At 33.9% G+C, this 72,089-nt stretch overlaps 9 protein-coding genes across 9 annotated transcripts; all 9 read left to right on the top strand.

The window, feature by feature from the left end:
• Window positions 1–17,521: 17,521 nt before the first annotated feature.
• LOC128959605 (uncharacterized) lies at window positions 17,522–18,317 on the top strand. Its single transcript, XM_054305600.1, has 3 exons — window positions 17,522–17,696; window positions 17,747–17,863; window positions 17,941–18,317. Exons 1-3 carry the CDS (start codon window positions 17,522–17,524, stop codon window positions 18,315–18,317), a joined length of 669 nt encoding a protein of 222 aa, XP_054161575.1.
• Window positions 18,318–20,766: 2,449 nt separating this feature from the next.
• On the top strand, window positions 20,767–24,253 carry LOC128959606 (acetylcholinesterase-like). Its single transcript, XM_054305601.1, has 5 exons — window positions 20,767–20,770; window positions 22,167–22,354; window positions 22,593–23,337; window positions 23,404–23,905; window positions 24,048–24,253. Exons 1-5 carry the CDS (start codon window positions 20,767–20,769, stop codon window positions 24,190–24,192), a joined length of 1,584 nt encoding a protein of 527 aa, XP_054161576.1. The 3' UTR covers window positions 24,193–24,253.
• Window positions 24,254–24,969: 716 nt separating this feature from the next.
• Window positions 24,970–27,407, top strand: LOC128959607 (acetylcholinesterase-like; the record flags this gene model as incomplete). The annotated part of the gene is made up of 4 exons (XM_054305603.1): window positions 24,970–25,161; window positions 25,229–25,997; window positions 26,479–26,983; window positions 27,234–27,407. Coding segments are annotated over 4 exons (1,611 nt in total), but the record flags the coding sequence as incomplete, so codon positions are not given.
• An 88-nt stretch (window positions 27,408–27,495) lies between these two features.
• Window positions 27,496–29,678, top strand: LOC128959611 (acetylcholinesterase-like; the record flags this gene model as incomplete). The annotated part of the gene is made up of 3 exons (XM_054305605.1): window positions 27,496–27,512; window positions 28,755–28,932; window positions 29,007–29,678. Coding segments are annotated over exons 1-3 (867 nt in total), but the record flags the coding sequence as incomplete, so codon positions are not given.
• A 1,858-nt stretch (window positions 29,679–31,536) lies between these two features.
• LOC128959588 (acetylcholinesterase-1-like) lies at window positions 31,537–34,126 on the top strand. The gene is made up of 4 exons (XM_054305583.1): window positions 31,537–31,800; window positions 32,490–33,261; window positions 33,348–33,852; window positions 33,971–34,126. Exons 1-4 carry the CDS (start codon window positions 31,558–31,560, stop codon window positions 34,110–34,112), a joined length of 1,662 nt encoding a protein of 553 aa, XP_054161558.1. The 5' UTR covers window positions 31,537–31,557; the 3' UTR covers window positions 34,113–34,126.
• A 690-nt stretch (window positions 34,127–34,816) lies between these two features.
• LOC128959613 (acetylcholinesterase-1-like) lies at window positions 34,817–36,831 on the top strand (the record flags this gene model as incomplete). The annotated part of the gene is made up of 4 exons (XM_054305607.1): window positions 34,817–34,993; window positions 35,074–35,836; window positions 35,924–36,425; window positions 36,690–36,831. Coding segments are annotated over 4 exons (1,584 nt in total), but the record flags the coding sequence as incomplete, so codon positions are not given.
• Window positions 36,832–37,868: 1,037 nt separating this feature from the next.
• Window positions 37,869–40,096, top strand: LOC128960609 (acetylcholinesterase-like). The gene is made up of 4 exons (XM_054306730.1): window positions 37,869–38,112; window positions 38,198–38,966; window positions 39,053–39,557; window positions 39,919–40,096. Exons 1-4 carry the CDS (start codon window positions 37,882–37,884, stop codon window positions 40,061–40,063), a joined length of 1,650 nt encoding a protein of 549 aa, XP_054162705.1. The 5' UTR covers window positions 37,869–37,881; the 3' UTR covers window positions 40,064–40,096.
• A 1,805-nt stretch (window positions 40,097–41,901) lies between these two features.
• On the top strand, window positions 41,902–42,639 carry LOC128959614 (cholinesterase 1-like). The gene has a single exon (XM_054305608.1). The coding sequence runs from the start codon at window positions 41,902–41,904 to the stop codon at window positions 42,637–42,639; it is 738 nt and encodes a 245-aa protein (XP_054161583.1).
• Window positions 42,640–56,097: 13,458 nt separating this feature from the next.
• Window positions 56,098–56,754, top strand: LOC128959617 (deoxynucleoside kinase-like). Its single transcript, XM_054305610.1, has one exon. It carries the CDS (start codon window positions 56,098–56,100, stop codon window positions 56,752–56,754), a length of 657 nt encoding a protein of 218 aa, XP_054161585.1.
• The last annotated feature ends 15,335 nt before the right edge of the window (window positions 56,755–72,089 follow it).

Below are 72,089 nucleotides of genomic sequence, written 5' to 3' on the forward strand. Positions count from 1 at the left end.
CAATTAGAGTGGCGCAAAGCCATATTTTTAATGTTTATTAAAATGGCGCAAACCAGTATTTATTACATCAATTAGAGTGGCGCAAAGTCATATTTATAAGGTTTTTTAGACTGGCGCAAACTTATATTTATGAGGTCAAATAGAGTGGCGCAAAGCCATATTTTTAAGGTTTTTTAGACTGGCGCAAACTTATATTTATGAGGTCAAATAGAGTGGCGCAAAGCTATATTTTTAAGGTTTATTAGACAAGCGCAAACCAGTATTTATTACATCAATTAGAGTGGCGCAAAGTCATATTTATAAGGATTATTAGACAAGCGCAAACCAGTATTTATTACATCAATTAGAGTGGCGCAAAGCCATATTTTTAAGGTTTATTAGACAAGCGCAAACCAGTATTTGTTACATCAATTAGAGTGGCGCAAAGTCATATTTATAAGGATTATTAGACAAGCGCAAACTTATATTTATTACATCAATTAGAGTGGCGCAAAGCCATATTTATAAGGATTATTAGACAAGCGCAAACCAGTATTTGTTACATCAATTAGAGTGGCGCAAAGTCATATTTATAAGGATTATTAGACAAGCGCAAACCAGTATTTATTACATCAATTAGAGTGGCGCAAAGTCATATTTATAAGGTTTTTTAGACTGGCGCAAACTTATATTTATGAGGTAAAATAGAGTGGCGCAAAGCTATATTTTTAAGGTTTATTAGACAAGCGCAAACCAGTATTTGTTACATCAATTAGAGTGGCGCAAAGTCATATTTATTAGGTTTATTAGACATGCGCAAACCAGTATTTATTACATCAATTAGAGTGGCGCAAAGCCATATTTTTAATGTTTATTAAAATGGCGCAAACCAGTATTTATTACATCAATTAGAGTGGTGCAAAGCTATATTTTTAAGGTTTATTAGACAAGCGCTAACCAGTATTTGTTACATCAATTAGAGTGGCGCAAAGTCATATTTATAAGGTTTATTAGACAAGCGCAAACCAGTATTTATTACATCAATTAGAGTGGTGCAAAGCCATATTTTTAAGGTTTTTTAGACTGGCGCAAACTTATATTTATGAGGTCAAATAGAGTGGCGCAAAGCTATATTTTTAAGGTTTATTAGACAAGCGCAAACCAGTATTTTTTACATCAATTAGAGTGGCGCAAAGACATATTTTTAAGGTTTATTAGACAAGCGCAAACCAGTATTTATTACATCAATTAGAGTGGCGCAAAGCCATATTTTTAAGGTTTTTTAGACTGGCGCAAACTTATATTTATGAGGTCAAATAGAGTGGCGCAAAGCTATATTTTTAAGGTTTATTAGACAAGCGCAAACCAGTATTTATAACATCAATTAGAGTGGCGCAAAGCCATATTTTTAAGGTTTATTAGACAAGCGCAAACCAGTATTTATTACATCAATTAGAGTGGCGCAAAGTCATATTTATAAGGATTATTAGACAAGCGCAAACCAGTATTTATAACATCAATTAGAGTGGCGCAAAGCCATATTTTTAAGGTTTATTACACAAGCGCAAACCAGTATTTATTACATCAATTAGAGTGGCGCAAAGTCATATTTATAAGGTTTTTTAGACTGGCGCAAACTTATATTTATGAGGTCAAATAGAGTGGCGCAAAGACATATTTTTAAGGTTTATTAGACAAGCGCAAACCAGTATTTGTTACATCAATTAGAGTGGCGCAAAGTCATATTTATTAGGATTATTAGACAAGCGCAAACCAGTATTTATTATATCAATTAGAGTTGCGCAAAGCTATATTTTTAAGGTTTATTAGACAAGCGCAAATCAGTATTTGTTACATCAATTAGAGTGGCGCAAAGTCATATTTATAAGGATTATTAGACAAGCGCAAACTTATATTTATTACATGAATTAGAGTTGCGCAAAGCCATATTTTTAATGTTTATTAAAATGGCGCAAACCAGTATTTATTACATCAATTAGAGTGGCGCAAAGTCATATTTATAAGGATTATTAGACAAGCGCAAACCAGTATTTATTACATCAATTAGAGTGGCGCAAAGCCATATTTTTAAGGTTTATTAGACAAGCGCAAACCAGTATTTTTTACATCAATTAGAGTGGCGCAAAGCCATATTTTTAATGTTTATTAAAATGGCGCAAACCCGTATTTATTACATCAATTAGAGTGGCGCAAAGCCATATTTTTAAGGTTTATTAGACAAGCGCAAACCAGTATTTATTACATCAATTAGAGTGGCGCAAAGTCATATTTATAAGGTTTTTTAGACTGGCGCAAACTTATATTTATGAGGTCAAAGAGAGTGGCGCAAAGCTATATTTTTAAGGTTTATTAGACAAGCGCAAACCAGTATTTTTTACATCAATTAGAGTGGCGCAAAGCCATATTTTTAATGTTTATTAAAATGGCGCAAACCCGTATTTATTACATCAATTAGAGTGGCGCAAAGCCATATTTTTAAGGTTTATTAGACAAGCGCAAACCAGTATTTATTACATCAATTAGAGTGGCGCAAAGTCATATTTATAAGGTTTTTTAGACTGGCGCAAACTTATATTTATGAGGTCAAATAGAGTGGCGCAAAGCTATATTTTTAAGGTTTTTTAGACTGGCGCAAACTTATATTTATGAGGTCAAATAGAGTGGCGCAAAGACATATTTTTAAGGTTTATTAGACAAGCGCAAACCAGTATTTGTTACATCAATTAGAGTGGCGCAAAGTCATATTTATTAGGATTATTAGACAAGCGCAAACCAGTATTTATTACATGAATTAGAGTTACGCAAAGCCATATTTTTAAGGTTTTTTAGACTGGCGCAAACTTATATTTATGAGGTCAAATAGAGTGGCGCAAAGCTATATTTTTAAGGTTTATTAGACAAGCGCAAACCAGTATTTTTTACATCAATTAGAGTGGCGCAAAGACATATTTTTAAGGTTTATTAGACAAGCGCAAACCAGTATTTATTACATCAATTAGAGTGGCGCAAAGTCATATTTATAAGGATTATTAGACAAGCGCAAACCAGTATTTATAACATCAATTAGAGTGGCGCAAAGCCATATTTTTAAGGTTTATTAGACAAGCGCAAACCAGTATTTATTACATCAATTAGAGTGGCGCAAAGTCATATTTATAAGGTTTTTTAGACTGGCGCAAACTTATATTTATGAGGTCAAATAGAGTGGCGCAAAGCTATATTTTTAAGGTTTTTTAGACAAGCGCAAACCAGTATTTTTTACATCAATTAGAGTGGCGCAAAGTCATATTTATAAGGATTATTAGACAAGCGCAAACCAGTATTTATATTGTAGGGGAAGTGGGTATATTACGGGTATCTAATCTTGTCTAACCTTACTTATGTAAACCAAACACTCGACAATACACCACTTACCTTACGGTTTTGACTCTTGTAGTGATAACCTATAGTAATACGTGGCTAAGGAACGAGCGGCTTTCCTATGTTAACTCTGAGTATTCTATTTTTCTATCTTTTAAGTAATGCTAAGAGCTACACGTACAGTATTACAGACTCGTTAAATGTTTATTATGGGCAAGGCACCCATCTGGGATCATGGACCCATCCTGGGACAGGCACCCATCTGAGGTCTGGTACCCATCCTGGTTCTGGTACCCATCCTGGGTCTGGCACCCATCCAGGGTCTGGCACCCATCTAGGGTCTGGCACCCGTCAAGGGTTTCAGACTCGTCAAGGGTTTCAGACCCGTCAAGGGTTTCAGACCCGTCAAGGGTTACAGACCCGTCAAGGGTTTCAGACCCGTCAAGGGTTACAGACCCGTCAAGGGACACAGTCCCGTCGAGTCGCAGGCCCGTCAAGGGACACAGTCCCGTCAAGGGACACAGTCCCGTCAAGGGACACAGTCCCGTCAAGGGTTACAGGACATAAGGTTATAAATTATGGTTTACTTAATAAAGATTACTCAATAACGGTTATACTAAGGTATCCTAAGAGTCGTCCGTTTACGGATACGGAGTCCGGAGTTCTCATAATAAAAATATTTACTTACGTAATAGTTGTTTAACGTCCGCGTGGTTATGGAGTTATCAAAAGGCGTCCCTTGTGATGTCCAACGGTTGGTCCGCGTCGAGAAAGTAAACACACACAAAGTAATATGCAAATACTTTTATTGAAACACTTTAAAGTAATACACACGGTATGACTCCAAGTGAAGAACTGATTTTGGTGTCTGAAAGACACCTCTATTTATACTAAAGTGTACGTGAGAAATAATTAGGCCGTATTGAGTCAGCTTTAATCCCTATTCTAAACTGGGCGTAAACCATTCACTTTTCTGTATAATATTTCAATACATTATTTTAACAGTGAAATACTAAGTAAAAATATCATAAAACTTTGCTAAAAAGTAGGTGCTTACTATTCACTTTTCTGTATAACATTTCAATGTATTTTAAGATTGAATATTATCTGAGAAAAGTTAAAAACAAACAAAATAATTTTTGTTAATAAAATTATAAATTAAATCAAAGTTAGTAGTAATACATGTTAGTATTAAACAAACCTTGGTTTGAAAATATAATTATTTAAATAAAAATAAAACAGCCTTGTGTTAAATTCTCTTTGAATCAAAAATCTTAGCTTTGAAATGGCACTGAGTACTTACAACACTTCCGCCCCTTCAAGTCTGCATCTGTCCTCAGATGCGTAATTAAGATATTACGTATGGTTCATAACTATCACTCATGTACACAATAGTTTACAACTAATTTTTATAAACTAATTATAAATTTCAAAATTTCATGCATTATATATTATAAATCTATAGACTACAAATTAACCATGCATTATATTAAATTTAAATTGCTGTCTGTATCATTAGTATAGTTATTAAATTCTATTCAATCCATTTGATTACCTTCTTCACCTATTTGACTATGAGTTGTAATAAAGTGTAGTCAATCCTTATTTCCTTTACATTGTCTAGCAATGTGTCCGTATTGACCGCACTTAAAGCATTTTATAGCATCCCATTCTACTCCAGTACCGCTTTCTTCGCCATTGAATCTATTAAAACCTTTTAAAATTAATCTTCTTATATCTTTCAAATTGTCGAAAATTCTTTGAATGTCTTTTGATTGCTTTATTACATATGTTTCCACGTTGTTGTCTACTTGTTTTATGTCAATTTTAGTGTAATTATCTTGATCTTTCTTCTTATTCATTTGTTGATATCGTTTAACGTCACAAATACGTTTTAAAAGATTTTTGAATTCATCAATAGTTGAACAGGGATTTGTAATTAATTTATCCATTACTTCATTTTTTAAATCACCCTCCATTCCTTCTAACATGTATGCAATCATGTCATTATCACTGGTATTGGGTTTAGTCAATTTTATCAATCCGAATTTTTCTTCAAAGTATTCATTAAAATCTTTTGATTGAGTTAAATCAAACATTGTTTTAGTAAAAAATAATTCGTTCAGTTTGTTAGAGAAATTCTCTTTCAAAAGTAATTTGAAATTTTCCCAATCAGTAACTGTTTTCATAAGAATTTGGTTTTGATACCAAATTCTGGCGGCGCCGTCGAGACAACCAATGACTCTTCTCAATTTTAAATCAGAATCCCATAGATTTGCATCCGCAATTATTTCGTAGTGATTCAACCAAATAACAGGATTAGTTTTACCATCATAAGGCTTTGGCTGTAACATGGGCATGTTAGGCTTAACGTTTATTCTTGCATTTTGAGTTTCATTCTTTTCATTGTCTCCGATGTTTTGTAATGCCGAAACCTCACGATTGTCATAGCTAATAGTTTCCAAATCGTCGTAAAGATGAGATGGCTCAGTTTGATGAAATTTTTCAGCAAATGATTTTTCAGCCATGTTTATTTGGGCAAAATGATATTCTAGTTTTTACAGATAGATTGTAATTATGCACAATTATACATTTTAATTGGCCAATTAACGATAATGTACAAATTAAACAATACTGTAATTTACGTTAAATTATTATTATACTTATATAATAATAGTTAATACATATATTCATGATTATATTTAAGCTTAATTTTATCTAGTCGACCCTATAGTTCTTTCTTTTGTGCAATTCGATGTCGCACAATAGATCATGATTTTAACTTAATTTACACATTAACTTTCGATATATATATCTCTCGATGCAACATTTAATCACATCACTGTATTGCCACCATCGGCGATCTATACTATTCAATGTACCGGAAAGGTAACATCACTATTGCCACCATCGGCGATCTATACTATTCAATGTACCGGAAAGGTAACATCGCTATTGCCACCATCGGCGATCTATACTATTCAATGTACCGGAAAGGTAACATCACTATTGCCACCATCGGCGATCTATACTATTCAATGTACCGGAAAGGTAACATCACTATTGCCACCATAGGCGATCTATACTATTCAATGTACCGGAAAGGTAACATCACTATTGCCACCATCGGCGATCTATACTATTCAATGTACCGGAAAGGTAACATCACTATTGCCACCATCGGCGATCTATACTATTCAATGTACCGGAAAGGTAACATCACTATTGCCACCATAGGCGATCTATACTATTCAATGTACCGGAAAGGTAACATCACTATTGCCACCATCGGCGATCTATACTATTCAATGTACCGGAAAGGTAACATCACTATTGCCACCATCGGCGATCTATACTATTCAATGTACCGGAAAGGTAACATCACTATTGCCACCATAGGCGATCTATACTATTCAATGTACCGGAAAGGTAACATCACTATTGCCACCATCGGCGATCTATACTATTCAATGTACCGGAAAGGTAACATCACTATTGCCACCATCGGCGATCTATACTATTCAATGTACCGGAAAGGTAACATCACTATTGCCACCATCGGCGATCTATACTATTCAATGTACCGGAAAGGTAACATCACTATTGCCACCATCGGCGATCTATACTATTCAATGTACCGGAAAGGTAACATCACTATTGCCACCAAACAAACCTAGCATTCGCAGATTAATGTTACAACTATATAAAATCCCAAAATTAACTTGTTTAAATTTTAAAGCTAATTTCGGCCGCCATTTTGAACATGTTCCCGATGACATAGGATATTTTTTAGTGTAATCAATTATAGTTAATTTTTAATATTTAACCGAATCTCAAATCAAAATTTCAAGATTTTCAAAAAAAACATTTGCCAGACATTTACATTTAGAATTCGATTAACTATTTAATAAGTTTATCTTAAAAATTATTTTTGACGTGACATGTATATGTTTTGTAGTATTCAGGTTTAACAGAACATCGACCTAATTAATGTTATTTTTTGCATAAAAATATTTTAGTAAAAATATATTGTGTAATGCATACACAACAATGATAACTATACAACATGTTATGTATTCAAATGCTTATCCAAATTATTAGCATTTCTTTTTAATTTTTAAATTTATTACAAATAATGCCATAAATTTTGAACAGTAAAACTCATTAAATAAACATTTTATTTGTTGTATTTATTAAAAAAATAAAACATATTTTCAAAGGGAAAATATATGTTTGCAAAAGAAAAAATCAAAAATAATTTTTTTATATTTTTTGTAAGACAAGTCATTATAACAAGTTTTCATTTAGGTTTTGTTAACTCAAGGTTTAATACAACTCATTGCTTTAAAAATTTTGTTATGAAAAGTGCTATAACCTTGAATAGCCTTAAGCTATACACAAGTATTATAGTAAATTTAAATTAGTTTTGCTTTATCTAATATGTATAAAAATTTATTTTAATTATTATTTTTAATATTATTTCAACAATTAAAATATATATTTGTTAAATATTAAAAATATAATAACAATATTTTTTTTAATTGAAACATGCAGATATTTATTCGAAACTCTATTTATACATGAAAAATATTTTATTTTATAGTTATTCAATTTCATACAATAATTTTTGCAAAAAATTATTTTTATTACTTTTTACATACTTGTATAAACCAGTTTATTATATAAAACTTTTTTACAACATTATAATACAGTATTACAGAAACACAAGTTATTATATAGGGTCTAACTTTACTTCAATAACTAAATTATTATTTTTTACATAACTAGCAATCCAATCTCTCAAAAATATAAAACAGTTGCTGTTTTTCATAATACTATCGATATTATCATTGACATTATTTACTTTACATTTATATGCAAAACCTTTATTTAAAATTAGGTTATTTATACAGAGCATAACTTTATATTTTTTAGTAGTCTCCCAATGATGTAAACATTTAACATATACAGCATATAATACAGTATTGCTGTAAATAAATTTGTGTACATTTAGCAAAAATTTGGTGTTGTATACTTCAATTATAATGGGCCACATATTTTTGTCATCGTTAAACAATTCTGTGACTTCATATTTAAGGTATGAGCTATGATGAGTCGGCAAGAAGCCATGTGCATCATTTATGTGTAGAATCGCGGTGTTAAGATCACCATTAAATTGACAATTATCTCCAACAAGCGGGCAATTAATTGTTGTGTAAGTACAGCTGTTTTCATGTATTAATTTTTTTTCAATAGACAATAAAGCACTACACCCTTGATCAGCATAAGTACAAGGAAATCTATGATCTTCGAGTACATTTTCTAATGCCAAATTTCGTGATTTGGTATCCAAACTTTCGCGACAGACAGGACAATTATTATTATGCAATTTCGGCAAACAATTGTTACATGTAATGTGCCCATTGCGACACTGATATAATGGTGGGCAACATAACTCGTCACAAACTTTACACAAAAGTATGTTAACTAACTTTGAATGTGCTATCATTTTTACTGTAGCTTTTAGGTTAACCTCTCTATTTATTTAAATGTTTTTATTTATTTTTTATTAAATATTTGCTAATAAATTTTTTCCTACTTAAGGTGTAACACTATTAAAAATTATGTTAAGGACATCTTTAAATTAGTATATATATACGAGTTACAAAGTTATAAACGTATACAATGGATAGTTTCTCCGACTGTTTTCAAAGGTATAATCAAATGTATTAATTTTGTATATTAATACTAATTAATTGTATAGCCCAGACTGGCCAGTTGTTCGTGTCTCGGGTATATCAGTACTCGAGAACAGTAACATCAATATCTCAGTAAACCCAGAGATAGTGAGTTTATTGGATGATGTGTCCGACATTGAAGACAACACTACAGTAAATATTATAAACCGTATGTTTTCAGAATTTGAAGAATTACGAATTTACTTCTCATATACCGGACCTCTAAGGTAATTATAAATTTAATTTTAATTATTGATACTGATCAAGATTATTAGACGATCATTTTATAGTAATGGGAGACGTAGAGTTATATCATCCCGTCATAACCTTGTATGTCTGTGGAGAAATTTTTTAGAGATTGTACCAACAAATCCCGACTATACTATTACAACTAATTTATTGGTTCACACTTTTCGAAATATTTCAAACGGTTTGGATTTTTTAAACAATATTGTTGGAAACACATTTGGAAACATGGACCAGTATTACTATTTCTCAAATTTCATACAAGCAACTACTCAAATAAATTTAATATCGCGTAATTCAGGAATCATAAACCTATTGATAAACACTGATACTACAACTGGAATTGACCCATTGTTGTTAATTATTAAAAATAACGGTTTTATTTTTAATTTATGATTATAATTGAAATGCTTTAAATTAATTTAAGTATCTTATCTCTCAGTTGTTTATGTTTTTGATCCAATACAAAGAGCAAGACGTAGACGCTATTTACCTTACACATTACAGAGACTTATACGAGTATGTACTAATGTATTAACTATTAGGCGTCTTTACTTTTCTCAATTGGAAGACATTGAAGTTTTTCAATCCTGTTTGTTATTCATTGGGTATTTGTTAGATGGCTACGACATAACTAATTTTCATTATTATCAATTTAATTTGCGTGTAACTTTTTGAATAAAATTTATTTTAAAATTATTTATTTAATTAAATATTTTTTAACAAGATATTTTGTATTATCAAGTAAGTTGTGTTTAAAAATAATTAACATTTTATAATATTTGATACGTTGATTATTTTTATCTCAAATAATTATTTGAGTCTTAAATAATCAATTATTAAACTTAAATTATTATTAAATTATTTTTTATTATCTTGACAAAGACAATCTTTTCGGTTTCCCAGATATTGCTGATTAGAATTTTTTCTGACTTCACAAATAAATTGTGTGATGGCGAGTGTCATATCAGTAGACAGCATGAGTCTATTATATTCTATTCGACTTACGTCTGCTAATAAGTATTTATTTGATGGTGGTATGACTACCACACTGCGAAGTTTAGTTTTTTGATTCACCGCCGGTAGTTTACTTTTTCCAAAGTCAGGTATATTATATGGTCTACACTTTGGTAAAGTATATCTTATTCTTAATCTTTTAAACCGAGTCTGTGAATCCCGAGACATGTAGTGTACTTGTAGGAAACTTGTCAAAGGTGTTTTAAAATATTGATAATTTAAATAGTAGTTTTCGCTGTATTTATGTCGTACATTGTTATGCCGATATCCTTTAAAGATTTTTCGTTTCCTACGCTGTAACAAGTTTATTGACTTCATGTTTATTAACTCATGTAAATAAACTTGCAATTATAAAAATTTAATTCATAATCAATAATATATTTATATAGTTTGGCTACGTCTAAAGCTGTTTATCTTAGACTAAGCGCCGATCAAAATAGATTCATTTAATCCCGGAAGCTGCACACCAAATGTAGGGGAAGTGGGTATATTACGGGTATCTAATCTTGTCTAACCTTACTTATGTAAACCAAACACTCGACAATACACCACTTACCTTACGGTTTTGACTCTTGTAGTGATAACCTATAGTAATACGTGGCTAAGGAACGAGCGGCTTTCCTATGTTAACTCAGAGTATTCTATTTTTCTATCTTTTAAGTAATGCTAAGAGCTACACGTACAGTATTACAGACTCGTTAAATGTTTATTATGGGCAAGGCACCCATCTGGGATCATGGACCCATCCTGGGACAGGCACCCATCTGAGGTCTGGTACCCATCCTGATTCTGGTACCCATCCTGGGTCTGGCACCCATCCAGGGTCTGGCACCCATCTAGGGTCTGGCACCCGTCAAGGGTTTCAGACTCGTCAAGGGTTTCAGACCCGTCAAGGGTTTCAGACCCGTCAAGGGTTACAGACCCGTCAAGGGTTTCAGACCCGTCAAGGGACACAGTCCCGTCGAGTCGCAGGCCCGTCAAGGGACACAGTCCCGTCAAGGGACACAGTCCCGTCAAGGGACACAGTCCCGTCAAGGGACACAGTCCCGTCAAGGGTTACAGGACATAAGGTTATAAATTATGGTTTACTTAATAAAGATTACTCAATAACGGTTATACTAAGGTATCCTAAGAGTCGTCCGTTTACGGATACGGAGTCCGGAGTTCTCATAATAAAAATATTTATTTACGTAATAGTTGTTTAACGTCCGCGTGGTTATGGAGTTATCAAAAGGCGTCCCTTGTGATGTCCAACGGTTGGTCCGCGTCGAGAAAGTAAACACACACAAAGTAATATGCAAATACTTTTATTGAAACACTTTAAAGTAATACACACGGTATGACTCCAAGTGAAGAACTGATTTTGGTGTCTGAAAGACACCTCTATTTATACTAAAGTGTACGTGAGAAATAATTAGGCCGTATTGAGTCAGCTTTAATCCCTATTCTAAACTGGGCGTAAACCATTCACTTTTCTGTATAATATTTCAATACATTATTTTAACAGTGAAATACTAAGTAAAAATATCATAAAACTTTGCTAAAAAGTAGGTGCTTACTATTCACTTTTCTGTATAACATTTCAATGTATTTTAAGATTGAATATTATCTGAGAAAAGTTAAAAACAAACAAAATAATTTTTGTTAATAAAATTATAAATTAAATCAAAGTTAGTAGTAATACATGTTAGTATTAAACAAACCTTGGTTTGAAAATATAATTATTTAAATAAAAATAAAACAGCCTTGTGTTAAATTCTCTTTGAATCAAAAATCTTAGCTTTGAAATGGCACTGAGTACTTACAACAATATTATCAATTAGAGTGGCGCATAGCCATATTTTTAAGGTTTATTACACAAGCGCAAACCAGTATTTATTACATCAATTAGAGTGGCGCAAAGACATATTTATAAGGTTTTTTAGACTGGCGCAAACTTATATTTATGAGGTCAAATAGAGTGGCGCAAAGACATATTTTTAAGGTTTTTTAGACAAGCGCAAACCAGTATTTATTACATCAATTAGAGTGGCGCAAAGTCATATTTATTAGGATTATTAGACAAGCGCAAACCAGTATTTATTATATCAATTAGAGTGGCGCAAAGCTATATTTTTAAGGTTTATTAGACAAGCGCAAATCAGTATTTGTTACATCAATTAGAGTGGCGCAAAGTCATATTTATAAGGATTATTAGACAAGCGCAAACTTATATTTATTACATGAATTAGAGTTGCGCAAAGCCATATTTTTAATGTTTATTAAAATGGCGCAAACCAGTATTTATTACATCAATTAGAGTGGCGCAAAGTCATATTTATAAGGATTATTAGACAAGCGCAAACCAGTATTTATTACATCAATTAGAGTGGCGCAAAGCCATATTTTTAAGGTTTTTTAGACTGGCGCAAACTTATATTTATGAGGTCAAATAGAGTGGCGCAAAGCTATATTTTTAAGGTTTATTAGACAAGCGCAAACCAGTATTTTTTACATCAATTAGAGTGGCGCAAAGCCATAAATTAAATGTTTATTAAAATGGCGCAAACCCGTATTTATTACATCAATTAGAGTGGCGCAAAGCCATATTTTTAAGGTTTATTAGACAAGCGCAAACCAGTATTTATTACATCAATTAGAGTGGCGCAAAGTCATATTTATAAGGTTTTTTAGACTGGCGCAAACTTATATTTATGAGGTCAAATAGAGTGGCGCAAAGAGATATTTTTAAGGTTTATTAGACAAGCGCAAACCAGCATTTATTACATCAATTAGAGTGGCGCAAAGCCATATTTATAAGGATTATTAGACAAGCGCAAACTTATATTTATGAAGTCAAATAGAGTGGCACAAAGCTATATTTTTAAGGTTTATTAGACAAGCGCAAACCAGTATTTATTATATCAATTAGAGTGGCGCAAAGCTATATTTTTAAGGTTTATTAGACAAGCGCAAATCAGTATTTGTTACATCAATTAGAGTGGCGCAAAGTCATATTTATAAGGATTATTAGACAAGCGCAAACCAGTATTTGTTACATCAATTAGAGTGGCGCAAAGTCATATTTATTAGGATTATTAGACAAGCGCAAACCAGTATTTATTACATGAATTAGAGTTACGCAAAGCCATATTTTTAAGGTTTTTTAGACTGGCGCAAACTTATATTTATGAGGTCAAATAGAGTGGCGCAAAGCTATATTTTTAAGGTTTATTAGACAAGCGCAAACCAGTATTTTTTACATCAATTAGAGTGGTGCAAAGCTATATTTTTAAGGTTTATTAGACAAGCGCAAACCAGTATTTATTACATCAATTAGAGTGGCGCAAAGTCATATTTATAAGGATTATTAGACAAGCGCAAACCAGTATTTATAACATCAATTAGAGTGGCGCAAAGCCATATTTTTAAGGTTTATTAGACAAGCGCAAACCAGTATTTATTACATCAATTAGAGTGGCGCAAAGTCATATTTATAAGGATTATTAGACAAGCGCAAACCAGTATTTATATTATCAATTAGAGTGGCGCATAGCCATATTTTTAAGGTTTATTACACAAGCGCAAACCAGTATTTATTACATCAATTAGAGTGGAGAAAAGTCATATTTATAAGGTTTTTTAGACTGGCGCAAACTTATATTTATGAGGTCAAATAGAGTGGCGCAAAGACATATTTTTAAGGTTTATTAGACAAGCGCAAACCAGTATTTGTTACCTCAATTAGAGTGGCGCAAAGTCATATTTATTAGGATTATTAGACAAGCGCAAACCAGTATTTATTACATCAATTAGAGTGGCGCAAAGTCATATTTATAAGGTTTTTTAGACTGGCGCAAACTTATATTTATGAGGTCAAATAGAGTGGCGCAAAGCTATATTTTTAAGGTTTATTAGACAAGCGCAAACCAGTATTTATTACATCAATTAGAGTGGCGCAAAGTCATATTTATAAGGATTATTAGACAAGCGCAAACCAGTATTTATAACATCAATTAGAGTGGCGCAAAGTCATATTTATAAGGTTTTTTAGACTGGCGCAAACTTATATTTATGAGGTCAAATAGAGTGGCGCAAAGCTATATTTTTAAGGTTTATTAGACAAGCGCAAACCAGTATTTATTACATCAATTAGAGTGGCGCAAAGTCATATTTATAAGGATTATTAGACAAGCGAAAACCAGTATTTGTTACATCAATTAGAGTGGCGCAAAGCCATATTTATAAGGATTAATAGACAAGCGCAAACTTATATTTATTACATGAATTAGAGTTGCGCAAAGCCATATTTTTAATGTTTATTAAAATGGCGCAAACCAGTATTTATTACATCAATTAGAGTGGCGCAAAGTCATATTTATAAGGATTATTAGACAAGCGCAAACCAGTATTTATTACATCAATTAGAGTGGCGCAAAGCCATATTTTTAAGGTTTTTTAGACTGGCGCAAACTTATATTTATGAGGTCAAAGAGAGTGGCGCAAAGCTATATTTTTAAGGTTTATTAGACAAGCGCAAACCAGTATTTTTTACATCAATTAGAGTGGCGCAAAGCCATATTTTTAATGTTTATTAAAATGGCGCAAACCAGTATTTATTACATCAATTAGAGTGGCGCAAAGCCATATTTTTAAGGCTTATTAGACAAGCGCAAACCAGTATTTATTACATCAATTAGAGTGGCGCAAAGCCATATTTTTAAGGTTTTTTAGACTGGCGCAAACCAGTATTTATTACATCAATTAGAGTGGCGCAAAGTCATATTTATAAGGATTATTAGACAAGCGCAAACTTATATTTATTACATCAATTAGAGTGGCGCAAAGCCATATTTTTAAGGTTTTTAAGACTGGCGCAAACTTTTATTTATGAGGTCAAATAGAGTGGCGCAAAGCTATATTTTTAAGGTTTATTAGACAAGCGCAAACCAGTATTTGTTACATCAATTAGAGTGGCGCAAAATCATATTTATAAGGATTATTAGACAAGCGCAAACCAGTATTTATTACATCAATTAGAGTGGCGCAAAGCCATATTTTTAATGTTTATTAGACAGGCGCAAACCAGTATTTATTACATCAATTAGAGTGGCGCAAAGTCATATTTATAAGGTTTTTTAGACTGGCGCAAACTTATATTTATGAGGTCAAATAGAGTGGCGCTACATTGAGACGTGTTATGTCGTATAGTGAATTAGACGATAGAAGTGTTGATCCACAATCCGAAATCTATACAAATCCGAGACGTGAAAACAATGATGACGACCAAAGCTTAGTTGACCGAAGCTCAATTGGACAACCTAAATATGACAATGGCTTATGGACTTTTATACTAAACTTATTCAAGACTTTAATAATGATTTTAATACTATTTGGAGTGAACACACTAATATATTCAACAATTACTTAGAATTAGACTCCTATGATAACGATCAATTCATTTTATTCAATACATCGCAAAACAACTCAATTGATAGCATAACAATAGAAACTGAAGACATCAGTGAAATAAATACTGTTATACATTTATTTGCATTCAAGCCTTCGGACATAATTACGGCCAAAGGTATTGAACACATTATCGACACTGGAGATGCACAACCAATAAAATTACGCAACTATCCATCGGCTATTAAATTAAAAGAAGAAATTAATAAATATGTCACTGAAATGCTAGAAAGTAATGTAATAAGTGAATCAGTTAGCCCGTGGAATAATCCAGTATTAATGGTACCACAAAAAGACAAAATGCGATTTTGTTTAGACTACCGTAAACTTAATACCGTAACAAAAGTTGACGTATTTCCAATACCTATTATTCAAGATCTCGTAGACCAAATGGAGGGAAAGTCAATATTTTCAACTTTTGACTTGAAATCTGGTTTCTGGCAAATAAAGGTACGCGAAGAAGATAAAGAAAAAACAGCATTTACAGCAGACAACAATCGATACCAATTCAATGTTATGCCTTTTGGACTCTGTAATGCGCCATCAACTTTTCAAAGATATATGCAAAATGTACTAAATGGATTATTATATAAATTTATGACATAGAGGATATAGATGATATAGATGACATTATTGTATATTCATACAACTTTGACGATCACATTAATCATATACGTCAAGTGTTTAACCGATTAAACGAATATGATTTACGCTTACATCCAGAAAAATGTAAATTAATATGCAATCAAATAGAAATGTTAGGCTTTGTTGTCGGACGTAACGGTTTTCTTCCTAACCCAGAAAGGGTTCGGGCAATGAAAGACTTCCCGAGGCCTAATAAAGTAAAAGACATACAATCATTTTTATGATCAGCAAATTACTACAGACGATTTATTGAAAACTTTTCAAAAATAGTAAGACCGCTAACTAATTTAACTAAAAAAGATGTCAGACATATGGTCAGACGAGTGTCAACAAGCGTTTGACACAATCATTGAAAAATTAACTTCACCGCCCATTATGGCTCATCCACGAGAAGATGAACCATATATCTTATATACAGATGCAAGTGGATATGGAGTCGGTGCTACACTTTGTCAAATACATGATGGACTTGAAAGAGTCATTGCTTACAGTAGCTGTACCTTCAATAAAGCACAACAAAACTACTCAACTTCGGAGAAAGAGTGCTATGCTATTGTATGGGCTGTCGAAAAGTTCCATAAATATCTCTATAAATGTAAAGTGACAGTGAAAACAGATCACTGTGACTTATGTTATTTGTTAAAAATTAAAGACCCTAATGGACGTCTAATGAGATGGTGTAATAGATTACAACCATATATTAATAATATGACAATTGAATACAAAAGTAGAAAAACTCACACAAACGTAGACCCGCTTTCAAGATACCCATTAGCTGATGAAGCTAAAGTTGATGAAAATATTCAATTTTATAACATTAATCACATAGAAGTTAACATATCTGAAGAACAACAAATTGACCCGTGGTGTCAATCAAAACTTTGATTAATTTGCCGAACAAGGAAACAAATAAATACATATTGGAAAACAACATTTTGTATTTTAAAATAAAAACAATTAATAACACTATAAACAAATTAGTTTGTTTGCCACATAGTTTATTAAAAGATACACTTTATTCATTACATAATGATGTTACTGCTGGACATCTAGGACGTAATAAAACAATGGCTAAAATTAAACATCGATTTTACTTTCCCGATATGAATAACATTATCAAAAAATACGTTAAAGCATGTAAAGACTGTCAATCAAGAAAGCATGATTATGGTTTACCAAAAGGAGGACTAACACCAATCGAATCAACCGAACCGTTTCAAATTATTGGAATGGATTTCTTAGGTCCATTGGTTAAATCAAATAATGGTAACAAATAATGTGTTGTCTAACAGATCGCGGAACTCAATTCTGTTCAGATTTAGCTGAAAGAATATATGAGATAATGCATACAAAACACATCAAGACATCACCATACCATCCACAGTGTAATGGACTTGCAGAGAAACAGTGTAAAACAATTACAGATATGCTATCACTTTATTGTAATCAAAATCAAAAGATTGGGATATATTTATTAACTATCTAGTATTTGCATACAATACCGCTAAACAAGAATCTACAAGAAATAGTCCATTTTATTTACTTTATGGAAGACATCCCCGACTTCCAATTGATAATGTATTAAATTTATCATCTAGTTTTGATGATACAAAAGAAGTTCAAATAAGATTTCAAGAGGCCAGAGTTATGGTCAAAGAGTTCATTAAAGATGCACAAGCAAGACAAAAAAGAAATTATGATAAAAATCACCGGTTTATTGAATTTAATATTGGCGCCAAGGTTTTGTTATACCGCAAGAGACGTGTGCGAGGACTTAGCGAGAAATTGATCAATAATTTCTACGAAGTTATTGAGAAATTTAATAACGCTTATACAATCAAAGACATCTATTCGGCAGTCTAAGATTCATTCTAAAACCGCTAATAAATTCTTACTATATTCTTACTATATTCTTACTATATACAGAACAAGAGCTGAACAAGAGATGAAAATCATAGACTAATTTGGGCTCAATTGGGCTGAATTGGGCTACAAATTTGTAATCAATTATTAGGTTTATTATGTGACAAATTAGTCTATCAATAGACAGAACAAGAGATGAACAAGAGATGAAAATCATAGACTAATTTGGGCTCAATTGGACTGAATTGGGCTACAAATTTGTAATCAATTATTAGGTTTATTATGTGACAAATTAGTCTATCAATAGACAGAACAAGAGATGAAAATCATAGACTAATTTGGGCTGAATTACAATTAATAAACAATTGTTGATAACATATTTATCATTAAAACTATCTTATACTGTAATCCATATACAAACTAATTAACTAATGTTTCTTGTAATGTAATTAATAATCAAATCAAAAAAAAATTGGATATCATTTTAAATTATTTTATTTAATAATCATAAATTTTTTTAATTAATTTTGTACACTAAATTCAAAACAATTCAACAAACTTACAATATATATATATATATATATATATATAATTAACATTTATTAAAATATTAAATTTTTATGTTATATAACTAAAAAATTGTATTGATAATTTTGTTAATTATTTTTATAAAATTAAATTCAATATTTAAAATAATATTTATATTTTGTTTAATTAGAAAAAATTTCTATAAATTTTTATTTAAATAAAATATTTATATTATTTAATTAAAACTCATTATACAATATTTTTTTAATAGTAATAAAACTGATTTTTATATTTAATTACATTTCATTGTCGATAATTATTTTAGAGCAATAAATTTATTGTCTATTTATAATATAATTTTTGTAAAATAAATATATATATTATTTTTTATTATAAAAAAAAACATTATTTTTATTATTATTTAATACAATACAGTATTAGATTTGATTAGTTTGTATGAGTATTACAGCATAGGATAGTATTAGCGATAAACATGTTATCAATGTTTGCCTATTGATTGCATACAAATTGAATGCCGTAAATGACATATCAGGGGACAGGGATTTCATTAGTAGTAGTATTGAATTATCGTTAATAGTTTGCTGGAGTAATGATTGACCAGTTTTTAGCGCCGATGAGGAACGCCGTCTATAGTCGCACTGCAAACGAAAACACATTTGCCTATAACTCGACGGTATTATATCGCACACATAGCTGACAACTAGTAGGACAACCAGATTTTCGACTAATGCACCGACAATATAGAGTATAACCGAATGGGTATTCATAAATAGGATGACCACTGCCGATATGGATCGGATAGATGTGATTATGAGAACCGATAGCAAGTATGGCGAACATAGGTTGTCCAGTTGTTTGACAAAATTACAACAATCTATGGAAAACTCGTAGACAGTGGTCAGGGATAGTGGGTTGGGTTGACCAGCAATAGTGTCGGCAGAAATCTGGCGGAACTGGTGTCTGATAAGTAGACTTTTGTAGCCAATACAAGCTATGATAGCTAACTGGGTGTTTGTCGACAACAGATACATAACTGGTGTTACAATAATATGGTAATAATTTTTATGGGAGGCGTCGACTGCACGCCTAAAGTGATCGATACCGTAGATGACTTGTAGGCCGAATGCTATCAGGAATGTCATCACTAATACTAATATAGCTATTCTGGGCTCCGGGTTGTTGTTGGTGTTGGTATAGGTGTTGTGTTGACCAGTAGTACTGACAATGAATCGGTTAGTTGTCGACTGTTTCAATAGATCGACGATAGACTGTCCGCGAAACAGTAGCAACAGGCTTACCATTGCCAACTGTACGGTATAGCCCAGATGACCGAAAACAAACAACAATTGCAGTAACTGTGACCTACCTGGGTCGGCACCGGGTGGTTTGTTGTTGTTGTTGTTGGTTAGGTTACCAAAAAATAGTACTGGTTTGGTGATGTGTGAGCTAATAGCACCGGCATGTTGTGTAAACTGGTAGATAATATAGAAAATATTTGCGAATAACTGTAACAGTAGCCACCATATGGCTGGCCTACCGGTTAGACTATGACCGAAATAGGTGTTTCCCGTTAGCTTGAAATAGTAGACTAAAATTTTTAGGCCTTTTTCTGGCATTTTATTTGTTTGATTAGTACTAAAATTATTATTATTATTATTCATTTTATTATTTAATTATTATACTATGATATATAAATTATTATGTTTTTTAATATATGTATTATTTAATGCAATTTGTTATACAAAATATATATATATTATTACTAATAAATATTTTTATTGATTAGGTTTTTGTTGTTATTTAATATGAATTTTTTTTTGAATAGTTTATTGAAAGTATATAATAGTGATAATAATAATAATAATAAAATTGTGTTTACATTTCATTATTAATTTATTTTATGGGTTTAATATTGACATTTCATTAACATTATTAGTGTTTTAATATAAAATATAATAAATAATATTGATTTTTTTTAGATCAGCATTAATAATATAATATTAAACTATTTAATCTTTAAAAAATATAACATTAGATTTATTATATATATTGTACATATTTATATACAGTATATATATTTATAGATATACATGTATGTGTCAATATTTATTTTGTTTGTATATAACAGTTTTATCAATAATTTATTTTTTTCAAATTCAATATTTTATTTGTCAAAAAATTATTATGGGATTATTAGTACAAATTACTAAAAATTATTAGATACTATTAATTTAATGATTGTTACAAAATGTAAAATTTTTTTTAAATATAAATCATAAATTATATATAATTTTTTAGAAAATAAATTTTTTAGTATACTTATTTATTTCAAGATTAAAAATAATTTATAATTTAAATATATATATATATATATATATAGAAGTTTATGTATGATATTTATAATTTTTTTTAAATTATAAATATCATACATAAACTTCTATATATATATAGAATATATACAACTGTACTTAACTGTACTTGTTAAATACTTGTAAATTTTTAACTTATCTACTAAAATAAAAAATAAAAAAAATATTAAACATTATAAAGAAAATTAATGATAATAAAATAAGAAAAATTGATATTTTTAAATAAAATATTAGTACAAATTAGTACATTTAGTTTATATATCATGATATATTTGAAATTTAGTTATCATTATTATTATTATTTTTATTACAGTATATTATTTGATTGTTATAAAAATACTATAACAATGATAAGTAATAATTTTTTGAGTATTATTTTTTGAGTACAAATTAGTGTATTTTTCTCAATACCTGTATTTTTAAAAAAATAAATCCTATAACAAATTTATTGGATGTATTTAATTAAAATATACTAATATATTAATTTTAAAAAATAATAAAATTAACGATGGTTATATTGAAATAATAAAATTACAGCTTATAGATTTTTATACATTTAAATAACTTTATTAATCTATTAATAGTTACAAATAATGTTGATATCATATATTTTTTTGTGATTGACATATTTTTCGAGAAATTTTATTATATATTTTTTTAATCAACATTATTTTGAAATGTGTTAATCCATAGATAATAATAATATTATTATTAACAAATATTTAATACAATTAAGACCCAATTTAAAAGATAATACAAACAAAGACTATAAATACAAAAAATAAAATTTAATAATTTTTATTTATTTAATATATTTATATATAAATAGTATATTAGTTTTTAAAGCAATATTATATTTTAAGATAATTATTTATATTAAATATGATTAATATTTTTAGTTTATTATTATTATTACTACTATTACTTGTAGTGATTAATAGTAATAATGTTAGCGCTGTTGATATTAATACAACATCGGGTGTCGTACGCGGACAGACCATTCATATACAAACTACACTATTGGACGCTAAGATTGATCAATGGTTAGGCATACCATATGCCGAACCACCTGTCGGTGACCTAAGGTTTACATATCCAGTGTCCTATAAATACAGAAAAGTAAGCTACCAGTGCTAGTGTGTGTATGTATGTATGTATGTGTGTGTGTATGTATGTATGTATGTATGTGTGTGTGTATGTATGTCTGTGTGTGTGTGTGTGTGTGTGTGTGTGTGTCTGTGTATGTGGTGTGTGTCTGCGTATATCTATATATGTGTATATTTGTGTGTGTGTATGTGTATATGTACTGTATATATATCTGTGGGTTAAAAACTAATATTATTACTATTACTATTAGGATATTATCGACACTACAAAACCTAAAAACTCTTGTATGCAAATATCAACACCCATTGAACACCGTATATATGGAAACCTGACGTTCAGTGAGGACTGTTTGTTCATCAATATATGGAGACAGACACCACCGTCTGAACACATTGACTCACCACTAAACCCGGTTATGTTTTGGATACACGGAGGCGGACTAAATACTGGTTCAATATTTTCCCGAACATACAACGGATCGGCACTGGCAGCACAGGGAGTAGTGGTTGTGTCGGTTAACTATCGGTTGGGAAAGTTAGGATTTATGTACGGCGCCAGTGATGAGGCACCGGGTAATGTCGGTCTATACGATCAACTGTTGGGTCTGAAATGGGTCAGAGATAATATACACAGGTTTGGTGGCGACAAAGATCGGGTGACAATTTTCGGACAGTCAGCCGGCAGTTGGTCAGTGATGTCGCACATACTGTCGCCACTGTCCAAAGGGTTGTTCCAGAGGGCTATTCTCGAAAGCGGTGCACTGATGTTCAATAAGGACAGGGATGTAATCAGCAAACAGGAGGCACTGCAAGCATCGCGTGAAATGGCCGATACATTAAACTGTACCGATGACGGACAATGGGTACAGTGTTTGCGTCGGGTATCGCCCGATGAGTTGCTCAAACATAACGGTTTTCTAACGCAACCGATATTTGATAGCCAATTCCTACCGTTTAGGACACAGTCGGCATTAGCTAAAAACCTATACAATTCAGGTAACAGACTATTTATAAGATTGTTTTTTTATTAAATAAAAAATTTTTTTTTGGGTCCCATATTAGACATTGATCTGTTGGCCGGTGTAACCGCCGACGAAGGTCAGGGACTATTGACTTCTCTAATCAATCCCAATGATACCGTTACGGCTGATGTATTCAAAATGTATGTCAAACTAGTGAATTCAGTGTTTCATAACATAGATGTGGAAACTGTTAGCGAGTTTTATTTGAAATCTATTAACCGAACCGATTCACGGGCACTGAAACATCGTTTCGGCGATTTGGCCGGCGATCTGATGCTCAAATGTCCCACTTATTTGTTTGCCAAACAACTGGCCAGACAGCGACAACCGGCAAACAATGTCTACTTCTATGAGCTGACCTATGCTAGCGATCTGTTTGAACGGCTAAACAATTGCGATCCAGTAGTCGATGGCGTATGCCATTCGGCGGACATACCGTTTGTCTTTGGACTACCCTATCTGTATCCGGAAGGCTATGAAAAAGAGGACTATTATTTTACCCGTTGGTCAATGAAATGGTGGACCGATTTTGTTAAAAATGGGTAATAATAATAAAAATGATATTTGATTTGAATTATTATAATAATTACAAAATAATTACATACCTAAGCATAATCTAACTAAAACTTTTTAAAAACAAATAATTTTACAAATATTTTATTTTTTCTTTATTTAAATTTATAGTGTACTGGACAACGATTGGGCTCAAATGTTGGGTCCGGGCAATGTGACCAAGGTAAAAAATTGGAACCCCCTGGACCTGACCAAAATTATGCAACACGTGTTTGACGACACGTGCGACGGTGTTTGGCAATCATATTATTTATAGATTTTTTTTATTTAACGTATAAAATAAATTATGAAATCTAACTAAAATATATTTAATAGTAATAATTATTATAAATTATAAAATTATAAGTATTTTCTATTAAATTATTTATTTAAAAAAATATTTATTTTTTGTTGTTGTAAATATTGATTAAATAATACTATTTTTCTATAATGATATAAAAGTTTAAAAATAATAATTTTTTTTTATAAATAATGTTCACAGATCAATTTACCTAACCTCCCTATCCTCAATGACCTATACTATACATTTAGTAAAATATATTTACATAGCACTTGACCTTAAAAACCTACCAGTTCCTAAATAATTAATCAAAATTTTCTATAAAAATAATATTTATTTTTATGAAATAAATTTAATTAATAATTATTTGCTAAACAAAGATATAATACTGTAAGAAAAAATTAATTTTTAAATAAAACTTTTAACATTTAAATATAACTTAAATAATCTAATAGTTTGTGATAAAATTTTTGCGATAAAAAAACTTATTATTATTAATATCTGTTTACTTAATAACTTGTTAGAAATGTTAATCTAATAGCTATTGTGAATAAGTATTTAATAAAATAATTAAAAGATAATACCAACAAATAAAAACTTATAAATATAAATGATTAAAAATTTTTATATTTATTTAGTATAATATAATATTATATTATATGAGATTTTTTAATGTTTCTTAAATATTTATATATATACCTAACTATGATTAATAATATTTTTAGTTTATTATTATTATCATTACTATTACTAATTGTTAGTAATAGTAATACTGTTAGCGGTGTTGATATTAATACAACATCGGGTGTCGTACGCGGACAGACCATTCATATACAGACCAGACTATTGGACGCTAAGATCGATCAATGGTTAGGCATACCATATGCCGAACCACCTGTCGGTGACCTGAGGTTTAGATATCCAGTGCCGTTCACTCAGAGTAAAGTAAGAGAGCTACCGGTGCTGATTGTATGCACACTTGTATAACAGCTTATACTGTATTATGCTTTAGGTTGTCATCGACGCTACCAAAGCTAAAAACTCATGTATTCAGACAACATCAGCGACGAAGCGCCGACTGTATGGTAATCTGACTTTCAGTGAGGACTGTCTGTTTTTGAATGTCTGGAGACAGTCGACAACATCACCGACAAAACAACAACAGGAGGCGTCCAGTTATGATGACGATGAGCTCAAACCGGTTATGTTTTGGATATACGGTGGCGGACTAAATACTGGATCGATATTTGCCCGTACATACAACGGTTCGGCACTGGCAGCACAGGGAGTAGTGGTAGTGTCGGTTAACTATAGGTTGGGAAAGTTTGGATTTATGTACGGCGGAAGCGAGGCACCGGCTAATGTCGGTCTATACGATCAACTATTGGGTCTCCAATGGGTCAGAGATAATATACACCGGTTTGGTGGTGACAAAGATCGGGTAACCATTTTTGGACAGTCAGCCGGCAGTTGGTCAGTGATGTCGCACATACTGTCGCCACTGTCCAAAGGGTTGTTTCAGAGGGCTATTCTCCAAAGCGGAGCACTACTGTTCAATAAGGCCAGGGATGTAATCAGCAAACAGGAGGCACTACAGGCATCACGCGAAATGGCCGATAGATTAAACTGTACCGATGATCGACAATGGATACAGTGTTTGCGTCGGGTATCGCCCGATGAGTTGCTCAAACATAACAGTTTTCTAACGCAACCGATATTTGATAGTCCATTCCTACCGTTTAGGACACAGTCGGCATTGGCTAATAAACTATACAATTCAGGTAACGTATTATTATTATTAGTAGTAGTAGTAGTGGTGTTTCCGACAATTTTCCTCCAATTGTATTATTATACTAAAAGTTCCCCTATGTTCCCTGTTCCCTGGGAATTTTCCAGGAAATTTATTTCCATGTGCTATCATACCTATTGATCTATAGACAACAATGTTTCATTAAACTAGTTTTTTGTGGGTCTAATTTGTAAAATAGTATAACAAACAAAAAATTCATTGAATTTATTTTTAAAACAAAATATTTCAACGAAATTTTTTGTAGAAAAAATATTATTTTTCAGTATTATTTATTTAAGAAATATACAAAAATATATTTCCTATCTAAGGGGGAGATAGGGATGGAAAATAAAAAGTATTTTCCTTATATTCCTGGAAAATTTTATTAAAGAAACTTCCCTCCATGGGAAAGTTGCCTAAACTTTGCTTATAATAGATATTATTTTTGAATTTTTTTTTGTGTCCCATATTAGACATTGATCTGTTGGCCGGTGTGACTGCCGATGAAGGACAGGGACTACTTAATGGGCTAATCAATCCAAATACTACCGTTACGGTGGATGTATTCAAAATGTATGTCCAACTATTGAATTCAGTGTTTCATAACATAGATGTCGAAACTATGAACGAGTTTTATTTGAAATCGATTAACCGAACCGATTCGCCGGCACTGAAACATCGGTTCGGCGATTTGGTTGGCGATCTGGTAATCAAATGTCCCACTTATTTGTTTGCCAAACAACTGGCCAAACAGCGGCGGCAGCCGGAAAACAATGTCTACTTCTATGAGCTGACCTATGCTAGCGATTTGTTTGAACGGCTAAAAAATTGCGATCCAGTAGTCGATGGCATATGCCATGAATCGGACATACCGTTTGTGTTTGGACTGCCTTATCTGTATCCGGAAGGCTATGAAAAGGAGGACTATTTTTTTAGCCGCTGGTCAATGAAATGGTGGACCGATTTTGTGAAAAATGGGTAATAATAATAATATAAAATAATAATAATATAAAATAATAATAATATAAAATAATAATAATATAAAATAATAATAATATAAAATAATAATAATATAAAATAATAATAATATAAAATAATAATAATATAAAATAATAATAATAATAATAATAATAATAATAATAATAATATATATACCTAAGCTTAATCTAACTTAACTTAAATTTTTTTTTTAAATTATTTAATATTTTTTTATATTTTAAATTTATAGTGTACTGGACAACGATTGGGCCCAAATGTTGGGTCCGGGCAATGTGACCAAGGTAAAAAATTGGAACCCCCTGGACTTGACTAAAATTATGCAACACGTGTTTGACGACACGTGCGACGGTGTTTGGCAATCATACTATTTATAGATATTTCAATACTTTACTTAAGTCAACAACAACAAAAACAAAATTATTCAAAAATTAACATTAATACTAATTTTTATTTTTATTTTTTGTAAGTCTATTAAAATATTTTATAATACAATGTATAATGTGTTACAGTACTTATTATTGTCGAATATTTAAAAAAAAAATAAAAATAATATTTCTCTGTATATTATAATCCTACTTTAATAAAAAAATAATAATCTTAAAATGTATATTCAAAGTTTTTTTGAATTAATATATATAATAATTTATTTTTAAAAATTTAATAGCTGTTATAGTTTTATAAATTAATCAATTAAACACTGTATAACAATATAATAGTTAATCAAATTATATAAATTATACATAATTTTTGTGTACAGTTTTATTAGTAGAAAAATTTTCATTTTTTTCTATATATATAAATATCATTATAACTTTCATTGTTAAACATTATGCAATAAATTATTAAATATTTTATAACTATTTTTTCTATAGAAAGTGACATTAAAAAAACTATATATTTATTTAATATATATATATTTTTTCCCCTAAATTATAATTAATTTATTGAAAGTCATTGACAATCTATAACAAAGTTTAAGTAAATGTCATATATATTGATAGATATCTACATACTTTTGTTTAAAAAAAATTACATCATTATTTTATCTAAAATGAAATTATTTATGATTTATAATTAGTCTAATTAATCAATTGAATAATTATATATGTATTATAGGAAATTTGTAATCATAATAATTTTTTTTTAAATATAAACTTGAATTAAATATAATATTTAATATAAAATCATTTTTATTCTGCAATTTTTAGGGAAAAGTTATTAATTATAATTAATGTAAAAAATATGTTTTATAATAATATATTTAGTTTATATTTACAGTATCATTACTATACAATTATATGGCATTGAAACACTATTTCAATTATAATTTCATAATTTTTATAATGATAAATAATTTTTTTTTTAAATGTATTGTAAATTGTAAATGTAAACTTTATATTATTTAACTTAACTAATGGAAATCAATGGAAACACATGGAAACAAATATATAATTAAAAAAAAAGTAATATTAAATCTAATTTTATTTATTAATAAAATTATTGTAGGTTAACTATTAAAAAATAATTATAATGATGATTTACAATATATTTTGAATTTATTTAATACTTTTTTTTGTTATTTAATACATATTTATTATAATGTTTAGTGTGTGTTATATTAGTATTTTATTAATTATTAAAATTTGCAACAATAGTATTAAAGTTATTATTAGTTACTTAGTTTATTAGTAACTATGATTTATTATTTATTATTATCACTACTATTACTACTACTACTATTAATTAATAGTAATGTCAGCGCCGTTGTTGACATTAATACAACATCGGGTGTCGTACGCGGACAGACCATTCATATACAGACTAAACTATTGGACGCTAAGATTGATCAATGGTTAGGCATACCATATGCCGAACCACCTGTCGGTGACCTAAGGTTTACATATCCGGTGCCATACAAACACAGTATAGTAAGATAACTGTAATATTATGTTTATAAAAAAATTTATTAAAAATTTTTTGTTGTTGTAATTAATATTATTAGGATGTGATCGACGCTACCAAAGCCATGAGCTCATGTATGCAAACATTTTCTGAAAGTTCACGCAATCTGTATGGAAACCTGACGTTCAGCGAGGACTGTCTGTTTGTTAACATATGGAGACAGACACCCCAAACATCACAAAAACATCAGGCGCTAAGTTATACTAACAGATCGTGTAATCTGAAACCGGTTATGTTTTGGATACACGGAGGCGGACTAAAATCTGGTTCAATATTTGGCAAAATATATAATGGTTCGGCACTGGCAGCACAGGGAGTAGTGATAGTATCAGTTAATTATCGATTGGGACCGTTAGGTTTTATGTTTGGTGACAGTGATCAGGCACCGGGTAATGTCGGTTTCTATGATCAACTGTTGGCCATGAAATGGGTCAATGATAACATACACCGGTTTGGTGGCGACAGAGATCGGGTAACAATTTTCGGACAGTCATCCGGCAGTTCATCAGTTATGCTGCACATACTGTCGCCGAAGTCAAAAGGATTGTTTCGCAGAGCTATTATGGAAAGCGGATCGTTTATGTACAACAAGGACAGGGATGTAGTCAGCAAACAGGAGTCGCTGCGAAAATCTCATGAATTAGCCGTTTTGTTCAATTGTTTAGATCCTAACCAATGGATACAGTGTTTGCGTCGGGTGTCGGCCCAGGAGTTGACAAATCTCAGTCCCATTTTGGACGCCTCACCTGTCTATGAAACACCATTCCTGCCAATGCGTGCACAGTTAGCTTTCAAGAAAAATCTATACAATTCAGGTATAGATTGGATAATATGATTATTTTTTCTAATATTATTTTTTTCCCAATAGATATCGATCTAATGGCCGGTATGAATGCCAACGAGGAAAGTGATCTAATTAAGCAATTGCTATCAAAAAACACTACCGTAACGGTCGGCGCGTTCAAACTGACCGTCCAACTACTGGACAATACCTATCATAATATTGATGTCAACAAGATATCCGAGTTTTATTTGAAAAATATTAACCAATCGGATTCGCGGACATTAGTCAATCGATTCGGTAATTTAGCGGCCGATTTGATGCTCAAGTGTCCGACTTATTTGTTTGCCAAACAACTGGCCAAACAGAAACTATTTCAGTTTAATTCAGTCTACTTTTATGAGCTAACATACAGTAGTCAATGGTTTGGCAAACTTATCGGTTGTGATCCCCGGGTAGACGGTGTATGCCATTCGTCGGATTTACCGTTTGTATGGGGACTACCCTTACTTGAACCGGTTGGCTATAGTCGACAGGACTACACTTTAGCACAATGGACACTGAAATGGTGGACTGATTTTGCTAAAACTGGGTATATATCATACAAACAAACAAATAAAATAATAATTTTTTATACATAACTACTATTACTACTACTAATACCAATAATACTAATTAATAATAATAATAATATTTTTTAAAAAAAAGTTTTATTTAATTAAATTAATATTATTTTATTAGTAAAATGGATAATAATTGGACAAAAATGTTAGCCGTCGGCAATACAGTGGCCAATGTTAAAGATTTGAATCCCATAAAGTTAAACAAAATTTTGACGCACGTGTTTGACAACACGTGCGATGGTGTTTGGAAATCATACTTTTTATAGTATTTTATTATTTGATTTATTATTATTATTATTGTTTATTACAATAGTAATTTTTTTATGTAATATAGTTTAACATAGTTATTATATTTTAACTATATAATTATACAATTATTTTATTTAATAATATAATATATTTATAAATATATTACTACATTAATATACTGTATATATTTTTTAATAAAATTGACAAAAGTTAGTAAAAATTACATTGTATTACACTATTATTATTATTATTATTATTATTATTATTATTATTATTATTATTATTATTATTATTTATAATTATGGAAATTACATTTATTTTATTTTTAGATTTTTAATACAATATATAAATTATTAATTAATTGTGATTTTTTTATTTAAAAAATAGTTAAAAGTTAAACAATTGATAATAAAATAGACAAATACTATTATATATATTATTACAATGTTATCAAATGTTTATTTTTTATTATTTAACTTTAATGATTAAATAAAGCTATTTCAATAAAAATATTCAATAGTTTTTTAAATTATTTATTATGAATCACTAACTTAAGTATTAGTATTATTAATAATATTAATAAAAAAGATATAATTATTATTATTATCTGTTACAACAGTTTTATTAGTATAGTTAACAATACAAAATTAATTAATATAATATTTTAGTACATTTTAATTGACTTTTGATTTATTTATTTTTTAAAAGTAAAGTATTTTGTAAATTATCTAAAAAGGTTTTATACTACTACTACTACTTTTATATTATATTAATATTTTTGATTAAATAATAAATAGATTAAACCAATTAAACAAAAATAATAATATTTTTTTTATAAAAAGATATCATATATTATATAAATACTGAAAAATATAACTCTTAAAAGTTATTAATAAAAGTTATTAAATATTAAAAGTAAATTATTATTTTTATTGACTATGAGTACTAATATTGGTATAAATAGTTTTGTATTGTTATCATCATTACTACTAGTAATTAGTAGTTATGTCAGTGCCGTTGTCGACATTAATACAACATCGGGTGTCGTACGCGGACAGACCATTCATATACAGACTAAACTATTGGACGCTAAGATAGATCAATGGTTAGGCATACCATATGCCGAACCACCTGTCGGTGACCTAAGGTTTACATATCCGGTGCCCTATAAATACAGAAAAGTAAGCTACCAGTGCTAGGGTGTGTGTGTGTGTAAGTGTGTGTGTGTATGTGTGTGTATGTGGTGTGTGTCTGCGTATATCTATATATGTGTATATTTGTCCGTGGCTCAATGGCGTAGTGAGCTAAGACGTCGGCTGTTTGCACTTGTTGCCTGAGAAACAACATAGAGGTACGACGTCCGGGGATCGATTCCCTGGTGAGCCACTGTTGTTTATTGCCATTTCAAATATTAAGTAACAGCTAGTTTGGGTACAAAGAATCGTCCCCTTACCAAGCTGACTTACTGTTTGTAGGTACTCCTCTAACTATGCTTATGAGTGCTATACGCATGCCATACCATATGCCGAACCACCTGTCGGTGACCTAAGATTTACATATCCGTTGCCAACTAAATACAGTACTGTAAGCTAACCGGTGTGTGTATGCGTATGTGTGTATGTATGTTTGTTTGTATGTATGTATGTATGTATGTATGTATGTATGTATGTATGTATGTATGTATGTATGTATGTATGTATGTATGTATGTATGTATGTATGTATGTATGTATGTATGTATGTATGTATGTATGTATGTATATATATATATATGTGTATGCATGTGTATGTATGTGTATGTATGTGTATGTGTGAATGTGTGCCGTTTTAAAAAACAATTTTTCATTATTATTATTATTGATATTTATTAGGATGTAATCGACGCTACCAAAGCCAAAAGCTCATGTATGCAACCATTTTCCGAAACTGAACGACACCTGTATGGAGATCTGACGCTTAGCGAGGACTGTCTGTTTATCAATATATGGAGACCAACATCGATACCACCGACAAACAAACAGGAGGCGGCCAGTAGAGATGATGATAACCTGAAACCGGTTATGTTTTGGATACACGGTGGCTCACTAAAAACGGGATCCATATTCGGAAAAATATACAACGGTTCGGCACTGGCAGCACAGGGAGTAGTGGTAGTATCGGTCAACTATCGGTTGGGACAGTTCGGGTTTCTGTTTGGCGACAGTGAACAGGCACCGGGTAATGTCGGTTTCTACGATCAACTATTAGGCATGAAATGGGTCAGAGATAATATTCAGCGGTTTGGTGGCGACAGAGATCGGGTAACAATTTTCGGACAGTCAGCGGGCAGTTGGTCAGTGATGGAGCACATACTGTCACCGAAGTCTAAAGGTTTGTTTCGACGGGCTATTATGCAAAGCGGTTCGTTGATGTACAACAAGGACAGGGATGTTGTCAGCAAACCGGAAGCACTGAAAGTCGCGCTTGAAATAGCCGTTTTGAACAAGTGTTTCGATCCAAACCAATGGATACAGTGTTTGCGTCGGGTGTCGGCCGACCAGTTGACCAAACTAACCGGCAGTCTGGCGGCATCGCCAGTCTATGATACACCATTCCTGCCAATGCGGGCACAGTTAGCTTTCGAGAAAAATCTGTACAATTCAGGTACGGATACAGAAAAAAAAACTTTTTTTTTTTGCATTGCTTTTAATTATTATTATTATTGTTATTACTTTCGGTAATCCAAATAGATATCGATCTGATGGCCGGTGTGACCGCCGGCGAAGGACACGAATTGGTTAAGCTATTGCTCGATAAAAACTCTACGGTAACTGTCGTCGGCTTCAAACTGGCCGTCCAACTACTCTCAAATATCTATCATAATATCGATGTCAACAAAATCAGTGATTTTTATTTGAAAAATATCAGTCCATGGGATTCGCCGGCAATGTTGAACCAATTTGGCAAACTGGCCGGCGATCTGATACTCAAGTGTCCCACTTATTTGTTTGCCAAACAACTGGCCGCCAAACATCTGAAACCTGAAACTAATGTCTACTTTTATGAGCTAACCTACGGTAGCCAATGGTTTGACCAACTAATCGGTTGTAATCCTAAAGTTGATGGCGTATGTCATTCATCAGATATACCGTTTGTATGGGGACTACCCCTACTCGATCCGGTCGGCTATACCCAGGATGACTATACTTTAGCTCAGTGGACACTGAAATGGTGGACCGATTTTGCTAAAACTGGGTAATCAATAATTTAATATTATTATTATATTACAAAACAATTATTATGTTATATAGTGTTATATATGTATAAATTTATTTAATTAATTATCTATATATACTGTATATATACTGTATAGTAAACTGGATAGTAATTGGGCTCAGATGTTGTCGGCCACCGAAACCAATGTAAAAGATTGGAATCCACGAAACATTACTAAAATGTTGGAACACGTGTTTGACGACACGTGCGACGGTGTTTGGAAATCATACTTTTTATAGGATTATATTTTATATACAGTTTTAATTGACAGTAAATTGTAATTGACTATAAAAATGATAATCTAATAAAAAAAATTATATATATAAATATATACATTATTAACTTTATAATTATTATCAATTACATAACTAGTAATATTAATTATTAGTATTTTTTTCATATAATGTAATTTATATAATTTAGCATTTATTTAGTTGCAAACTAATAAAATAAATATTTTTATTGAAATAACTTAAACAAAATAAAATCACATGATATTTGCATTAACAATTATAATACCTGTATATTTATTTTATTTATTATTTTAAAAATAGTATTCAGGTATATTATTAAAATTTGCTATCTTTATCTTATATTTTGATATATATATATATATATATAAATAATACTTAAAGTATACATTTTTAGCTAAAATTTAATATTTAAATGTAAATGTATATAAAGTTTACAATATACAGTTTAGTTAATCTTAATATTCAATTTATTTTAAAACATATAGTATATATCAAATAAATATATATATAAACTATATAAATACTTTTCAAATAAATTAAAACAAAAAATTATTGTGTTATATTAGTATTTTATTAAAGTTATTAAAATATCAATTTGCAATAATAGTATAAATTATTAGTATTAGTTAAGTTAGTAATTATTAACTATGATTTATTTATTATTACTACTACTAATAATAATTAGTAGTTATGTCAGCGCCGTTGTTGATATTAATACAACATCGGGTGTAGTACGCGGACAGACCATTCATATACAGACTAAACTATTGGACGCTAAGATCGATCAATGGTTAGGCATACCATATGCCGAACCACCTGTCGGTGACCTAAGGTTTACATATCCGGTGCCATACAAACACACTAAAGTAAGTTTATTAAGTGCTATATAAATATTAAATAATAATATACTGTAATTATTATTATTATATAATTTATTATTTATTAGGATATCATCGACGCTACCAAAGCCAAGAGCTCATGTATGCAATCATTTACAGACAATGATCGCCTACAGTATGGAAACCTGACATTCAGTGAGGACTGTCTGTTCATGAATATATGGAGACAGACACCACCATCACCGACAACAAAACTCAACAATCATATCAGTCATATGAAACCGGTTATGTTTTGGATACACGGAGGTTCACTAGTATCTGGATCTATATTTACCGATCTGTACAACGGTTCGGCACTGGCAGCCCAGGGAGTAGTGGTAGTATCGGTCAACTATCGGCTGGGACAGTTTGGATTTATGTACGGCGCCAGTGATGAGGCACCGGGTAATGTCGGTTTCTACGATCAACAGTTGGGACTGAAATGGGTCAGAGATAATATACACCGGTTTGGCGGCGATAGAGATCGGGTAACAATTTTCGGACAGTCGGCCGGCAGTTGGTCAGTAATGTCGCACATACTGTCGCCACTGTCCAGTGGACTATTTCGGCGGGCTATTATGGAAAGCGGTTCATGGATGTACAACAAGGACAGGGATGTAGTCAGCAAACAGGAATCGCTGAAAGTGTCCCGCGATATAGCCGTATCGTTTGGCTGCCGACTGTTCATCAATTGGATACAGTGTTTGCGTCGGGTATCGGCCGACCAGCTGGCAAAACTGACCGGCGATTTGCCAGCATCACCAGTCTATGGTACACCCATACTACCAATGCGAGCACAGTTAGCTTTTAAGAGGAAGTTTTATAATACAGGTACTGGTTTTGATTAAAAACAAAAAAATTTTAGTTGAAATAATTATTATGATTTTTTTCGGGGGTTGGGTCTCGGTCTGGACATAGATATCGATCTGTTAGCCGGTGTAGCAGCCAATGAGGGCAACGAATTAGTTAAACTGTTTCTACAGCTAAACATTCCCGTCTGTGTTGACTCATTCAAACTGGCCGTCCGATTGTTGGACGGTATCTATCATAATATCGATGTCGACAAAGTTACCGGATTTTACTTGAAAAATATCAATCCATGGGATTCGCGTACAATATTGAACCGATTCGGCGATATGGCCGGCGATTTGATACTGAAATGTCCCACTTATTTGTTTGCCAAACTAGTGGCCAAACATCGGAAATCGGTAAACAATGTCTACTTCTATGAGCTAACCTATGCTAGCGATTGGTTTGGTAGACGTATTGGTTGCGATCCGAAAATAGACGGTATATGCCATTCATCGGACATACCGTTTGTATGGGGTCTGCCCTTTATCTATCCGTTTGGCTATACCCAGGATGACTATACTTTAGCTCAGTGGACACTGAAATGGTGGACCGATTTTGCCAAAACTGGGTAATCAATAATAATAATTAATTAAATTATTATAATTAAATAACAATAATTATAATAATTAGATAATAATATTTATGATAATTAGATTATAATAAGTATAATAATTAAATAATAATAAGTAAAATAATTAAATATTAATAATAACTTTATATTATACACACTTAATAGTAGTATTATCTACCATAACCTATATATAAATAAATATATATTTATGACAATATTTTTAAATATATTTTATTTTGATTTATTTTTTTTTAAATCTAGTCAACTGGACAGCGATTGGGCTCAGATGTTGTCGGCCACCGAAACCAATGTAAAAGATTTGAATCCCCGAAACATGACTAAAATTATGCAACACGTGTTTGACGACACGTGCGATGGTGTTTGGCAATCATACTTTGTATAGTAATGTAGATTTACTGAATATAATAAATACTAAATAACTTTTTTTTAATTTTTAATAAATATATTTATACATTTTTATACAGTAATACAATTTACAGTTTTTAATAAAATAAATATATAATTATATTATATAATGTAAATAATAAAGTAAAAAATAATTATCAACTTAAAGTATTATTATTATTATTACATTATTATTATTAGTAGTAGTAGTAGTAGTTATCAATAAAACATATTGATTAAATAAAGCTATTTCAATAAAATAAAATAGTTTTAACTCTAGAGGTAGAAACTGTAGCCAATTTTTGAAACCCGCAACCAAACCATTATTTATTTAAATTATTAATTAAATAAAAAAAATATTGTTTTGTATGTACATTTTAGTACAGGGTACATTTATTTTTAATTTTTTATATTTATATTTACTATATTATTAAATTATTTATTATATATAATACAGTACAGTAAATAATAGTATATTTAAAAATTTAGTAATATTTTTTAGTAAAGCAGTATTTTATTAAATTAATTAATAATTATTATTTTAAGTTTAAAAAAACCCGTTTCTAAAACTGAACCGTCAATAAAACCGTTCCCGTATTTAGACGGTTACCCGAACCCCGAACCGTTTCGGTTCCAAACATTTAATATGAACTATTTTTATTTATAATAAGTTGCACTTAAATTATTTTGATTAATATACTGTATATATATATATAATATTTACTAAATTGTGTTAAAGTTTGTAATTTTTTTTTAAAAATAAATAATGTTATTAAACGTTATATTTATGTTATGATTAACATACATATACCCTATTATAGTATAACAGTGTTAGTTAGATAAATATTTTTACAACTAATTATTGACATAGATAAGTTTAAATAAAAAAAATACTGAAAGTTTATTTTCATTATCTATAAATAACTTTATTTAATTTCAATTATATATTGATTCGTATTTTAAACGATATTTGAAATAATGAAAATATAAAAAATTTTATATAAATACTTCATATAAATAAAAAATTTTATTAATTAATTAGAAAAATATGTTTAATTTCAATTTATTATTATCATTACTAGTAGTAGTGATTAGTAGTAGTAATAATGTCAACGCTGTTGATATTAATACAACATCGGGTGTCGTACGCGGACAGACCATTCATATACAGACTAAACTATTGGACGCTAAGATAGATCAATGGTTAGGCATACCATATGCCGAACCACCTGTCGGTGACCTAAGGTTTACATATCCGGTGCCTTACAAACCAAGTAAAGTAAGTTAACACCGGGTGCTATTGTTTTGAAAACTTTGTGTTAAGTTTTTTATATTAAAAAAATACTGTATATTATATTATTTAGGATGTGATCGACGCTACCAAAGCCAAGGACTCGTGTATGCAAACACTATCAGATGTTGACCGCCGTCTATATGGAAACCTGACGCTCAGTGAGGACTGTCTATTCATCAATATATGGAGACAGACACCGCCATCACTTCCACCGACAACAACACATGTGGACAGTTATGATAGCTTGAAACCAGTAATGTTTTGGATATTTGGAGGCGGATTTAGAGGTGGATCAATATTTGCCAAAGTATATAATGGTTCGGCACTGGCAGCACAGGGAGTAGTGGTAGTGTCGGTCAACTATCGGTTGGGACAGTTCGGGTTTATGTACGGTGGGAGTGATGAGGCACCGGGCAATCTCGGTCTATACGATCAACTGTTGGGTCTCCAATGGGTCAGAGATAACATACACAGGTTTGGTGGCGACAAAAATCAGGTAACAATTTTTGGACAGTCAGCCGGCAGTTGGTCAGTAATGTTGCACATACTGTCACCGCTGTCCAAAGGTTTGTTCCGCAGAGCTATTATGGAAAGCGGATCGTTGATGTTGAATAAGGACAGGGATGTGCTCAGTAAAGCGGAGGCACTAAAATCGGCCCATGAAATGGCTGTCCAACTAAATTGTTCAGCCGATGACGACAAATGGCTAAAGTGTTTGCGCGGAGTGTCCGCTCAGGAGTTGGTCAAACAAAACGGTTTGGTAATACTACCGGTATTTGACAGTCCATTTCTGCCATTGCGGGCACAGTTAGCTTTCGAGAAAAATCTATACAATTCAGGTAAAAAAGGGTTTCAAAGTCAAACATTTTTATTGATATTTTTTTTGTTGATAATAAATACCTTTAAATTTATATCGGGTTTATAGATATCGATCTGTTGGCCGGTATAACCGCCAATGAGGGACATCTATTGAAACAAATTTTTTTAAAACAAAATTCAACCGTAACTGTTGAGTCATTCAAACAGGCTGTCCAACAACTCGACAGTATCTATCATAATATGGATGTCAACAAACTAATCGAGTTTTACTTGAAAAATGTCAATCAATCGGATTCGCGTGAAATCAAGAACCGTTTCGGCGAATTGGCCGGCGATCTGGCCCTGAAATGTTCGACCTATTTGTTTGCCAAACAACTGGCCAAACAGCGGCAACCAACTAAACAAAATGTCTACTTCTATGAGCTGACCTATGGTTCCGATTATTTTGGTAGACTAAGTGATTGTAATCCGATATTGGACGGCGTATGCCATGGCGAGGACATACCGTTTGTGTTTGGACTGCCCTATCTGTATCCGGATGGTTATAGTCAGGTGGACATCAATTTTACTCAGTGGACATTGAAATGGTGGACCGATTTTGCTAAAACTGGGTATAAAAATTTAAATAAATAATAATTAAAAATATTAAATAATTATACCTAAGCTTAAACTAAGTTTACTTATATTAATGTATATTATTTTTAGATATTTTAAATATAACCTAAAAATAATAATATCATATTAACTAATTATAAATACCTACATACATAAGCTTATGATATACACTGTTTATACTGTATTTAGTATATTATATTAATATAGTAGTAGTAGTAGTATAACCTACCATAACCTATGGTATAGTGTATATAACATTAGATTAATTTAGTAAATAGTTTTTATAGTAATTGTAAATTATAATTTTTTTTTTAAATAAAATAGTAAAATAATTTTTATTTTATTTTTTATATCTAGTAAATTAGATAGTAATTGGGCTCAAATGGTATCATCCGATAATGTGATCAAGGTAAAAGATTGGAACCCCAGAAACCAGTCCAAAATTATTCAACACGTGTTTGACGACACGTGCGATGGCATATGGAAATCATATTATTTATAAATTTTATTGTTTTTAAATGCATATTAAATAATAAAATATATATATATATATTAAAAAATTTAATTAAAGCAAAATTAGTAGCATTTATTTATTTTTTTCTAAAATAAAAATAATAATTAATATTATATATTATATAAATATTGGTAATAAAAATTTTTGATTTTATCATTAACTTTATCTATGAATTAAAATTAATAATAAACTCATTATTATTTTTCTATAAGGTTTAAAGTATACTTTAGTTTATATTAATTTTGATGATTATTATTTATTTTCCTATTGATTTCAATTGTTATAATTTACCTGTACTTACTTATCACTACACAATATGTAGTATAATATTATTTTGTTATATATTTACTTTATGTTATTTACTCAGTATGTTATGTAACCTATTATTAAGTATTATAAATAAATATATATATACATATAAAGCATTATTATCTAATTTTATAATAATTATATAATATATATTATATTTAAAATTATTTTTTAACTTTCTCATTATTATAGTATTATAAAAAAATAATTGTATAATAAAGTCAGTTTGTTATGCAAATAGATAATTATAAAAAAGTTAATAAAATAAGTAAATAAAATAATATTAATAAAATATCACTTTTTTTATTTTAATAGTATTGTTTAATATTAATCAAAATTATTTGTACATTATATAAGTTAAATATGTATAAATATATACTAAATAGTTTACTAATTTATAATATAGTGATTTTCATTATTTTTAAAAACTGTCCAAAATTATGCAACACGTGTTTGTTTGCAAACACGTGCGATAGGGTATGGAAATCAGATTTTATTTTGTATAAATTTACACAAAAAAAATAAGTTTAAAAATATTTATTAATACTAAATCTTAATTTCAAAAAAAAAATCATTTAGTTTGTTTTTGTCAAGTAAATAATTTATTATATTTTTATAACTAATATTTTGTAATTTAATAAAATAATCATAATTTATTTGATATTATTTTATTTAAGGGTTACTATTGTATATAAAAAAAATAATATTCAACTAATTTTAAAATATTATAATTGTTACAATATGTTATATATTGAACATGTTTTACACTATATTAGTAAAAAATAATAGTAATTATTATGAAATTTTTTATTTAATTATGAATTTTTATTTTCAGCAGTTTGTTATAATTATAAGTATATATATATAACCAGGTGTTATACAATATAATAATTATATATTAGATATAAACTAAGTAATAATAATATACAATTCATCCACTATTTTAAATTTTAAACATCTATAACATTGAAAAGTTAAAAACATATATTAATTAATATTATTAAATTATTTTATTCATAATTAATTAACTTATTTAATCTAAATAATCATATTTTTAATTAAATAATTTATTCAATTAATCAATTAAATTTATAAGATATGAATTTTAATCCAAAAAATAAATAAATAAATTATTATTTATTGTAATATATTATTATTTTTTTTATAAATAAATATGTTTTGTATATATTGTTTATATTCATTATCATTACTACTACTACTACTACTTGTAGTAATTAGTAATAGTCATACTGTAAGTATTGTTGATATTAATACAACATCGGGTGTAGTACGCGGACAGACCATTCATATACAGACTAAACTATTGGACGCTAAGATTGATCAATGGTTAGGCATACCATATGCCGAACCACCTGTCGCTGACCTAAGGTTTACATATCCGGTGCCATACAAACACAGTATAGTAAGCTAACCAGTGCTTGGGGTGTAGAAACTGTTGTAATTAGTTATTTATTATTTAGGATGTGATCGACGCTACCAAAGCCAAGGGCTCATGTATGCAAACACTAACAGACGTTGAGCGCCGTATGTATGGAAACCTGACGTTCAGCGAGGACTGTCTGTTCATCAATATATGGAGACAGACACCACCGACAACAAAACATAGGTACAGTCATAGCAGTCTGAAACCGGTCATGTTTTGGATACATGGAGGGGGACTAACATCGGGATCTATATTTGCCAAGATATACAATGGTTCGGCACTGGCAGCACAGGGAGTAGTGGTAGTGTCGGTCAACTATCGGTTGGGACAGTTCGGGTTTATGTACGGCGCCAGTGATGAGGCACCGGGTAATGTCGGTCTATACGATCAACTGTTGGGTCTCAAATGGGTTAGAGATAACATCCATAGGTTCGGCGGCGATAGAGATCGGGTAACAATTTTCGGACAGTCGGCCGGCAGTGTATCAGTTATGGCGCACATACTGTCGCCACTGTCCAAAGGGTTGTTCCAGAGGGCTATTATGCAAAGCGGATCTGTGATGTTGTTTAAGGACAGTAATGTAATCAGCAAACCGGATGCACTCAAAGTTGCCCGTCTATTGGCAGTTAAGCTAAATTGTTCAGACGATCATCAATGGATAAAGTGTTTGCGTCGAGTCCAGGCCCAGGAGTTGACAAAACTAAACGGTTGGCTACCGTTACCGATATTTGATAGTCCATTGTTGCCTATGCGGGCACAGTTAGCTATTGAAAAAAATCTATACAATTCAGGTAACGGCCTGAACGGCTGAACCATTGATACAATACTACTATTATATATATATATATATTTGTTGATCGGTTATATAGATATTGATCTAATGGCCGGTGTGGTGGCCGACGAAGGAGACGAAACGGTCAAAAAATTATTACCTAATAAATCAAGTATTACCGTAACTGTAGGCGCATTCAAACTTGCCGTTCAACTACTGGATGTCTATCACGGTATTGATATCGACAAAGTATTGGACTATTACTTGAAAAATGTCAATCAATCGGATTCCCGGGCATTAGTTCAACGGTTTAGCGATTTAGCCGGCGATTTCACTATTAAGTGTCCGACCTATTTGTTTGCCAAACAACTGGCCAAACACAACAGCGGCAGCAAACAGGAGGCCAACAACAACAACAATATCTACTTTTATGAGCTGACCTACGGTTCCTCCTATTATAATAGACTAAACGATTGCGATCCTCTAGTGGACGGTGTATGCCATTCAGCTGATATACCGTTTGTGTTTGGACTGCCCTATCTCGACCCGGTTGGCTATAGCCAGGAGGACTACTTACTAACACAATGGACAGTCAAATGGTGGACCGATTTTGCCAAAATTGGGTATAAAAAATTAAAAATAAAAACATTATACCTAAGCTTTAAACTAACTTTACTTATATATTACTGTATATTATTTTTTAGATATTTTTATTAATTTGATTTTTTTTGTTTATTAAAAATTTTTCTATCAGTGTAATGGATAACTATTGGGCTGATATGTTATCGTGCAATGTGACCAGGGTTAAAAATTTGAATCCCCATAATATGACTCAAATCATGCGACACGTGTTTGACGACACGTGCGATGGTGTGTGGAAATCATACTTTTTATAGTAATTTTTTGTTATTAAAAAAATGCTTAACTCACCTATTTTTTAACAAATTTATTTAATTTATTATAAATAAATACTTTTTTTTTATTTATTTAGTTTTTTTGTTATTAAATAGTAAAATAATATATTTATTTATAACAAAATAGAGATTAAAAAAAATATTTTTTTTGTTGTTTTTGTTGAATATAATTACAGTAAATTATATGATATTTATAAATAACTTATAATTTATATTATATACTGTATATATATTTTTTGATTTTATAGAGTAAATAAAAAATAAATATTACAATTAATTTTGTATATTATATTAAACATAATAATATTCAATAATTTATTTAATTAAAACTTTCTTATTATGTATTATTAAAAAAAATTATATTACTTTTTTTATAATTGTTTAATAAAGGCGTTTTATTATGCAAATATAGATAATGAAATTTAGTTAATAATATAACAAATATTATTAAAATAATTATATATATATATTTTTTGTTATTTTAATAGTATTACTTAATAGTATTAATCAATATATAAAGTATTTATAGCATTGTATAAGTTAAGTATGTATGAGACTACAGTATAGTGTACTAATATATATTGATTTTTATTATTATATAATCCCATTTTTTTGCTATAATAAACTATATATATATATAATCAAAAAATTATTGCTAGTAATAAATTTTTAGCCCAATTTATTAACTAATAAAATAATACTATTGATAATAATAATAATACAAAAGTGTTAATGTTATATAATATTCATATACAGTACTTAACTTATTATTGAGCTATTACTGCAGTTTTATTATAACTTTTCAAATAATGTTTTTTATTAATTAAGTTAAGTTAAGTGAAAGTCAAGTTTGAAATTAATTAGAAATATTTTATACAATATATATATATATATATATATATATATATATACTGTATTTAAAGGATATAAACTTTATATTATAAGCTATTGTGATTCAAATAACAAAAATACTAACTAAATATTATTTAGTTGTAATTTGAAGTTTATATTATTATTATTAATTTTAAACATAATCAGTGCATACATAAGCTTTAACTAAAAAATTAAGTATTAAAAAACAAGTATATTAACTATTAATTAATAAATAAACTAAACTAAATAAAATTATGACATACCGTGGCCTGAAAATAATTGTCAACTATTTCCGATTGACGGGAAACCTGTATTTTGGTCACAGTTTTAGCGACAGCAGCCGCAGCAGCTCCGGGTGTAGTGGTGGTGGTGGCGGTGGCAGTGGCAGTGGCCGTAAACCTCATCATCTACTCTGGCGTCTAATGCTATTCATCCTGAACTTCGCGTATGTACTGACCATCAGTGTCCAACATATCGGTCATCTACGCGAGGACATCGAACGTCCAACGAGTGAACTGTTTGAAACTAACGGCACCTGTCGTCTGGTATACGTACTCTACATAACCGGTCGGGTATCCTATTCGGTACAGACATTGTTGATTTGTTTGCACCTATGGCTCCGGGGTGAACGTATACTCCGGTTGTTACAATCGCACGAACATCACTATATAGGTGACAAACAAGAGCGACGTACCGGTGCTTTGGTTACACTGTTAGCGTTCGGTATGTCCGCCTCGACACAACTGGTCTACGATTTATCCGATTATTTGCACTATTTTCGTAAAAATTCATTCAATTTCTATACATTTATTGTAACGCCTGTACTGTATTTTATGTCATTCAATGCCCAATTGATTATCATTGCACTGTTAGCCTACAAAAGTCGACTAATTAGCCAACAGTTTCGCTATTTGCGATCAAATGTCGAGCACTTGCATATCGGTAATGTCTATACGTTTTGTGTCGATATTTGTCTATTTGTTAAACGCTTTGATCGGCTAATCTCACAGTATTTGCTAACTGTTTTGCTAATCAATAGCGTACGCTGTGTGTCGGCACTGTGTGTCCTATTTTTAGGTAACTCAGCCATCAAACTGTATATATATGCCTCACTGGTTGAAACGGTTACCGTATTGATGACATTGACATTTATATGCGATATAATACCCAACAGTTATCGTGAGTTTGTATTTGATTTGCAAATTAAATACCGAAGCAAAGGTATGATGACTACTACTACTACTAGTAATACTACAGTAGTTGCAGTCAATGGTGCAGTTATGACACAGTCATCATCATCATCACCGGCCAGTGGTTATCAGACATCCGCTGCCATCGACAATACAAACCTAATACTATTGATGAAAGCCATGACCCGTGATATGTGTTTTACGGCATTTAATTTGTATGCAATCAATAGGCAAACATTGATAACATGTTTATCATTGATACTATCCTATGCTGTAATACTTATACAAACTAATAATAGTAATTATATTAATAATAATAATAATGGTTAATGATTTAGTATTGATATTTATTTTTAAGTTATAACTATAATAACCTATTGTGTTAATTAAAATATCTATATATTACATTATTTATTTAGTAATGTACAATTTTAAATATTTAATGTATTTTTTATAAAAAAAAATAATACATTAATTTTTAAACTAATTATATAATTTTTGTTTTGTGTCTTTAATTATATTAACATTTAAAATAAAATTATGTCTATAAAAAAATAAAGTCAAAATTTATTTATTTTGAAAAAAATTCTAATTAAATACAGTACATATCTGTATTAAAATATAGATATTTTTAAAAAAAAATATTTATTGTTAAAATTAAAAAATAATTAAAAAATTTTAATTAAAAAATAATTACAACAATACTGTATATGCATACGACATATACATCCGTATCATAAGTGCTAACAGATATAGAGGACAAGGAGGAAAGTTGTTTATAAATCCATTGCACCCACATATACTATATATGATAGCACACATACCTTACTTATACAAACATCAGGTGCACGCCAGGGACAGACAGATAGACACAGCCGACCGATCGATCGGACACTATGGCAAACAATGATAATAATAATAATAATACTGCCCAACAATTGGCTGAAATACGCCTACGGCTGACCGAACTCCAGAGTATAATACATGGACCTAACCAGCCGGTCAGCGATGACCAGCTTCGGGATGTAGAGACCGGGTTGTCGGAACTGGAACATCGATTGCGCTACGAAATCCTACCGACCAGACGCTGGGAATGGGATTGGCTGGCGATTGAAGTGGAAAAACTGAAACGACAGGTACACTATAGACTCGAGGGTATGTCCGATGAGGATGTATTTGTTGCCGATATGCAAGAAGCTGTTAAATTGGCCGATTTTGCCGACTCGATGTTTACCGAAATCATCAGTCAGGAGATACCGCCCGATGATGTCATTGATATAACACAGTTTCGTACACAATTGGCTCATGTTACATGGTTAGAGGACCAGGAGGGGGAGGACCAGGAGCAGGAGCAGCAGCTGCAGTTGAGGGAAGCACCGGTAGATGTTTGGCCAGTAGATTATTCGTTCAGACAGATTGAACAAAATCCAGGACACCCGCCCACCCAGGACGAATGGTTTAGCTGGTTGCAGGTGCCCACTGACCCGAATCAACCGCCCAGTCCCTATTCGGTTGGCCAACACAATCTGATACTATGGTTCAGGCGTTTAGGTGGTCCACCACTACAGGCGGTCGACCCGGTAAACGGTGAGTTAGATTACCGACAAACCAGATTCAGTGTCTATACTAATATACAATTGCTACCAAGGCGCTGGATGCTACCATGGGATAACAATGCCCAGTGCCAGGCACCGGTATGGTTTCAGGGACCACGCGTTCATGTAATGACCCAAACACTGTACGACCGTCTGGATCCGGCTATCGATACGTTGGACGAGTTTATTCAGCAACAGTACAACGATTTGAATCTAGCGCTGGGTATTGTCGATCTGAATTGGCGTCGATTTAGGCAAACATTTACCGACCGTCCCCTACTTGACCATCACCGACAACAGTATCAGCAGGTTATGGATCATTTGTTGCGGATCAGGGATCGTATACGCGATGAAGGCCGTGAAGCTATTGCCGATATTGAAGACCGATTGGTTATGTTTACGACACCGGGCGGCGGCGGTCTAATCATTGGAAGTTAGCCCACCCCAGCCATCCAGGAAAGTGAGGACCGGGATCACACACACACACACACAGAATAGGACAGGTAGGATAGGTATGTGCGCAACACCAAACACAATAATACTGTATATATATAACCGTATAAATAGTTATAAACCAAATCTAGTAGTAGTACTTGTAGTTAATTTTTTTCAAAAAATATGAAACAAAAGTTAGTTAAAAAAAAGTTAGTTTTAATACAAATGTTTGTTTGTTTTAATTAATTGGTAATTAATTTAGTTGTTAGTAATATGTTTTATACAAAACATATTTATTTTTATTTGGACAGATAGATAGGCCGTACCTATAAAAAAAATATTACAAATTTAGTTATCTCTCTCTCTCTCTCTCTCTCTCTCTCTCTCTCTCTCTCTCTCTCTCTCTCTCTCTCTTATATCTATTAGAAAAAAATTAAACTAAAATTTTTCAGAAAAAAAAATTAATTTTAAAAATTCAAACAACAATCACAATTTTAAACAACACTAACAATAGTTAGATTAATACAGTTAAAGCACAGTTACCAGCAAAAAGTGTGTGAATCAACAAAAAGCGACAACAATAATAAGGGAAAGGTAGGAATATAGTTAACCCACCCCCGTCCTAAATAATAACATCCAGGTGCACACACATAGACACACACACACACACATACAATGGCAATGAGCAATGCGGACAAACTTTTCCAAATACGGAACCGTATGGCCCAAATGCGCCAACAGATAGAGGCGCCCAATCCTACTGACCAGCAGCTAAAGGATGCAATGTCCGTATTGGATGTACTCGACAGACGACTTCGATGGGAAATAGGCGGCGCCCGGATGTGGGAATCGCTTTGGGCCGAACTCGAGTGCGCCCGACTGCAACGGGAGGCCCAGAATCGGCTGAACGGCGCCACACCGGCCGAACTGTTTGACTACGATCTGGAGGATGCAACCGATTTTGCGGCCAATACCGATCTGGATCTGTACCGGACATTGATGGAAGCTCAGGTACCCGACGATATACTCGATATAACCCTATTTCGGACACAACAAATTTATCGGCCATGGATCCTGTCCGAGGGGTATCACGATCAGAATAGACTGGTAAATGTATGGCCAATCAGTCCCGCCGATCGTCGTATCGAAGATGATTCGGGTGACGAATGGTTTAGTTTGTGTCGTATACCTACCGATCCCAGTCGACCGCCCGGTACGCTATCGCTACACAACGAAAACTTCTATTGCCTATGGTTTAGACGTATTGGTGGCGGTGCTGGCGGTAGTAGTAGTAGTAGTAGTGACCAACACATTGGCGTAGATTCCGATGACGATATAGACTATTCGCAGTCAATTTTTGCCGTCTATGCAAATGTCTATCCATCCGCCCAGTTAGGTCAGCGTGCTCCGGCACCGTTGGATAACAATCATATGGTACAGGCACCGGTATGGTTTACCGGACCCCGTGTCCATTTGCTAACCCTTCAACATTACAAACAATTAGCTAAGTCGTTGGACAATATTGAACTGTTTGATCGGGAACTATGGGACACTAGTAATTCAGTATTGGCTGCCCTGGACTTGAGTTGGCGTATATGGAGACAACAGCTAACTGATCCACTAGAGCGACAACAAGCCGAACACGGCTACAGGCAGACACTCGATACAGTACTTCAAGTACGCGATCGGGTTAGGGATGAATGTCAGGCAGCACTGGCCCATATTAGACCCCGATTGGCTATGTTTACGACACCGGGTGGCGGCGGTCTAATTCTAGAACAATAGGACAGTAATAAAAAATATTAATAATAAGGACAGTAAGGAACGGTAGGTAGGTATGGGGTCAACCCTCTATTACCCCCACCCCACCCCACACACACACACACAAAACCGTATGTATAGTAAACAAACCTAATAATAACAACAAAATCAATAGTAAATTAGTAATACCTGTAAGTATAGAGTAATATTAGAGTAAAGTTTTGAAACATACATTGAAAATAATGTTTAGTTTTTTAAATTATTTATTAATTTAGTTATATTTTTATGTTTGTATCAATATAATTGAGCACTGGTATGTAGAAGTGATTGAGATAATGATAGGTTGGTTTGTTTGTTTTTTCGGTTATTTATCAAATAATTATATAAAGTTAGTGTTACTACTATTAAATAATTAAAATAATTTTTATTTTTAAATTTTTTTTAACAACAATGTCAAGTCAATAGCCAATCAATTGACATCATTGACTCTATGAGGGACAGACAGGTAATACTGAGCCCATAAACACACACACACAGACACACAAGTGAGGGGTCAAAGTTAGGTCATCGACCAATCAATCAATCGGATCAGTCCAGGAATATGTCCAGAATTAATGCCCAAATAGTGATTGGCATCCGAAATCAATTGGCCCACTATAGGGGCCGGTTGGCTGGCAATCCTAGTCGACAGCAACTGCAGGAAATCCTACAAAATCTACAACTGTTGCGCCAACGTATCGAACCGCTTGTCGCCGACAGGCGCTGGGAGGCGCTGGAAGTTAGTCGCGAGTTGGATCAGCTACGCAATCAAGTAGTCCAGCGAAACTATGGCCAACGACCGCCGACTGGACACGAAACCTATGAGGAACAGCTGGAAACGGCTGTCCAATTGGCCGATTTGTTGGGCGAACAGTTCGACGATATGCTGGCCAGTGTACAGTCTAGTCGTATGCAATTGCGTACAATTGATTTGACCGGTGAAGGTAGATATTGGCTGCCATTGTACGGCTGGAATCCGTCGGTATCGATAACACTGACCCGATATCGTCAGGAGGTGTCGGATTTTTTCGGGTCGGAACAAGTGGGTCCGGACGGTGGCCAATGGTTTTGCCAGATTAGTTATCCGCAACCGTTTAGCCAGGAAGCTAAGCAGGCATTGGACAGGCATAGGGCCTGGGAGGAAGCTGAAAATGTAATCTGGTACGACCGGCGACAGCCTAAACATAAGCCACAGTTTTTCTGGTTTCGACAGCTACCTGGCCAGTCGGGCAATGATGATGAACAACAACAACAACATCGGTACCAGTGCTGGTGGAATCTACACGAACCGTGGACTAATAGGGGACTGATACCCGATCATCAAGCACCTGTATGGTTTAGGGGACCGGAAATCCAAATCGGATCCCTACAGCACTACAATCGATTGGCCGCAGCCATAACCCGATTGGTTGACATGAGTCGCCAATGTCTGGATGAACTAAACGAATCGTTGGCAACGGTTGACTTAGGTTGGCGTCTGTATAGGCAACAGTTGACAAGAGCTACAGGAGCCGCCACTGCTGCCAATAAAGCAGCACCCGATAGTAACCTACAACAGTCCGAACAAAGGTATCGGGATGTTATGAATAGGTTGATGACCGTACGCGACCGTATACGCCGACAGTGTCAGGAATTTTGCGATTCAGGTCATCAACAGCTGAGACTGTTTAACACACCGGGAGGCGGCGGTCTAATACTTGAATGATAGGACAGACAGACAGACACATACACACACACACATACATAAAGACAGGGGGACGGGTAGCGGACAGGGTATGTAAGTATTTTTGTTTTAGGTTTAAACACACACACAGTGTATAGTATAATATGTTTTAGTAGAAAATTTTGAGTTTTATTTTTGGTTGTTTGGTTGTGTGGGTGATGTATGCATTTGATTAATAAAAAAAACACTGTAATATATTGATTGATATTTTTTTGTTGGTTTAATTATGTTTTAATCAATCAAACAATTAAATTAGTTGTTGGATAAAAAAAATTGAATCAAATTTTTTGGTAAAATTGGTATGACTTTTGTTAAATATTTTTATCTATCGATTGATTGATTGATTTTGTTTGGATAGATAGATAGGCCGTACCTTTAAAAAAAATATTACTAATTTAATTAATCTCTCTCTCTCTCTCTCTCTCTCCCTCTCTCTCTCTCTCTCTCTCTCTCTCTCTCTCTCTCTCTCTCTCTCTCTCTCTGACCTCTATATCTAAACAATACATATAAAAAAATGTAAAAACACAACAATTGATTTTTATCTTTAAACAATACAAACAAAAAATATTTTTAATTAAAATTTAAAAAAAACAGATCAAACAAACACATCCCCCACACAGGGAAAGTTAGGTCACAAACAATCCCCATTGAAAAAAAACAATCGGATCAGCCGTTTACAGTATTAGACTGACAATACAATACAATACAAGAACCAGAAGATACCGACAACAACAACAACAAAATGTCCAGAATTAATGCCGCAATAGTGTTTGGCATACGAAAACAGTTGGCCCTCTATAGGGAACAGTTGGCCACTGGCAATCCAGATCCCGGACAATTGGTAGCTATTAGAGAAAAACTGACACAACTGACCGAACGAATTCAGCCGCTAATTGCCGAAAGACGTTGGGAAGCCCAGGAGGTTAGCCGGGAATTGGATGAGCTGGCCAGACAAGTTCAATACCGAATCATGGGCCGAGACAGTCGTGCGCGCGATGCTTCAATCGGCAGCATAAATGTCCTGCTAAACGGTGCTAACCAAAATGCAACGATATACTATCAATTAGCGATACCGCTTATTGATCGTGTACGGGCCAGTCGTATGAATTTACAGACAATAAACTTAACCCAAGATGGTGGCCGCTATTGGTTTCCATTGATAACCGGTACCGATGAACTGGTACCGATTACGTTGACTGTGCACCGACAGGACCTGCGTATAGCCAGTCATCTAGGATCGGAAAATATCTGCCATCAAGATGGCGGCCAATGGTTTAGCCATATTGGTTTGCCGGCGCCGATGAGCCATACCAGCCGACAGGCAATGACCGACAACTGGAATCGTGAGATCAATGACGAAGTACCCACTTATTACCGTCGGCCGACTGGACGATCCAGACCACAGTTTCTATGGTTTAGCCGACTGCCTGCTGCTGCTGCTGGCGGCGGACAACAATATCGCTACCAATGCTGGCTAAATCGTGACCAACCGTGGACCAATTTCGGACGGCTACAACAGTCGGCACCTGTATGGTACAATGATGGACCAGTAGTACAGGTAGGCCTACTCGAAGAATATGACCAATTGGTCGAATCAGTGAACCAATTGGCCGATTACTGTCGTACGCATATCGACCTGCTGAACGAATTGTTGGCCAAAATTGATCTCGCCTATCGTATCCAGAGGCAACAGTTGCCGGCTGATCAGCGACAACTGCTCGAGCAAAAGTATCGTGAGGTAATGGCCCGATTGTTGGCCGTACGCAATCATTTACGGGATCAATATCGGACCCTGAACGACAGTGCCCAACAACAGCTCCGGTTGTTTAGTACGCCCGGTGCTGGCGGTCTATTGATTTGTAGATATTAAAATAGATTGTTTATTCAATTTTGACTGAAATAACCATCTGGTTATTTCAGCCAAAATTAACTTATGATAAACATCGCATACCATTCCGATAAGGAATGGTATGTGAAATATAAATAAGAAATAGGCATCACATCCAATAGGATGTGATGCTGATAGGCGACTAAAAGTCGCACCCAACCCTACTAGACATTGACAAAACTAGTTGTCAATGGCATCAGAGAGCAGAGTGCGAAAAAGACTATGTATTAATAGAGTTGAAAATAATTGAAAATAAAGTAAAGAAAGAAAAGTATATGAAAAGTAATGAAATAATTTATAAGATAGTGATTGAAATAATAATAAGTGATAAAATAAAAGTAATATAAGAAACAGTGAAAAGGGAGGAAAGAGGACAACACTCGGGAGGACAACACACACTCGGGAGGACAACACACACTCGGGAGGAGGACAACACACTCGGGAGGACAACACACTCGGGAGGACAACACACTCGGGAGGACAACACACACACCCACACACACAACAACACACTCGGGAGGACAACACACACTCGGAGGACAACACACACTCGGAGGACGACACACACTCGGAGGACAACACACACACCCACACACACACACACACACACTCGGAGGACAACACACACACCCACACACTCACAACACACACACTCGGGAGGACAACACACACACACACACACACACTCGGAGGACAACACACACTCGGAGGACAACACACACTCGGAGGACAACACACACACACACACACACACTCGGAGGACGACACACACTCGGAGGACAACACACACACCCACACACACACACACACACACTCGGAGGACAACACACACTAGGAGGACAACACACACACACACACACACACTCGGAGGACAACACACACTCGGAGGACAACACACACTCGGAGGACAACACACACACACACACACACACTCGGAGGACGACACACACTCGGAGGACAACACACACACACACACACACTCGGAGGACAACACACACTCGGAGGACGACACACACTCGGAGGACAACACACCCACACACACACACACACACACACTCGGAGGACAACACACACTAGGAGGACGACACACACACACACACACACACACACTCACAACACACACACTCGGAGGACAACACACACACACAACACACACTCGGAGGACAACACACACTCGGAGGACAACACACACACACACACACACACACACTCGGAGGACGACACACACTCGGAGGACAACACACACACACACACACACACACACACACACTCGGAGGACAACACACACTAGGAGGACRACACACACTCGGAGGACAACACACACACCCACACACTCACAACACACACTCGGGAGGACACACACACACACACACACACACTCGGGAGGACACACACACACTCGGGAGGACACAACACACACTCGGGAGGACACACACACACTCGGGAGGACACACACACACACACACACACACTCGAGGAGGACACACACACTCGGGAGGACACACACACACTCGGGAGGACACACATTCACTCGGGAGGACACACATTCACTCGGGAGGACACACACACACACACACACTCGGGAGGACACACACACACACACACACACACTCGGGAGGACACACACACACTCGGGAGGGGAGGACAACACACACACACACACACACACACTCGGGGGAGGACACACACACACTCGGGAGGAGGACACACACACTCGGGAGGACACACATCGGAGGACAACACACACCCAGGACACACACACTCGGGAGGACACACACACACTCGGGGGAGGACACACACACTCGGGAGGACACACATTCACTCGGGAGGACACACACACACTCGGGAGGACACACACACACCCACGGGAGGACACACACACTCGGGAGGACACACACACACACACACGGTGATTATGATTGTAAAACACTTAGTATTTTATATGTAGTAGCACGCCTGAAGGTGCACCACCCAATCCATAATTATTATTTTATGTAGTATTTAACTATAAGTTTCAGTAGCCAATCAATAATTATTCTTTTGTAGTACACGCTATTAGTTTCAGACCAATCAATATTTACATTTATGTAGTGTCTCATTATAAGTTTCAGTAGCCAATCAATAATTATTCTTTTGTAGTAGCACGCTATTAGTTTCAGACGCCAATCAATATTTACATTTATGTAGTGTCTCATTATAAGTTTCAGTAGCCAATCAATAATTATTTTTTTGTAGTAGCACGCTATTAGTTTCAGACGCCAATCAATATTTACATTTATGTAGTGTCTCACTATAAGTTTCAGTAGCCAATCAATGATTATTCTTTGTAGTAGCACGCTATTAGTTTCAGACGCCAATCAATAATTACATTTATGTAGTATCTCACTATAAGTTTCAGTAGCCAATCAATAATTATTTCTCGTAGTAGCACGCTATAAATTTCATATGCCAATCAATAATTATTTTTAGGTAGTTGTACGCTAGAAATTTCTGAGATTACTTAATAACTTGTTATGAATCCTATTAGACCGTTACATAGGGACTATTTTCAGAAGTAGGGGATATTAAATTCCCTAAAAGCCCCACATTTGTTTTGTTTGATTTTCATTAAATTATGATTTCTTTAATTTTTATTTATTTGATTTAAATGTATTTTGCTTTTGTATTGTTTTTTATTTGCTTCCCTCGACTGACCCGGGCAGTGTTGCCCTGGGCCGGGTGCGTAGTCCCGGTGGCCGAGGCGTATCCGAAACAAAAAACCTATCCTTTTATTTTATGTTTTTATTTTTTTTTGTATTGATTTAACAATTTTTTTTAATTTTTTTTATAAAGTATATGTAATCGTGAATTATGAACGGCCGTAGTAGTTCACTTTTGATTTACTTGTCATTTATTAATCTAAAACACTTGAGTATAAGTTGCTCAATAGAAACAAACCATTCCATGATTTAATTTTATTATCCTATCAATCAAGTTATTTAACCGGTTTATTACAATTATTTTATTAATTTAATTTTAGTATAAGTCCTAGTGGTATACAGTTGTTGATTTTGGGCTATAATTTCACAGATAATTTATAATGTATAAGACTATAYTACTAGAAGGGAATATAGGGTCRGGAAAGACAACTTTTAGTAATTATTTAAAACAGTCTCAAATAGCAAATAGACTTTCAATACATAATGAACCTATAGATAGGTGGAGAGACTTGAATGGCCTCAACCTATTAAAGGCCTATTATAAGAAACCCAATAAGAGAGCATTTCTATTTGAGAGTTATGTTACACTTACAATGATTGACCATCACMGAGCATTGCCGTGTAATGGTACTGATATTAAGGTTATGGAGCGATCGTATTTCTCCGCAATTCGTGTATTTAAACCCACACTAGTTGACCAACACCTCATGTCTAATTATGAAAGCGAGGTTTTTGATGCCATAACTAATGAACAGTTATCCCAATATGCGGATGCCCTGAAGTACGATCTGGTAGTTTATATTGAAACACCTTTAGATATGATAACAAACAATATATATTGTCGGGCACGGGAAGAGGAAAGTGGTCACATTCGCGTCCCTTACCTCCTTGAGCTTAATCATTATTATAATCAATGGCTAGAAAACCTACCCGATAGTATTCCGGTTATAAAGGTTATGAATAACTCTACTAGAAAACACTTAGAGTTTATGACACCCACATACGTTGAGTCCATTGTGAAAGCACTTGACATTTAGAAGGTTGTGGGTAGGCGACCCGTGTGATGGCACCGCTGGGCGCCCGCTTCACAGCTTATAAATGTTTGATGTTATCTATATGTTTGTATTGTTTTAATATTTTGGTTTTATGTACTGTCAATAATACTCAATAACTATAAGATATACTTAGGTGTTTTCGGTGCAGTCGAAGCCGGTCACCCGATGTTATATCTAATATTTTATGCTTTAATAGCTTTTATGTTAACATATATCTAAACACTAACTTACAAGTCTTAATCATTAAATAGAACACCATGTCCGATCCAAGTGACGATAGCAGTGACAGCAGTGATAGCAGTGATAGCAGTGATAGCAGTGATAGCAGTGATAGCAGTGATAGCAATAATAGCAGTGATAGCAGTGATAATTATGATAACAACGATAGTAGCAGTTCATTGTCCAGTGTCGAGGAACTAATACGTGACAAATCAGAAAAAACTAATGTCATATCCTATACATTCACACCTAATGACCGACGTTATTTAGAGACAACTAAGTGTGTGAGGTGTAGAGGACAATTTATCGAACCGGGCTTGTACTACAAACATTTGGTCTACAACCATAAGGTCAATGGGTCCCAAGCCCGCCGAGACATTAAAGACATGATACATAGCGGAGTAGAACCCCCAATCGTAATAATCATAATTGTAATAAGAAATTTTATGACTACTTAAAATTACATCAACATCAAGTAGAAAACAAACATTGCAACGACGAGTTGAAAGTGATGAAATTATCTGAAAAAGAGAGAAACAATAGTCCATTTTATAAAATAAAATCCCAATTGTCTGTCACCAGTCTGACCATACTTATGGTAATACTTTACTCCAAACCTTTACAGCAACCAAATATAAYGGTATTAATAATTGGCCAAAGCTTATTCAAACTTCTTTTAAATGTAACCACGAAACTTGTGGTAGGATATATCAAACTCTGGGCGAACTTTATCAGCACGGCAAACTTGAGCATGGTAGATGTCATAGATGTGATGAGACATTCATAAACATAGAGAAGCTTGACCACCACTTAGTATACAAACACAACAGAGYTCCTAAATATCATTGCATTACAGGGTCATGTGAGCAAATGTTTTGTTGGCAAAACGCTTCGTTCCGACATCTTGATATTTACTCAGCTGATTGTATCCGCCAACTAAATAACGGTAGACCTAAATCACCACCCGATCCTTTGGCCAACCGAACCAAACGTATAACCAAACATAAAATGAAAACAACCAACGTTGAAAAGCACGCGTCACCATTTCATTGCTTATTATGCGAAAGAAAATTCTCAAGTGGCTACGATTTATACAACCACAAGAAAGCTAAACACAATCGAAAGCTTAAGTCGGCGAAGAAGTGTGACTCATGCCCCGAATTCTTCACTGAAAAGGGAGACCTCATTCTGCATCGTCAGCTTAATCATAAAATTAAATTTCGTAAATTCCCAATATCATACAAATGTGGTGACTGTAATAAGAACTTTAGGTCACCTAAAACTCTACGTGATCACAAGGAATCGCAACACGGGTTGGATATATTTGACTGCATTTATTGCAATGAAAAATTCACTCGGAAAGAGGATCTCGACTCACACATAAAAATTTGTAACTCCGTACGGATGAACCCYGAGACCCTAACATTGGAAGATAGTGACTCATCGTTTGAAACATTAACTCAAGCAATGAGTAACAGTCCAAAATCGCTAGAATACTCACCAATGGATTTACAATTAATATACTGTCAAAAGGAGGGTTGCGACGAAAGCTTCTTAACTGATGAAGACCTGAGTATGCATGTTTATCTTCGCCACCTCCCTCGGTATCCGTGTGCAATCTGTCATGCAAAATTCGAGTCAATCATCACTTTAAATGAACATGAAAGACGACAACACGGAACTAAAAATTTCGACTGCGTGTTTTGTATACAATCCTTTGACTCATATAACGACTGGGAAAAGCACAATAGTTCTTGTAACCAACCAGCCAAAGAATCCGATGTCATAAGTCTCGATGATATCAGTGATTCGTCAATGACGCCATATGTCCCGACATCATCACCACCTTTAATTTCGAGATCTCGAGCTAACAAAGTTCAGACACAACCGAGTGTTAATACGGGTACTATTAAATGTGATCATCCGGGCTGTCCAAAGATGTTCGCCTCAATAAGAAAAATGGTGAAACATTACAACACCCATAACCCGGCGATTATTAAGCCGCCGGTTAATTATTCTAACTAAATTCGATATCCTATACACTAGCATAGCGACATTAAACCCAGATGTAATATTTATTGTTGATTGTTTGCGCATGTACTGATGCTTTTTCTTTATTCTTTTTATCCCTTCCCACTAATAGATGTCGAATACCCAAAACCAGGATATGGACATCTCGGGCAGCGACAGCGACGAGCCCATCGACCCWAACGAGCCGGTCCTTCCGACGCAGAAGGGATCGCGCACAATTCGWAAAAACATTGATAAGCTGTACAGACGYGTCAAAGCCAGGATAGAAGCTCTMGAGAAATAYATCGCWGATAACCCAAACCCAACTAATTCRGARCAAGCGGCAAGAATAGGAGAGCTRAGGGATCAGCTGMGAGTACACCTACGTACAACYGCCGAYTGCKTGCATTACATCGARGTGCATCAATTTGCCAGACGTGAGGATCGACCCGAAACCTGGAAACACTTCAACAAGTATAAAAGTCTAAGAAAGCTACAAGTCCGCARTTTGATKTCGTTGGAACCTCGTCTTCGCCTGATATGTCCTCTCAAACCYGATCACGCCCCAATACTTCAAAATGCTAGATGTTTTATTTGTTTTAAAAAATGCTGTTAAAATTATTATAACCATTTGATGTGTTTAATTGATTAGTTTGTTGTTTATTAATGTATTTAAAATAAATGTTTTATGCAATTTAATTCAGTAGTTTTTTATTTTGTATGAATGTATGGACCCACGAATGTGGAGTGTAGGTTGTTAGGTGGTGTGTTGGTTGGGGTGTTTAGTGTTTATACAAAGGGGGAGGTCYTCCCTARCTTTCGGGTCGCCCTTTATCTCAATTAATTAACYATGACAAATAGGTTTATAATTRATGTAGACTTTGTTAACCAGAGCCCGCATTAATTTTATCTWATCATTAGATGTCGTTTCAAACAATACAAATAATCAATGGAATCGAAAAAATTTCCCTGARTACCGACTAATAAAAAGAGAGGTCACTAAAGAAARAGAGAKAATCACATACACCAAAAAGGAGCTCTATCGTMAAGTAGAAAAGGTTAAGAARGGCAAACCAACCTTCGATGTGGCCGTCAAACCCCAGTTCCCCGTAGTGGTGTTTCCCAAGCCTATTCAGTTTAAACTATCTGAATATTGGTTGATTACATTAACCAATTATTACAAACTAGCAATGGAAAGATATACCGATTGCCRATTGAAATTAAATTTTTATAAATTTGAATTATCGAGGATAGCTGACTATTATGAAATCAACTTAGAAGCAATAATCAATGAATATGATAATCATCTTCGTATACCTGATAAAACTAATTGTAGTGAATGTAGAAAATCGATATTTGTTTGTCGAACTCACGTCAGACCAGAAGATACTGTAAGTARACCAGAGGTTATAGACGAGGTAACACTTAAATTGTTGCCTGACATGTCTGCTGTAGCCATCGATGTCGAATCAGCCGAATTCATACCCAATACCACAAGAAAAGGCAAACCTATTGCAGTACGAGTAGCAGTAATGTGTGAARTACCTAAAATAGACAGAAAACACTTGAAGGGACGACCTCACGTACCCAATTATAAATTATTGTATCATTCATTCTGGTCACCCCCCACAAACGGTCGAATCAATTGTTGGAAACCAATAACGGGATACAATTTCAGAGACTTAAGGGAACACTCAAATCAAATGATGGACCGATCAATGGCTAAATCTAATTTCCTTAAAATAATTCAAAATAAAATTTTAGTGACTTGTCATCATGAAAGTGATCTTAAATCYTTAGAAATAGATCAATCTGAAGTTAACTACAGGGATATACAAGACTTTTATCGCCGACCAATGGACGCCGGGATACAATCAGTAAAATTGGAATGGTTAGCCAAATACATACTGGATACAGACWTTCAAAACAACAAAGAAATTAAGTCTCATAGCCCTATAGCTGATGCATGCGTTACCTTACAACTTTATAAGTTAATCCCAAATGACCACTGGGTCGACCCGTCTCGACAATTCCTGGGAACCGCGCCTAGATGCCCTGACATTTCTCTAATAAGATTTTACGACAACTTTGAACCTGATTATGAACCCGATTGTTAGATTAACTTTACTCTACTTTATGCTTCTTACAGTCAATGTTTTCGACGATTATACTTTTACTGCTYTGCTTCACCTTATCCAATGTCTTGTCGCGAGGACCTCCGTCCCTACCAAAATCGTGGTCGAGTAGAACATTTGGCTCGGAAGATAAGACTATAAACCTGGATAGCTATATGACAGMGGAGGATTACAAAGACAATATCCTATCTATGCATACATGGTGTTATAACGAGACAAGACATTTTATACGAGACCCTTTTGATACGTATTTTTTAAACGTAACTGGAGCTGATCTCGAAATATGGAGTTGTCCACCCACCCCTGTAGGCTGCGATGAATCCGTATACAAAATACACTGCAGGAAATGTATGGATGGTCTTGAATTGATTATATTTTTTAAGGCTTGGCGAATGTTGTTTCTCAAAAACGCTCAAATAACAGGCAAGGATTTACGAGTTTACAATTTATTGGGTACAACTATAAGTACAGATCCAGCTCTGTATAAAAGTGCAGCTATATTAACCATCTCCAAAACCGAATTTGGTCCCGAACCTGAAGCCATATACTTGTTAGAAGATGACCCTAATAGATTCGATAAAACCAAAAACTTACAAAGACTTCAAAGCACTTTTTCATATGCATACACTGATGATGATTATCACGTAGCAATGAATGATTTACCATTCGGTACCTACGATTTTGCTCGATTCCCTAACGTAGGCGTGTACGACGAGATACATAAACAACGATTTATCGAAAGTATAAGACAAAGAAAAACTTCACGAAAACTTTTAACTAAACACTTAAACCAATCATTTATTCCCGAACAATTCAATAACGAATCAACAATAATAACAACAAAAGATGAACTACTCACTTATAACCCGTCCTTTCTAAGTGAAGACTATGTTACCAAAGCAGGAATATTTGGAGTACAATTTATACGCAATGGAGTCGGATACGTTTTTGACTCAGTTTGGGATCACTTTATACGTGTCGAGCTACCGACTTTCAGACCTCAACTTATTAACACAGTTATGCCAACTGACTGTTTAGATTTTCTTGCATTACTTAATGATAACATTACTAAAAAGATATTTGACGAAAATTCGAAAGATCTGTATAAGCAGCTAAACGAAAGTTGTAACCAACTTGAAAATGAGGTTAAAAGCATAATGGAAACGACAATATTGACATTAAAGTCAGCTCATACACAATTTAAAGATAGACAATTAATAAGGGTGCAGCGATTCGAACCGATAACAATGGCGGTTGTGGGTGCTGGGGTCGCGATAGCTTCCGGAATTGCATTCTTGGCCGGTTGGAATGTGAACCAGGATTCTGATATCAGGGAATTGGAAAACGATTTTAGAAAACTCAAAGGACAACTTGATCTAAACAAGAATAACATCGAAATTTTGAGAGATAAACTAAAAGGGATAAATAATGTGTTAGACGAAAGTAATAGACTTTTAAATCAGAAGTTAGAAAGTTTAAAGACTACTACTGAGAATCAACTAAGAGCTCTCTCAGACTTTGTTGAAAGAGAAATTGATTTGCTTAATGAACAGCAATATTTATTAGCTTTACTCACTCACACAAACATGTTTAAAATTTTAAAATTAAACGCATTACAACAACTATCATTACTTATCATGGACATGTTTCAAAACTTTGAAAACATAATGGCAGATCTAAGAAGATCGGTTCTTAGTCATCAGCTAATTCCTTGGACAAGTTTAAAACCGATACTTGATGGAATAAAAGAACACATACAATACACATATGAACTTGGAATCGATTATGAAGACTACCATCTATATTACGTTTTGCCTCTCGTAACTTATCGAATTGACTTGACTGAAAATGCCTTATACGTCCACCTACAAATACCTCTTCGAAAGCCAATCAAGCCAAATAAATTTGATATGGTAGCGCTTCGCTCAACCGGATTTCCYTGCCATCAATCTATATGCGGCAATACAACCAAAGACAACAACAATCTAGTAGTCATAGACACCCCAACCAGTCTATGGTTARTACATAATCAACGCCTACATAGAGAGACTTATAAAACTGACTTTGCGTGTAAAGCTACAGGTGCTAATGAAGTTTGTTTCACCTTTCAGTCTCACACTCTCAGAATGCCCTCTGATTGCAGCCAGGCTCTGATGGACTGGTCTGCTTCATTAATAGTTCAAGAATGCAAACTAATGCAGCGAAATATAAAAACCTACTTACCTATTGCCATTACGAGTAATAAATTTATACTGCACTCAAAAATCATACCCAATTACGTATTAATTAACAAACGCGGGTTGGACACCGAAATAATAAACAGTGGATTCGCTGACGTCGTTACTATCCCACCATTTAATGAAGTCTTTATCCCATCACTCAAACTAACACTTATAGGACCATATGATAAGGAAATGCGTTCAGAAAGCAACGAAACCATAAATACTGTAAATCAAGAAACAATTGATGACTTTGCAAAATACGCGTCTTTCACACCGGATCAGGATATTCTCTCGAAAATAAGAGGAAGGAAGCGAAATTTCCGTATCTTCGATCCAGACAGATATAAGCTACAAGTTGAATTTGATAACTCTAAACTCACTGCAATTTCAAATTATTTAATGGAATCAACCAAAGAACTGGAAGCGATGGTAATCGATATTGATRATAACTGTCTCACATAAAGAACACACCACCTTTTATACTTACATAACTATAATAGCTGATTGTTTAAAAACCTTTGCAACACTAATAGTTTTATTCGGAATAATGACATATACGAGACCGTTTGGACGTATAGCCGGRACAGTTTTAGTTGTTCACAGCCGCCGAACTAATGCACTCTCTTTTGATAGTATAACTACATATGTCGGAAGCTTTGATATCACTATTAACTTTCTATTTGTAATAACTTGTATAGTTATGTTAGGACTATACATAAAACTGGCATACTTTAGGACAATACGATTGGCGTCTTATGAGGGACAATGTACGGCACGCAATACATCAAACAACTTTGCTCTGGTTGTCAGTCTTGAACACAAGGCCCATTACTTCAGATATAAGCTCTTTGAAACAATTAATTTAAGAATCCCTTTAATGGAGGGACTYAATAGCGAAAATACAATAGTTGAAACTGATTTTGGACCGGATGTCTGTCGGGTTGAAGTGGTCAATCTATTCAATCAATGGCTGATTCGAAATAAACACCTCGAACTTGCCGAATTAGTAATGATAGTTGGTCTGGATAATGTGGGGAAAATTGTTAAGAAATATAACCTTAATGTTAAGTTACCTATACACAGAATATCATGGCAATTACCCACAACTAATCAAGTCAAACCTGACATAACATGTCACACAATTTTGTGTGGCCGTTGTATTGTTAATGCGATACACGTCTAAATTCACTTTCTTAACAATTAATAAATCTTTCGCTTAGATGTTTAACCCCGACGCAATATTAGAGGAGTTATCCACTATCACCGCCGCCGCGCCCTTGCCCCACGCTATCGACTTAACAAGAGAGTCAACAAGTAAAGAAATTCAGACACCGCCACTGTATAACGATAAACCAATGAGATATACAAACCAATTCACGGACCTACATGGATACAACCCACAACAAACCGATCTGCCAACAGCCCCAACTATTTCCGATATAGACCTAACAAGATATCGAACTCCTTATAGTCTTAACAAAAATAATTGTCCCCCTTATGACCCCTTCAATATTAAACGCTGGATAGAAAAGTACGAGAATGCGACCGCCGGATACACTGACTATGATCGTCTCAACCACTTATTCTATTGTTTCGATAAAACAGACTACTACGACTATTACTCAAAGCTAAAGAAATCAAATCTCTTAAACACCTGGGTCGAAGCAAAAGCCGTATTTCTAGCAAGACATACCGATCACTTTGAATGCAGTTTTGAACAATTGGTAGATTTTAAGCAAACTAACAATGAAAGTGCAAAGAAATACATTATGGAAAAAGAAAGCATGATATCCTACTGTAGTCACCCAATACCAGAGGAACTCGGTATTGAACTCATAAGAAAAGGTCTACTATACCCGATCCGTAGCAAACTACCGACGCAGATTAACTCAATAGAGGAACTTATACAAGTTGTAGTCCCGATAGAAAGGCAATGCATAGAAGAGAAACTTATTGGACCTAATGCTGTCTCTGCCGCTGGCATTGACCACACACAAGAATTACAGTCGATACGAATGGACATACGGAGACTTAGAAATGATTTAAGAAATACCAGGACTTTTGCCGGTAATACAAGTAACACAAACCCCAAGACTGTCAACAGCAATCCGAGACAAGATGTAGCACGTCCATCAAACGTCGTGCGTGATACGCGTGGAAATATTCAGTGTTGGAATTGCCATGAATACGGTCATATGTCAAACACCTGTACAAAAGATAAAAGGGAACCGGTATGTTATCGATGCAAAGAGGTGGGTCATAAATCCCCACAGTGTCCACGCAATAAACAGGGAAACTAGTCGCGAAGGTACAATCTGTTGGCGTTGTACCCCATCGAATTTATCGAAGTTCGCCTTCAAATACTTTACAAATCTATATTACAATTAACGCAACTAAATATCTAACGCTATTAGACACAGGCAGCGAGCGATCACTTATGCCTATCGACACGGCTCGAAATTCTAAATTACAAATCCACAAAACAAAAATTAATTATGTGGCCGAAATGATCGCGGGTCATAAACAAATTATATCGTATTGGAGTCCACTTGTATTCACCATAGAAGAGGGCAAAAATACTTATCAGTTCAATCAAGACATGTTACTGCACTTCGGTCAAAATGAAGAGATTTTGTTAGGAATGGACTTCATTAATAAACATATAGACATTATTAACCTTACCGAGGACGCACCAAAAATAACTTTTAAACTACCAGAACCGACAGATACTATGGACATTAACGAATTGCTTATTATGTCACCTTATTACAAACCCGATGATAACTACACACAAAACATGATAAGCTCACTGATGCTTACAATACCCGAGGAAAAGACGAGATTAAAAATAATGAATTTACACATGGACGACAGTTTAGATTTCGACTTAGATGAAAAAGATTACATTAACAAACCCGAAGAAGTAGACATAGATAGTATGATAGATAAAACAAATACTGATGAATTTAATCGAATGAAAGATTACTTACTTACTAAACAGCATTTCTTCGTCACCTCATTAAAAGACATAGGCACAACCGACATTTTAGAGCATACAATAGAGTTAAATACTGAAGTACCCTTTTACAGGAAACCTTATCACACGAACCCAATAAAAGCTGAGTTCATTAAAAATCATGTACAACAATTATTAAAGGAAGGATTAATCCGCGAGTCAAGAAGCTGCTATGCTGCGCCAGTAGTAGTAGCTTACAAGAAAAATGGAGACATGCGATTTTGTATTGACTATCGGGAACTAAATACTGCTACAATTAAAGATCGCTTCCCATTGCCGCTAATAGACGACTTAATACATGCTTTGGGTTCCAGTAATTATTATTCTAGTCTAGACTTGTTTTCTGGTTTTCATCAAATAAAAATAGCCGAGAAAGATAAACACAAGACTGCGTTTATATGCAGCGAAGGATTTTATGAATATAACGTTTTAAGTTTTGGATTAACCAACGCCCCGGCCACTTTCGAAAGAATGATGCAGAAGGCTTTTGCCGGATAYTTATTCAAGTTTGTCTTAGTTTACTTAGACGATATAGTGGTCTACTCAAAGACGTTTGAWGAACACCTAAAACATTTAGACCTAACTTTTGACCGCCTCAAACAAGCAAATCTACGAGTTAACTCAAAGAAATGTCAATTCTTGGCCAAGAAAYTGCAATATCTGGGATATATCGTAAGCATGGAYGGCATCAGCCCTAACCCTACTAACGTTGAAAAGATAAYAAGTATGCCTGAACCSAAGACATTGAAGCACGTGCGACGTTTTCTAGGATTATGTAATTACTATCGCTGTTTGATTAAAGACTTTGCAAAGATAGCCAAACCTATCACAGACTTGTTAAAAAAGACGATTGCAGCAAAAGTTAATAAAATTAATTGGACACARGAATGCGAAATAGCGTTCAATAAACTAAAAGAAAAATTGTCTACATACCCAGTTGTTGGTCACTATAAACCTGATGAGCCGATAATTCTCTACACAGACGCAAGTAAATACTCTGCCGGTTGGGTCTTACATCAGCTGCAGAATGGTATRGARAGAGTATTACTATACGGAAGTTATAAATTTAGTCCGAGAGAACAGAACTATTGCGTTACAGATCAAGAGGCTTTAGCKCTAGTAAAAGGCATCAGGGCCGTACAACAATATATTAACAACGCCCCATTYACTGTTCGCGTAGATCACCACAGTCTATGTTTTCTCACTACAATGAARAATCTCAACGGAAGACTTGGAAGATATGCTTTGGAAATACAACACTTGATACCCAACCTACGTATAGAATATAAATCTGGGTCACTYCATAAAAATAGCGACTGTATGTCAAGACTTCCGATAATAGAACAAGAGTTAATCGACAGCAAAGCCATTAAGCCGTCAAAGACTAAATGCACTTCTATTACATTATGCAAATCTAAGGAATGCATCCTAAATGGTATAGAGCGTGCAAGGGTGGAAACGATACTTTTCTCCGATATMAAATCGTTCRAAGATCTYGGATGGGAATTCACATTAAATAGCTTGACCAATATTCAGACAGTTARRATACATAATAGCCTSATAACAGAATCCAACGCAAATGAATTAATAAATACACGCGAAGAGCAGCTTAAGGATTCCTGGACTCGATCTCTAATCGAATCWTTGGAAAGAAACGAATTAGAAATACAGAAAAGACATGTACTTATTGATGGATGCGTTTACCGTATATTTTATTTTGAAGGGCATCCAACTTATCTGTTTTGTTTACCAAAGCACTTGAGAGAATTAGTACTATCAGATTTACATGGATCACTTACATCGGGACATATGGGAAGGGATCGAACCATGAGTGAAGTTTACCGCCGATTCTACTGGCCAGAGAGGAAGAAAGATGTCGATAAATTCGTCAGAAGCTGCAATTGTTGTCAACGACGCAAAAATGAGACGACATACCCGAGAGGTCTATTACATTCGATCTCGATTGAACACCCTATGGATCTCATAGGCATGGATCTGGTTGGACCATTACCCCGCAGTAACGAATACCGCTATCTCGTGGTTGCAGTCGACTATGCTACACGATTTGTAATTCTGGGAAAAATCAAAGATAGGCAACCGCAAGGAATAGCTGAATTCTTCATAAAACGAATTTGTCTAAGATTTGGTTGTCCGACACGAATATTGACTGACCAGGCAAGAGAACTGATATCGCAAGCGATGGAAGTCGTATTTCAAAACTTTCAAACACAACACAGTCTCTGTGCACCTTACAAGCCATCAACACAGGGACTCGTAGAGAGAACAAACAGAACGATAATAAACTCTCTCTCATTATACTGTCATAGCAATCAAGATAATTGGTCAGCAGTTATACCTTATATTGAGTTCGCCATTAATGCATCTGTCCAATCCTCTACTGGAAAATCACCATTTTATTTGATGCACGGTTTTCATGCTCGTAAACCTATAGATGTTGCCTTTGGTCTACCATTCGACAGTCCAAAACAAACAACTGGCGATTATTTAGCCGACGCCAGAGAGGTAGCCCGAGAGTTTCTAAAGTCTGCACAAGACAAGCAGAAATTCTATTACGATCAAAAACGAAGTCCACAATTCTTCGCGATTGGAGACACAGTTGGGCGATACAAACTTTTACGACAAAAGGGGGTTAACACTAAAATGCAATTAAAATATTTCGGACCATATAAAGTGGTCAAAATACATGGTGATCCCCCTAATAACTATACAATAGAAAATCTTTCAGACCCAAGAGATAGGACTAAAGTGCCTATAGAWCAATTAAAGCAATGGTATTTAAGAGACCCTATCGAAACAGAATATTTAGATGATAATAACAGCCCAAATAGCAACGATATCTCAAGTGAAACGAATGATGTTTCACGCATACACGTCAGTCTGCGAACTGATACTAATGATATAGGGGAAGATTATGAGACCCCTGATGAAAAAGTGGTCGTCTGCGAGCTTCCACAACCTGTTAACCTTTTGGCAGCGGCAAATGAAGACATCATTTCGTCGGCTGCTGTATCGACGTCGTCTATCCAATGAAGAAGAGATGTTCTACATTGGCGGTTTTGAAGTACTACGCGTATAAAATTTGGTTTCGCATTGGTTACCCGTTTGGTGGTCAATTCGACTTCAAATATTWATTYTAWGTATAGCTTAAACTATTTTATCCGCTTTAGATATTGTAACAATTTAAACAATCGATGTAATTTTATAATAATTAGATTTTAAATGTCGTAATAAGCATTATAAAATACCAAAAAAAATTGTAAAACTAAAATGTACGACTTATGTAAACTCAGCTCGAGGGACCGATCTGTCGGTCAGGATGCCGATAAAATAGAGTTTATTAATTTTAAAACTGAAATAACCATCTGGTTATTTCAACCAAAAATACATTTTATGATAAACATCGCATACCATTCCGATAAGGAATGGTATGTGAAATATAAATAAGAAATAGGCATCACATCCAATAGGATGTGATGCTGATAGGGACTAAAAGTCGCACCCATCCACCTACTAGACATTGACAAAACTAGTTGTCAATGGCATCAGAGAGCAGAGTGCGAAAAAGACTATGTATTAATAGAGTTGAAAATAATTGAAAATAAAGTAAAGAAAGAAAGTATATGAAAAGTAATGAAATAATTTATAAGATAGTGATTGAAATAATAATAAGTGATAAAATAAAAGTAATATAAGAAACAGTGAAAAGGGAGGAAAGAGGACAACACTCGGGAGGACAACACACACTCGGGAGGACAACACACACTCGGGAGGAGGACAACACACACACACACACTCGAGAGGAGGACAACACACACTCGGAGGACAACACACACACACACACACACACACACTCGGGAGGACAACACACACTCGGAGGACAACACACACACACACACACTCGGAGGACAACACACACACACACACACTCACAACACACACACTCGGAGGACAACACACACACCCACACACTCACACACACACACTCGGGAGGACAACACACACTCGGAGGACAACACACACACAACACACACACACACACACTCGGAGGACAACACACACTCGGAGGACAACACACACTCGGAGGACGACACACACTCGGAGGACAACACACACACACACACACACACACACACTCGGAGGACAACACACACTAGGAGGACACACACACACTCGGAGGACAACACACGGACACAACACACACTCGGAGGACAACACACACTCGGAGGACAACACACACACGACACACACTCGGAGGACGACACACACTCGGAGGACAACACACACTCGGAGGACGACACACACTCGGAGGACAACACACACACCCACACACTCACAACACACACACTCACACGACACACACTCGGAGGACAACACACACACCCACACACTCACAACACACACACTCGGAGGACAACACCCACTCGGAGGACAACACACACAACACACACACAACACACACTCGGAGGACAACACACACTCGGAGGACGACACACACTCGGAGGACAACACACACACCCACACACTCACAACACACACACTCGGAGGACAACACACACTAGGAGGACWACACACACTCGGAGGACAACACACACACACACACACACACACACTCGGGAGGACACACATTCACTCGGGAGGACACACATTCACTCGGGAGGACACACATTCACTCGGGAGGACACACACACTCGGGAGGACACACATTCACTCGGGAGGACACACACACGGGAGGACACACACACTCGGGAGGACACACACACTCGGGAGGACACACATTCACTCGGGAGGACGGGAGGACACACACACTCGGGAGGACACACACACACACACACACTCGGGAGGACACACACACTCGGGAGGACACACATTCACTCGGGAGGACACACATTCACTCGGGAGGACACACATTCACTCGGGAGGACACACACACTCGGGAGGACACACATTCACTCGGGAGGACACACACACCGGGAGGACACACATTCACTCGGGAGGACACACACACTCACTCGGGAGGACACACACACACACACACGGTGATTATGATTGTAAAACACTTAGTATTTTATATGTAGTAGCACGCCTGAAGGTGCACCACCCAATCCATAATTATTATTTTATGTAGTATTTAACTATAAGTTTCAGTAGCCAATCAATAATTATTCTTTTGTAGTACACGCTATTAGTTTCAGACGCCAATCAATATTTACATTTATGTAGTGTCTCATTATAAGTTTCAGTAGCCAATCAATAATTATTCTTTTGTAGTAGCACGCTATTAGTTTCAGACGCCAATCAATATTTACATTTATGTAGTGTCTCATTATAAGTTTCAGTAGCCAATCAATAATTATTCTTTTGTAGTAGCACGCTATTAGTTTCAGACGCCAATCAATATTTACATTTATGTAGTGTCTCACTATAAGTTTCAGTAGCCAATCAATGATTATTCTTTGTAGTAGCACGCTATTAGTTTCAGACGCCAATCAATAATTACATTTATGTAGTATCTCACTATAAGTTTCAGTAGCCAATCAATAATTATTTCTCGTAGTAGCACGCTATAAATTTCATATGCCAATCAATAATTATTTTTAGGTAGTTGTACGCTAGAAATTTCTGAGATTACTTAATAACTTGTTATGAATCCTATTAGACCGTTACAATATGTATGATTATGGGGGATTAGAGGGA

The sequence above is a fragment of the Oppia nitens genome, unplaced genomic scaffold, assembly GCF_028296485.1.
Source record: "Oppia nitens isolate AA-2021 unplaced genomic scaffold, nextdenovo-longstitch-racon4-pilon3 scaffold4_pilon_pilon_pilon, whole genome shotgun sequence".
NCBI classification, from domain to species: domain Eukaryota; kingdom Metazoa; phylum Arthropoda; class Arachnida; order Sarcoptiformes; family Oppiidae; genus Oppia; species Oppia nitens.

Coding starts and splice junctions, on each gene's coding strand:
- LOC128959605 (XM_054305600.1), top strand. CDS start 17,522: ATGGCTAAAATTAAACATCGATTTTACTTTCCCGATATGAATAACATT. Junction 17,697..17,746: donor TATTGGAATGGATTTCTTAG/GTCCATTGGTTA, acceptor GTTGTCTAACAG/ATCGCGGAACTCAATTCTGT. Junction 17,864..17,940: donor TGGACTTGCAGAGAAACAGT/GTAAAACAATTA, acceptor TTAACTATCTAG/TATTTGCATACAATACCGCT.
- LOC128959606 (XM_054305601.1), top strand. Junction 22,355..22,592: donor TGTCCTATAAATACAGAAAA/GTAAGCTACCAG, acceptor TATTACTATTAG/GATATTATCGACACTACAAA. Junction 23,338..23,403: donor TAAAAACCTATACAATTCAG/GTAACAGACTAT, acceptor GTCCCATATTAG/ACATTGATCTGTTGGCCGGT.
- LOC128959588 (XM_054305583.1), top strand. CDS start 31,558: ATGAGTACTAATATTGGTATAAATAGTTTTGTATTGTTATCATCATTA. Junction 31,801..32,489: donor TGCCCTATAAATACAGAAAA/GTAAGCTACCAG, acceptor GATATTTATTAG/GATGTAATCGACGCTACCAA. Junction 33,853..33,970: donor ACCGATTTTGCTAAAACTGG/GTAATCAATAAT, acceptor TATACTGTATAG/TAAACTGGATAGTAATTGGG.
- LOC128960609 (XM_054306730.1), top strand. CDS start 37,882: ATGTTTAATTTCAATTTATTATTATCATTACTAGTAGTAGTGATTAGT. Junction 38,113..38,197: donor TGCCTTACAAACCAAGTAAA/GTAAGTTAACAC, acceptor TATATTATTTAG/GATGTGATCGACGCTACCAA. Junction 39,558..39,918: donor ACCGATTTTGCTAAAACTGG/GTATAAAAATTT, acceptor TTTTATATCTAG/TAAATTAGATAGTAATTGGG.
- LOC128959614 (XM_054305608.1), top strand. CDS start 41,902: ATGCAAACACTAACAGACGTTGAGCGCCGTATGTATGGAAACCTGACG.